The sequence below is a fragment of the Rhamphochromis sp. 'chilingali' genome, assembly GCF_963969265.1.
Source record: "Rhamphochromis sp. 'chilingali' genome assembly, chromosome: 21".
In the NCBI taxonomy this organism is placed as follows: Eukaryota; Metazoa; Chordata; class Actinopteri; order Cichliformes; family Cichlidae; genus Rhamphochromis; species Rhamphochromis sp. 'chilingali'.
This window is the reverse complement of record NC_137949.1, coordinates 29,764,838-29,836,293: the sequence shown is the minus strand read 5'-3', so window position 1 is coordinate 29,836,293 and position 71,456 is coordinate 29,764,838. Positions and strand designations below refer to the sequence as shown.

Genomic DNA, 71,456 nt, shown 5'->3' with positions numbered 1-71,456 from the left:
CAGCCAGAGGATGGACACGATGGGCCGCATCCCTGAAATAGAAACAAAAGACGAGTTGAGTAGTTCTAGACAGTACAAGTTCAAATCACCATCCCTTTATTAGCTGACTAAGCAAACAGTTAAAAGCTTTAAAGAGCAATTTTTTCCAGGACCTTGTAATACACATTCTCCTTTATAAAAGGCATTAACATGCTTGAGCTGTTACTTTTAGTTTTTATTATCTTACCCAATGAGTGCAACTCTGTGTCTGATGTACTCAGATGCATGGCCCATTCCGAGCGGGAACATGACCCGTGACTTTGGGCCGATCCCCGCCACACTCGGGGGAAGCTGTCGAGGTGAACCTGCGGACGGCATGATGGTTGACAGAGCGCCTCGAAACAGCGAGCCAGCCGTCTCAATTAGGTCCGACTGGTTCTCATTACTCCACTGCCAGCGAGCAGACAGACAGGAAAGAAGACAAGAGAATGAAAAGCAGCCAGAAAAGAGAGAAAACAGACACCGTCCCCTTAGTGGACAAAGAAATTAGCTGACACAGGAGCAAAGCTGAACTCCAGGCCAGCGAAAGGGCTTTCTTTTTTCCCCCCCCTCCCTAACTAACTGGTTTGGCAAGGCTTCGGGAGCTGGGCTAATTAAAAGAAGATGACGGTCAGGCTATGGAGTTGAATTAGCTCTGTTTGAAAAACATTCCATGCAGTAATGGTCGACACTGGGAGACCACAGGTTTAATTAGCAAACCAGGCCTAAAACCAAACGTGACTCAACCGTGGTGACCCCGTCCATAAGCAGGCCCAGTAAAAATAGCCAGCTTGGGAAAAAGGAGTTTCTCCAAACAGAAAAAATAGAAAGGTGCATCATTCCTGCAATGAAATATTAGCATTGTGTATACTTTGGGCTAAACAATGACCGTATTGTTTGCGTGAGCCACTTAAAACTGCTCATCGTGGAAGTGTATGGAGAACCTCGTGCCACATATGGCACACTGCATACAAATACAGACACTTTGCAAAATCTTACTGACAGACAGGCAACCTGAGTGTAAATACGACATTGGCAGTTTATGTATGAACCGAGACTTACAAAGGCAGAGTTGATGGCGTCAACAAAGCGCTCCTCATCCAGCTCGAGGAGCTCCTCTGCGAGTGAATGGCTGGTTGACCACACGAGAGAGCTGTGTGTGTCGGACAGCTGCATAGGAACAAAACGCAACAGCTGAAGTTTCATTAAATGCTCCTGTGACAGAATGAAAATACTGCAGCAGCAAAAAAAAATCCAGATATTACCGGTAACATTGCAATGGGTCCTGTTGGGAGGAACCTCTGCCATGCGACATTGTTCTCCGTGGGCTGTCCGACACATAAATTAAAACGTATTAAACAGCTGCATTGTTTTGTACAGCTATATTTGAATATCATAAACTGTGCATAAAAACAATATCATAAAGGTCGGGTGTATTGTTCTCCGACTGCTGACAGATGTGACATTAAAATTACTATTATAACAAAATCATTGAGCAAATCTACCAAGGAATTTACAATAAGGTTTGCTTAAATATTTAGGAGACTTATGCTCATTTCCAGCTCAATATTTTTTATTTTTGGACTATAGTAGAGTAGCTTTGCATGATTCACACTTCAGAGTACTTGGCCTTCACACAACCCCTCAGTTCACTCTCTGCCTGAGTGTTTAGAGCAGCTGCAAGGTTTAATATGAGCATCTGTTACTCTAACAGTATATATGTACATATACACCCACCAGCCACATTGTTAGGTACACCTGTTAGACTACTCATTAGCACAAATATCTAATCAGCCAATCACAGGGCAGCAGCTCAGTGTCTTTAGGCATGTGGACATGATTGAGATGACCTGGTGAAGTTCAAAGCGAGCATCAGAATAGGATAAAAGATGTTTTAAGTGACTTTGCTCTGAATGTGGTATGTTTGTTGGTGCCAGACTGGCTGGTCTGAGTATTTCAGAAACTGCTGATCTGCTGGGAATTTCCAACACAAGCATCTTTACAGAGATCAGGCTGAAAAAGAGAAAATATCCACTGAGTGCCAGTTCTCTGTGTCAAAATGCCTGGTTGAGGAGAATGGTCAGACAGCTTTAAACTAATAGGAATGCAACTGTGCCTCAAATTTTTATTATTTAATTATCCTTTATTTATCCGGGTAAAAGTCTCGTTGAGATTACAAACTCTTTTTCAAGAGAGACGTGGCTAAGAGAGCAGAAGAAGAAAAAAACGTTCATTTCAACCAAATTATGCAGAAGACCATCTCTGAAAAGGTAACACATCGAATATTGAAGCTATTGAGGACCTAATAAAACGTCCCTTGAATGTACATATGAGACATAAAATAAGAACAAAACAAAAGAGCCTTCAAATTACGAGGATTTACATTGTGTAAATAGTAACGCTCACCTCTGATAGGTGCAGTGCAGCAACCACAGCAGACTGGTCATAATTCCACTTGACTGTGGGTATTCCTAATTCCCGCCTCACCATTGAGTTCGGTCCATCTGCACCAATCTGCAAAACAGATGAGTGGGAGGAAATTAATGGATTAAAAATGACACAACAACAACCACAGATTGCGTGATAAAATTAAACTGACCAGCAGCTTAGTCTGAAGAGTCTCTCCGTTAGCCAGCGTGACGCACACCCATGGGATGTAGTCTGTTTCCTGGGAAGGCATGGGCCATGTGTATTTCACCACCTTGGACCTGTACTTCACTTGTACATTTTCTAATAAAGCACCAGATAAACACACACAAAAATGGTGACTACTGTTCAAAGAAAAGAAAAACTGTGTTTCTCAAAAGAAATGAGCAGCTGGTGTGACTTTCTCACAAGAAAGAGATCAATCTTGGTCCTGTGAATATATCATCATCAGACACTTTTTCCTTTAAGGAAAGAAAGGATGGTTTTTGCCTGCAGCAAAAGCAGTGGAAGATCTATAAACCACCTCATAAAACACCACTGGTTTTCCTCGGTGGCATATAGAAGCTGCCAAAGTTCACATTTGACAGTCCTCTTAATGGTCTTGGCACGCCGCATTGCACTGACTAATAGTGTTTCTCTACAAGCACACCAATCCACACTTCAGACACGCTGCCAGCTTGTTAGATTTTGCACTAAAACTGCTCCTCATCCTAAAATATCCACAGCTGGACATCGCAAAACATGTAAGGATCCAGATCGTATTCTGGCTCACGCTGACTTGGAGTGGTACCCATCCACAGACCAGTTTCTGCAACACTAAAGTCAAAAATTGGTTTTTTTTTCAGTGACTGGTGAGCAGGGCTTACATTGAAAACAGCTGGTGAGGAGTAGATTTTTTGAGTACATGTGCATCTTGAGCATAACAATCCCAAATGCTAAAAATGAGACAGCTGGTGGCACATGAGGCACAAACGTGATGTAACCGCACGCCCCTTTTGTTTGGCACACAACGCCGAAAAGTGTTTATAAATATGCCACTTTAACTGTGGAGCACATAGCAGAGCTCAGTTTTATTTGTGAACCTCACAAAAGTTGGGACGCTGTCAAAGGCAATGCGGCGCTATACCCCGTTAGCGATTTAGCGTCTTGAGAGGTGGCACAGCCCGGGAGCACATGGCGGCTTTAAATAGGTCACTGGACCATTTCACGTGTCCTCGCAGGGTGCTGGAGCACTGGCAGTGAGGTTTAGATTGAAATTGCATGAAAAACAAGGATGGCTCCAAGAGCTTGTCTTTAAAAACAGTCACAGGGACAGAGAGAGAGAGTACAAATAAACAAAACCTGGGGACGGGATGGAATAAAAGTGGTGGCTTTAGCTGCCCGAGTCTGGCAGCAGGGAGATGGAATAGAAATCAAACTACTGTGTGTTTGTGTGTGTTCTGGGTGGGGGATGCTTCATGTTTTAATCATAATCTTACCAGACAGACTGTCCAGCTGTCTAGTGAGCGCGGCCACGACCAGGTCGTTCTCCACGATGTACGCCATCTCGTCCTCCACGTTCTCCTTATCGAATGTGATCAGGGCATCTGAGCAGGCATCCCAAACCTAAATGAGAGACTCATTACGCCTGCGGTCTACAAGTCTATCCTTAAACGCATCTCCGTTTCCTATATATAGTAAGCAGAGAAATGGCGCTTCGCTTAGGCTGAACACATCAAAGTTGTTAACTGCCGCCGAAGGACGGCACAGCCTACATGCATCAAACGCAGAGCGGCAAGTGTCACGGGCAGCGCTCTGTGTGGACAGCTGACTTCAGCTTTAATGGAGCTCTGTGAGGCGCAGGACCAAATAATATTTTTGTGATGTGGATTTTTTTTCTCTCTCTCAAACACTTTCTGGGAAACACAAATAACAAATGTCATGTTTGAGAACATTACAGAGTGAGAGTCAATATTTATCTGCGACCAAAAGTGGCAGAGTGAGATATAGTTTTAGGCTACTGTAATTCTAACCCTGAAAGCACCGCTTTAGCTAAACGGGATTTTGGGGGGGGGGGTTGAAAAGTGTTTGTACAAGGTTGATCCTTTCCTGGATGACAGAACCCGTCATTCTGCAGTAATATGCTGCTGCGCTACTTTTTTCCAACTTGCCATAAAGTAGGAAGATATACCCATGAGAAAACCACTAATGGCAGTGAGTTTGCAGCTTGTGATAAGTGGTTGGGAAGAAAGATTTACTGAGACCAGCCCAAAAATTGTTTTGGTTTTGTTTAACGCAGGGTGAAATGATGCAGCTCCGGGGCAGAGTGAGTTCCTACTTCTTTTGCAAGACTTAAACAAGATGCGTGAATAAAAATTTATAGGGGAAATGCGCGGGGGGGGGGGGGGGGGTAACGCCTCGTTAGCAAAAAGAGACAGAAAGGAAGAAAAAGAAACAAACGGTTTGCTTGTGTTTCAAATCTAAACCCTCGTCGCCTACTTTAATGCAGGGAAAGCCTGCTTTCTACAGTTGACCTGCAGAACATACTTTCCAGTGCTATGACTGGGATGTATATGACTGAAATTCAGTGGGCAAACAAGCCAAAACAGTGGTAGCAGAGTGAAGGTATAATGGGTGAGGTACACTACCATAATCACTGTGAGGCACTGCATGATGACATCTTAGGCCCAGAGAGAAACCCTGCGGTCGAGTGTTTGGTACACACCGACCACATCTTACAAGAGGGACCGAGGCTGCACCCACAGCTGTAAAGCGGGCTCGACTTTGCAGCAAACAACCACTCTCCTAATCTTTCATCTTCTTCCCGTTATTCACATGAATCTTCATAATTAGAGGATTTTTTTGGGGGGGTATACCAATTTGAAAATGTCAAAATAATGTATTCCTCATAGGAAACATAGTTTTAATAAATAGAACTAGCATGGTCAGAGAGCCATCCTGTACTTTTAAATATGCCTTGTGTTCTTTGATGTTTTGGGGTGCTATAGATTGCACGGTGATACCGAAGGGGCATAAACTGCACAAAGGAATGAAGGAAATGCATGTCACGCGAAACCACCGCTTGGCATTTTAATGGGAACAATTACATTGAGTATTGTGTTGCTTGGTTATTAAGAATGACTGAGCGGAGGCTGAGCGTCACAGATTTTTCTCTCCACAAATTGCACAGTGTCGAGATTGATGGATGACAGAAATACATCCAGTATGCCAGTAAATTACAAAGTCTGGAGGACGTGAGAAGGAAAAGCCGAACGGTGCAACAGGACGACTCGGGGAGATGCGCCGTGTTAAAGAAGGCTCAAGGTATACTCACAGTTAACAATGTTAACTTTAAGATTGACCTACCTGCATCTTTTTATAGGGCTTGAACCTCATCTTTGTGATGTGCTCCCATGCTCCGATACCTGACAAAAGAAAGAGGTCAGATTGGACAAATGTGGTTTGTGAAGTCATTCAGAGATCCACAGATGACTCACACAGACTGATTCAGGGAAGTTTGGATTTTTCTGCGCCTCAGTGTTTTTCTCTGCACGTTTCAGAGCAATTAACAGTAATGGGGAAAAAAAATATGTGTGTGGATAAATAATCATAGTCATACTTTGGAAGCAAATATAACAAAAATGAATGCACATGTTTGCATAATGTGCAGAATGTTGTGACTAGGGTTAAGGACTGACACTTTTGGCAGCTCCAGGATCAACAATCAGGTGCAGATGTTGGATTATGGGTGCATTTTTCCTTTGTTCCGGAGTATTAATTAAAGTAGAGGCATCAAACATAACATTATAAAGTGCTTAAAGGATGGCACAGATCATTCATTGAGCTCTCATCAGTCACTGTTTGTTTTTAGTAACCTTTTAATTTTTTGTGCAGGTGTCAGTTGCGGCCAATGATGTCAAAGCCAAACTTGACGTCTCACATTTACCCTTTCAAATCGCACCGCCGCATTCAACATTTTTATTGACACTACAGTCAAAATAAAAGTCTGTGATTGGAGAGGAAAAGTTTATTAATGGATCACTGTGACTGAAAACACAAATAAGATATGTGAAGGGCTTAATTTGAGATGCTAAGACAAACTTTAGGGTTTGTCTCTGGCACCTGCAAAAATAATGTTTATCACACATGCTCATACACTGGACTGCATAGTCTACCAGGCAGACAGGTAGGAGGTTGGCATGTGTAGACCTCAACCTGGATAAATACGGTTTAACTTACAGACATGTCACATATTGAAAGAAAAACTAACAAACTACCTTAATAAGCTGTTGGACCACATTAAATCTAGAACATCTTAAATGCAGCTTTTGACTGATTCTAAAAAAGAAAGTCACTGGAAATTTACTGCAGTGGTGAAACGCCATACTTTCAAAACATATACCCTCATTCAGTGTTTTGATGACAGTGGCTGAGCATGCTGCCTAACACGCTAGTCTAAAATCTTCCATAGGTGTGTAATTAAGCTGAGATCTTGTGGCCGCAAAGCCCACATTATATTATTTATGTCAATGCCATCTTCACTAAGCAATTCAGTGACCCTTCCTGCCCTATGGGTGGCGGCATTGTCATTCTGGAAGAAACAACTCCACTGGGACTAAAAACGCTTAGTTATAATAAAAAGGTGATCACTCAGAACAACTTTGCATTGATTTGCAGGGCCTCTTCCCTGGATGTGTGATTTGTGACATCCTAACACATATTATCCCCCAACCACCAGTCGATCGCAGCAGATGGCTGTCCCACCTCGAGCCTGGTTCTGCCAGAGGTTTCTTCCTGTTAAAAGGGTGTTTATTGTTCCCGCCATTGCCAAGTTCTTGCTCATAGTGGGTCGCTTGATTGTTGGGGGATTGTTTCTCCAGAAGGTTTACAAGGTGGTAGTGAAACCTGCTATGATGTATGATTTGGAAATGGTGGCGAAAAAATAGGTAGCTGAACTAGAGGTGATAGCGCTGAAGATGTTAAGATTTCTATTGGTAGTGATCTGGATGGACAGGATCAGAATTGATTATATCAGAGAGACAGCTAAGGTTGAGCGGTCTGGAGACAAAGTTAGACAGGCAAGGATGTTTTGGATAGGTGAAAACCATTAATAGAGGAACTCCCAGGCAGAAGAAAAAAAAGAAAGATCACAAAAATGATTCATGGATGTAGTGTAGTAGGACATGCAGAGGGTTGCTGTGACAAAAACGGATGTTAGGAATAGGGTGGGATGCTGCCACGACCCCTAAAGGGACCAGTCGAAAGAAGAAGAAAAAGTTCTGATGACCACCTTCAGCTATTTTTAATGGATTCAAGACCTGAAGTGGTAATTTAGGACAAAGACTATGTTTAAAAAACAAGCCCATCAAGCCCAACTGCAATTACAGTGTCAAATCCCTGACTCTCCTTTTCCTTGGCTTTTGACTTCTTTAAGCTCAGGAGACATATTTAAACTGCAGTTTGGGCTGGACCAAACCTCACATTCTTAGCTGTACTACAGGGAAAAAAACACTGCTAGGAAAAACCTCAGGTGATCCATTACAAAAGGAACAACTGTGGTTAAATACGATCCCTGCTAAAAATGGGTGACCAGCCAGTGTCTGATCCCTGGCTTACCTTGTGGGAGCCATTTAGTAGTCAAGGACAACAAACTTGTCACAGAAAGGAAATTACTCAGGATTATATTTTGCTGCATTTTTCAAGCAGATTCTGTTCAGATTTGGTTGTATACTGTACCACTGAGAAGTGTGGCGGAGCCTGGACTGATGGAGCTAACTCTGGTGCTATAGGTGTCCGGGACTTTGTCCATTAGTTTCTTGTTGCCGGCTTCAAGCAGCAGAATCTTCTTACCCTCCAAGTTTGGATCCAAACCTGTGGATGGAAAGTAAATGCATACAATATATAATATAGTTTAAATATGAGAGCACATGTGTAAGATTAAACATGTGTAATGAACCTGCAATTGGATTCGTTGTCCTGTGAAACGGATGCAATCATTTGATTTAGAGCTCTGACTGCATGTTTTAATACTCCAGCACATTTTAGAGATATCTTTTCCAGTATAGTAGAAAGTGACATTCCCTCTCTGTGAGAGAAAGAGTGCACTGCTACTTTGCACACCAACTTTAATCTGGATTTGGACAAGTTAACAGCAAAGTCTTGCAACACTAGTCGAGCACTCACCCAAGGAACATGCCATTGCAGATCCAACCATCCCTCCCCCGGATATAATTATATCATAAACATCATTCCCGTGATCTGCACATACTAATCCTCGCCTGGTGATTTTTATAGCAGATAAATGCTTTTCTGTTACAAAACACCGGCTGAGTCCGTTTAAGGCCAGCGACGCCCTCGTGAGCTTCTGCATGTTTCAGTCTGTCTTCGCATGAGAGAGAAGCCTCTGGATAAACAAAGGAAACAGTCCTGGGTCGGGCTTTGAAGAGTGTCATACAACAATTAAAGAGACAGACGTTTCCCCTTGAATGTGTCCTTCTAAGACCAACTGCGACTCTTCTGTGACACAACAACCATGTTGTGTTGACAAACGCTGCAAGAGGAAGTACTTCCGGTTTTACGACCAATCACAGAAGGCAATTTCCGCGGGTGGCGTTTCTGCCTCTGACCACAAACAGCGCTAAAGCTACCAGCACTGACAACTGGCTAAAAACTCTAAAACCTCTCTTCTGGTGGGATACAAAGAACTGTACCAACTTCGGGAGTCATTAGCTAAACAAACAAACTGTACTGCAACTACTGAGCGCTTGGAGGAATCTTCGACGCCGTGAAATACTTGTTAAAACTCGTCTGCTCCCAGGTTGGCAGCTCATTAGTACTCTCAGGTTGATTTTTCTGTGATTATATTGGTATTTAACGGGAACTTAAGTAGCAGAAGATGAAAAGGAAGTTTGTTTGTATAGAAAAAAAGGATAAATCTTATTTAAACAAGCGCTATTAATCCTAAACACATACAACCATGTCGATGTTCCGCTGAGAGCGTGGTTGCCATAGTGACCAATTTACACAGCTCATACGCTGAGAGCAGAGCGCATGTGCAATGTAGTCCGTGGATGCAGGAATTTTTATTTGCGTTGATTAGAGTTATTTGATTGTATTTTCCCCTTCTCAGTTTATAGTACGAACAAATCCTAATTCCCTTATTGTTTATTTCATGAATTTTGTGGGATTACTAAAAAGAAAGACCTTAGAGAAACGTGTTCAGCAGAGTTTTTTAGCAGCAAGAGAAATAGTTTTTAATTGCAATGAAGAAATACACATTGCTCTCATACACATTATTCACATACATATTGTTTACTATTTATGTAGTAATTTGTCTATGTGTAATGTGTAGCTGTCTCAGTACTTTTGTCCTTATAGTGTATCACATTATTTCAGTAAAGTATTTCACTTTTTTCCAACTAACCATCTTCCAGTTTGGGTTCAGGAGACAGACACACTAGGTACTAAGTCCTGTAGTGTTTTTTTGGTCTTGTTTGTGGTCTCTCTAGGTTCTATTCCCTTCTCTTCCCCCTCATCCATTAACCAGTCTTTGCAAATGTTGGCCCCTTCCTGTGTTTGGTTCTGCTGGATATCTTTCCCTGTTAAAAGAGAGTTTCTCCTCCCACCAGTGACCAAGTGCTTGCTCACAGGGGCTGATCTTATTGTTGGGGTTTTCTCTCTAATATTGAAAGGTCTTCACCTTACAGTATAAAACACCTTGAAACAAATATTGTTTTAAAGCGTGGCTATACAAATAAAGTTGAATTGAATTTCCTGACAGTTGACATCTACTATGAGTCAATTATCAAAATGATTGTCATAGTTTTTATCAATAGACAAATAAAATATTAAATTAAGCATATCAGCTCCTAGTCAACATAGATATTCACAAGATTTTAAAAAATCTCTTTTTTCTCTTTTTTTTCTTTTCAATATCACAGGTATGAACGATAAGTTAAAGCTGGATACTTTGCTGGAGGATGGACTGCAATCAGAGTTAATGCTCCAGCTGCATCTTAAGGCTCTTAGAGAAGCCCTGAAACAGCAGCTGCAGGAGACAGAAAGGATACAGACGGAGGAGCTGGAAAAGAGGATTCAGCAGAACGCTCACCTGTCAGCTGATTCAAGTGAAAACCCAACAGAGTATGTTACCTCATATTATTATTTTATTTTTTTGCTTTCGTCCACTTAAAATTGACCTATTTCAAAGAGCTGTACTGTTTTACAGGATGACAAGATCTTCTTCAGAAATCCTAAACACTTCCCACAAACCCCTACAATCAGAGAGGCCCGACACCTCATCCTCTCCAGCCTGGTTATCTTTAACAGATGGGAAGCTTTGTTCTGTCAGGACTGAGCGGTTTCCTTTAGCTAAAACTTCACAGCTGATCAAAGAGGAGGAAGCCGAGGCTGAGTGTCAGAAGAAGTTCTCTGCTCTTCCTGTCCCCAGCCACATCATTCAGCCCATCTACCAAGACATGATGGAGCACAGAGAAAAGGAGAGGAAGGAGGCCCATGAACAGAGGAAGCAGTTCTTGCTTTCCATTCAAAAGCCTTTCAGCTTCCTGCAGAGAGAAAAGGAGAAAAGAGAGAAACTGCTTGCGAGGTTAAACCAAGTCGAGCAAGATATGAAAAACGGTGTTCGAGTTAGAAAACCATCTCCGAAAGAAATAAAAGACTCCCCAGACCCTGAGACAAAAGGTTGGTTTTCCTTTTCTGACTTGGTTTGGTTTTATGAACAGATGAATTAGAAAGGGTACTTAGTATTCATGTAACTGGGCTGTGGTCTTTGGAACCAGGTAAAGCATTCCTGTGACTTCTTGTCTTAGGCTGCATATAAGTAAGTTTTAAACAGCCAGAGTAATTACTATAAAAGCTTGAACTGGCAAAATTCTGAGATCAAATAATGAATTAAGACCAAAATCATGAAGAAATAGTAATGAAGCCCACAAATCTGAAAGAAGCCATGCTACACTTTAATAAACATTAGACATTGTGAATTTTTTAAGGAATCAAATTGAATTAAAACCCCCAAATTTAGTGTAAAAACCCTTTAACACAGTGGTGTCTAATGTTTTCTTTTTCTTTTGACATTCATGTAAAACCTTAAACAAAAAACCTAGTTGATTCAGATAAGTTTTGAGTAGTTTGTTAGCAGCATTTGATAGAACACCACAAAAGTAGCAGTGCTTATGTGCGAAGCTGTTCGAAAGTGAAGATTTTCTTTGTCCTCACTGGAAGCAAACTGGGTGATTGGCTGATTTTGATCTGTGTTTCTTCAAACTTTCATTAAGAGTTTTTAAATGGAAGATTTCAACTGTTATTGTATCATATTTGTGCATGCATACAGTACACTCCAGGCAGTGAATTGGCTACAGTGTATACCCTGTCTAACTTTATTTAGACCAGGAGGAAGTCTGCAGGAAAGTCCACTCTCAGGCGACTGCGAGGGAGGAGAATCCTACTCGGAATGGCCCGAAACTTCGCACAGCAGAGCGCACCAGGAAAGAAAAGCTGAGATTTTTGGATGAGAAGCCTAGTTTCCATCCAAAAATCATTCACGAGATCCCTGATTTCAGCATGTTGCACAAGGCCTTGCAGACAGAGACGCTGAAGAAAATGCAGAGTAAAGATGTGACAAAGTGTCAGCCATTTGTCCTGAGAACTTCATCTCGCCCACCAAGGCAAAGCAGGACGAGTCCGGTACACTTGCAGGTAAAACATGTTCATTGCTTCTTATTGGTATTTATTTCTTTAGCTGCTTTTGGACTTCAGTTGTGATATTACGTGCTCGTTTTAGTTTATGTTCTCTGAACATTTATGTAGTAGAGTTCATGTTTTAACTCAGATTTTTAGAAATATTTTTATTAGCCAGGAAAGAAATCATATTAAACTCAGTTTTAATGGACAATCTCTGTATTGAACCAGATGCACATTTCAGAAGTTTTTTTGAAGTGTCTCACCCCTGCTCTGCTTCATGGATAGTTTGAGACTTATCCACCCACTTTTTTTTTTCTATCAAATCAGTACCCTTCTCTTTTTCTTAAGGAGATTTGCTCTGAGCCACTTACCTTCTTTAAAGCCTCTACTGTTCAGGATGTTATTCTGTTTCATTTTAATCTGTTCTTCTTTGACTCTGCAGTTTTTGTCAGCTCTGCAATCCAACATATTCCCGTGGTCCCACAGCACAGTGTTTATTTCACAAAATGTAACAAGGGAATCTGACCAGGTCACATTTTTGTTTCTGTGACTTTGAAAACAGCTTGTTTCATGAAATGAGATTTATTGTATGGTTTGAGGCCTTGTGTGTTATTTTTTTCGTGGCTTTGCAAACAAGTCTCCTCAGTTGTGGAATCGTATTGCTATTTTAAAATACCTTCAGCAATCCATCTTCAAAGAGGAATTATTCTTCTCGTGTTTCAAAGTTTTTCCGACTCATGATTTGTAACCTTTAATTCAAGTCGTGCTTCTACAGAGCCGGATCTTTTTTTAATGAGACATACTTCACGAGAAGATGTATATATACACTACCAGTCAAAAGTTTGGACACACCTTCTCATTTAATGGTTTTCTTTATTTTAATGGCTGTTTACATTGTAGATTCTCACTGAAGGCATCAAAACTATGAATGAAAACATACGCAATTATGTAATAAACAAAAAGTGTGAAGTAACTCAGCTGTTTTATATTTTAGATTCTTCAAAGTAATTGATTTGATTACTGCTTTGCACACTCTTGAAATTCTCTTGATGAGCATCATGAGGTCGTCACCTGAAATGGTTTTCCAACAGGCTTAAAGGACTTCCCAGAGATGCTGAGCACTTGTTGGCCCTTTTGCCTTCACTTTGCCATCCCTCTCATTCGAAACCATCTCTATTGGGTTTAGGTCAGGTGACTAATCTATCAATCTATCCTTCTTGGTCAAATAGCCCTTACACAGCCTGGAGGTGTATTCGGGGTCATTGTCCTGTTGAAAAATAAATGATGGTCCAACTAAACTGGATGGCATGTCACTGCAGGATGCTGTGGTAGCCGTGTTAGTTCACTGCCTTCAATTTTGAATAAATCCCCAACTCTGTCACCAGCAAACCACCCTCACACCAACACACCTCCTCCTCCATGCTTCATGGTGGGAACCATGCATGCACCAAAGATCTCAAATTTGGACTCATCAGACCAAAACACAGATTTCCACTGCTCTAATGTCCATTCCTTTTGTTTCTTCCCCCAACCAAATATCTCCCGCTTCTGTTGCTTTTCCTTAGTAGTGGTTTCTTAGCTGCTATTTGACCATAAAGACCTGATTTGTGCAGTCTCCTCTTAACAGTTGATGTAGAGATGAGTCTGCTACTGGAACTCTGTGTGGCATTTATCTGGGCTCTAATCTGAGGCGCTGTTAACCTGCGATTCCTGAGGGTGGCGACTCGGATGAATTTATCCTCAGCAGCAGCGGTGACTCCTGGTCTTCCTTTCCTGAGGCCGTCCTCATGTGAGCCAGTTTGATGGTGCTTGATGGTTTTTACGACTGCGTTTGGGGACACATTCAGAATCTTTTGCAATTTTCTGGACTGACTGACCTTTAGTTCTTAAAGTAATGATGGACTGTCGTTTCTTTTTACTTAGCTGATTGGTTCTTGCCATAATATGAAGTCTAACAGTTGTCAAATAGGGCTGTCAGCTGTGTACCAACCTGACTTCTGCACAACACAACTGATGGTCCCAACCTCATTAGAAGGCAAGAAAGTCCACAAATGAACCCTGAGAAGGCACATCTGTGAAGTGAAAACCATTTCAGGTGACTCCATCATGATGCTCATTGGGAGAAGGCAGCACTGTCAACAAAGCAAAGGGTGGCATGCAAAGACATGTTTAGAGTTATTTATCAGTTTTTCATTTGCTACATAGTTCCATATATCTTGCTTCACATATTTGATGTCTTCAGTGAGACTCTGCAATGTAGAGAGTAGTAAAAATGAAGAAAAACATTGCATGAGAAGTTGTGTCCAAACTTTTGACTGGTAGTGTATGTTCACTGAAATTTGTCTGGGCGGATGATTCACATGAGAGCATTAAAGGCTAAAAATAATTATACCAGTAATTAGGTAAGAATAACAGTAATTTTCTCTAATCCAAACTTTGTGATCAGTGAAAGTTTCGTCACGTCTTCCTTTCATGTGTCTTGTGGCTTTTGTAATTATCCAATTACCACAGTTCTGTTTTATGACGCTTGTCAGAAAGGTTAAGGCAGATTTTTAAATATTTTACTGACGTTGCAAATATCTACTGTACATTTAGCTTAACTGTTACCATATGTCTAGAATAATCACATGTAATTGTACTAAATTACCTTTTACTGTGTGATATTTCCGGAAGATCCTTTAGGATTTTTGTAAGTGATATGAAATTATTCCTGAAGCTGTTATTGCCATTAATCTTTTTATTTTTATTTTTCTGTAACTGTTTAGTAAGAGGTTCTGGAAGCGGTTGTTCTCACAGTAATTGTAGTTACACATAAAAACTAAACTACCAGTTTACACTTGTTGATGGCAAATGATGGTCTTCCTTAGTTCATTTAATCTTGCATTAAAATGTCAGTCATTGTTTTAGTTAGGCTTGGACTCTAATATATGGAAATATACACTCATTGCCCACTTTGTTAGGCACACATATTAGACTGCTTGTCAGTATAAATATTAAAGCCACATTTGCCATCACATGGCAGTAATTCAGTGCATTTAAACATATATAAACATGGGCAAGATAGCCTGAAGTTCAAATCAAGCATCTGAATAGAGAAGAAAGGTGATTTAAGTGACTTTGAACGTGGCATGGTTGTTTTTGCCACACAGGCTGGTTTGAATATTTCAGAAACTGCTGATCTACTAGGATATTCCTACACAACTATCTAGAGGTTTTACAGAGAGTGGCCTGAACAAAAGAAGATATCCAGTGAGCCACAGTTCTCTGTGTGAAAATGACTTGTTGATGCCAGAGGTCAGAGGAGGATGGCCAGACTACTTTGAGCTGATAGGAAGGGTTGAAGAGCATCTCTGAATGCACAACACATTAAACCTTGAAGGCGATGATACTGAGGCCAAGAATATAGCCTAGAGAACATGAAAGCATGAATCCATCTTGCCTTGTGTCAACAGTTTAGCCTGCTGGTGGTGTAACAGTGTGGGGAATATTTTCTGGTCAAACTCTGGGCAACCTTAGTAACAAATGAGCATCATCGTTTAAACTTCACAGCCTGCCTGAGTATTGTTGCTGACCCTGTCCATCCTGTTATGACCAGAGTGGTTTCTTTACATGACAATGAGTTCACCTCCAATCACCAGAGCTCAGTCCAATAGAACACCTTTGTTTTGCAGTGCAACGGGAGGTTTGCATCATAGATGTGCAGCGGATAAATCTGAAGCAGCTGTGTGATGCTATCATGTCTCGTGTCAATATGGATCAACATTTTTTAGAAATGTTTCCAGCACCTTGTTGAATCTCTGCCATGATTAATTGAGTCCGTTCTGAGGATGAAAAACGAGTTCCAACCCAGTGCTGATAAAGTGTCCGTTGTGTCAACAGTGATACATTTTCAAAAAACATTTGAACTAATGAAGCTAGTCATGCTATGTTTGATGGAGAAAAGCTATTACATTTGCTCTCACACACATCTTTATGCTACTATTTTCTTCATGTTATTCAAATTCTTGAAAAAATGCCACATGATGGCCAACAGTTTGGTTTTGATTTCAGTTTTTTTTGTCTCTTCATCCACAGGCACCAAAAATGAGTAATCTCAGTAGAAGCAAGTCACTCGGGGCTTTAACATTAATATCCACTGACACACTGCCCACATACATCACAGACGCTGTGAGGAAGCGCTCATTGGCCATCAGGTGAGTTGGAATATTTATGGATGACAGCAGATCTTGTCTCAGTGTATCCTAAAAGGAAAAAAAAGACTTCATTATTGACGTATTCATGTGCAATAAATTTGTTTTTTCAGTAAGGATAAATGAGATTAATGAGGCTAATCTGTCCTTCAGTTAGTAATGCTGGTGTTCACTCCGGTGCTATTAAGCTTTTAACAATATAATGTCAGACACTTTGAAATAACCAAATAGAAAGTGGTTTGAGTTACATAATAACCGTGTAATCAGTATACACCACATTAATATACGAAGCTGATAGAAACACTATTTAAGTCTCAGGCCGTGTGTATGAAAAAATAGCCTATTTTGATATAATCTGTTGTCTACCAGATTAATGGAGGATTTTTGGAGCTGTTCAGTGAAAAGCCCTTTACTTACTTTCGCTAATGTCATGGTAAGCTGTGTGGCAGGCTAGGTTAGGACCCAAACGCAGGACTCAGAAACCAAAAGCTTAACTTCATAAATCTTTATTGCTGGAAAATACAAATGAAAACTAAGCACATGAACGCTGAAAGAAAGAAACAAAAGATGAACTAAACATGACAACAAACAACTAGAACCTGGAGCTTATGCAAGAACACACAGCAAGTGTGGAGAACGCGACAGCTAACAGAAGGTGACTGAGGACTTAAAAACACAGGCAGGATAACGGGAGGATTTGCAACAAGCGGGAGACACAGCTGGACCTAATCTGACATGATGAGACAAAGAAAAGGAAAACTCAATACACTGAACACGGAACAAAGATTATCAAAATAAAAGAGGAAGCGTGACAAATGTGTAGACGAAGATACGCGAGCGTCACAGTGTGACTGGGGGGAATGAAAACAGAGACAAGACTAAGAAAACACAGGATGAGACTAGACACTGAGGGAGACAGAATATAATCCCAAAGAACTGAAGGAAAACAGAAACACACCCCAAACATGTTGAAAGAATAACTAAGAACCTAAGAGCTACAACCTAACAGAAACAAAATGATCAAAAGAGAGCACTAAAGTACAAGAAAACCAAACATAGATCACTCAAAGAGAATAACTCAACTATTACAACCAAAACAGAACGCTCCAAAGCATAAACCCTGGATCACTGACAGCTAAGACCTGATTTAGACATCTCTATGTAAGTGCCCGACATCGTTGCTGGCACTTATGCTGGGACCTTTATGGGTCTCCACTCTTAGCTGTGGTCAGTTTGTTTGGGGAGGACAAACGTATATGTCCCTCTAGTTTTTCCACTTCTTTGTGCATTCCCTCACATCCATTCCGATTTCTGCAGTCTTCCTCCAGGAGTTTGTGACATTTGTGAGTCCTTGTGTTGATGCTTCAATTATTGTTCCTCATAGTGGGACAGTGATCGTTATTCTCTCAGGGATAAATTGAAAAACTTTGGCGGAAAAGTAGCTGGAAGTGCACCAGAGGACCCGAGGGTGCTGAACAGGACAGTCACAGTTGATCTGATGTGTACTGATGTTCACCTTCTGGGGAGGTGAACACCGGGTTGCTCTTAGAGTTTCAGAGTGGTTTATGATTACCACGTAGCTACGGTGACTCAGTAAGTCAGCATGGACCACTGGGGAAAAAATTAACTTGGCTCTATATAGTTTCAACACCTAAACCATGAAATGATCTGAAATGCAGACAATTTTTGCCTGAACAGAACATCAATGGAGATGAGGGATAGTCAGAATCAAGAGAGTTTGAACTGGTTGAGGAACTACCAAATGAGATCCCAAGCAATGAAGGAGAAAGTAACCCTCCATGCAAAGTTACTGGACCCACGCAGCAGCTTGAAAGAAGTGTATGACGAGAAACTACAGAACTATCGGTGAGTTCTGTATAAGTACGGCTATTTATTCTGCAGTTTTACATTTCATGTCACAAGAACCACACATGCCTGCTACAATAGTTAAAACTATCATCTCCTCTTACGTGAAGGGAGGCTGATCAACAAAGAATGAGGGATTACATGAGAGAATTACGGGAAATGAAGGCCCGAGTTAGTGAACGCCCTTATCTGTTTGAACAGGTGAAACAGGTAAGGAATGCCTGAACATTACTACATGCGTTAGGCGACATACGTTCAGGAATCTAAGTCTGAGTTTTCACTGGCAGAGAAATGCGAAAGCTCACGCAGAGCAGACATACAGAAGCAAACTGAAGAAAGCCGGGCTGAAGGAGCAGTTCATTGAAGAAAATGGAGACGGGCTCATATCCGAGGATGACCGCAGCACTGAAGACGACATTCGAAGCAGGTATGCAGCGTGAGAAATTGTAGCAAGTTTTGTTCATCCTGTGAGTAATACCACTGTGTCCGGTAAAAATATGAATAGCACTGCTGCTGGGAGAGCCAAGGACTTCATGTGGTTTGGTCATGTTGCATTACATAATTTTCTGAGCTTGCTCTACAGTCTTTAGAGAAAAAAAAAGACCATTTCCGTAGCCAAGTAAAAGTTCGATGTAATTACAATATAGTCATTTTCTAACCCAACATGTCTGATTTAGGGAAGAAAATGGAGGAGACGGGGAGAAAATTAAAGATGTGGGAGAGAAGAGCGTGAAGTCCAAAGGGGAAGAAATGCCATGATCAAAAAGGTTCAGGCGGCACAGAGTTTTATGGCCTCGCCACTAGAAAACAACACCGTCCTCAAAAATGATTCATGTCGCTGCTGACTGTCCGCACCAAATGTTTGATAGTTTAAGATGAGCGGCTATAAATCACGAAATCGCAAAACAGCTGGAATTTGCAATCACAAATGGAAAAACTTTATAAAAATGTACATAAGTGATTGCTGTTGGTTTTACAACACTTTCCCCAAGGAATATGTAAGCTGTAGTTTTGAAGATGATGAGCATGTTGTTGCCAGAATAAATGGTTCAAAAATAAACTGAGAAAACCAGTTGAGCCCAGTTTGTCTGTAGCATTAATCAGTCTCCGTGTTAAAGAGACAATACTTAAATTTGCTTTAATGTAAATGCTTATATTCTAATGCTTACAGTTGCATTTTACTTTATTATTATTATTTTTTAATTCATGTTTTTACATGTTTCTAATGGCCCGTAAGAACACAGGGCATCTGACATTGGCTTTTCTTAGATTGTCGAGTTAAAGTTCCCAGTTATTTCTACAGCCACAGTGCCACCTAAATAAACAGTCCTTACCATGCATCTGCATTCACACAAACCATCTCAGTGGTCTGCCTGCACATCCACATCAAATACTCTTACACACTGGCCTCGCTGTATCTTGTGCTTTGACAGCTGACTGCCAGGAATTCGAGACATCGAGACATTTTTACTTACCAACCACATGGGAGCGTTTGAATATTTTTACAAGCATAATCAATGGAGATCAGTGCACGCCCTTATGGTTTTGTTGGCTGTTGTGCCGTGCTTTGGAGTCAGTGTAGTAAATTCACATTAGAAAATATTAAAATTCATTAAGTGGTATCACTAAGCATGGTTTAAAACATAACACTTAGATAGGAGTTAACATAGTCTATGCATCTAGCGTGCATATTTATGCTGCACGAACTGCATGCAGCCAGCTGAATATTACTACAGTGAGCTGTAGTAATATTCAGCTGGCTGTCTTCAGATTTAAATATATTTGCATAATTGCAGTAAAGATTTACCATGGCGACGAGGCTCGTGACCTCTAAAATACTACATGGTGCTTTTTTCTTAGCAGCGTTGCCTCCACATTAGCCATGGAATCTTGATAAGTTTTCAAGATTTCCGTCTGATTAATTTGCTTTCTAACCTCTATCTAACTCAGACCCACGAACTGCCAAACAAGTCCAGGCCCTTTTGGACTCCTTATATGGTCAAGTTCCTGGGCCAGTGTGAAAGAAGGGGAGTCTTGTGTGATGTTTGATGGATGCATTGATTTAACGCAATTAATGAACAGGTACATTTTCTAAATACATCTTTATTTATTTTCCCACTACTAACTTATTAACATTTCTTTAAATGCTAGATTGAGCACTTGTATAAATTAATGTAACAGTTAATTAGTGTTTAATTGTTATTTCCTTAAGTGGGAGGAGCGACTACCTATATAGGCGCAAGAGCCCAGCGCAAAATTGTTTCTCAGCGGTTTGATTTAGTTTTGGATCATCATCTTTAAGGTGGGGCTATTTTTCATTTTGTTTTCTATTAAATGTTTTTATCTTCAGTTTGACTGATCAGTCTGCACTATAAATATGGCGCAAAAATCCACTGCTGTGAAGAAAAAATGGGGAATAATAAGAGACCAGCCTGTGGAGCTGTCGGCAAGCCTGTTGTTTGTGCCTCTGCCGCTCAGCCATCCCTCACAAATACAGAGAAGGAGAAAAATCCAAAATGTTGTCACATAATATGTAATAAATAATAATCAGACAGTCGCTTCTTTGAAAGCTCAAATATCACAGGATCAAGCTTCAAGGGCTACATCCTGTCAGGTTGTCATGGGAACCATGTATCCCTCCTCACTCTGCCACTGTAGTCCATTTAGGAGAAAGCTGCGCACCTCTGATTCCCCGATGCAAAGCTCAAAGCAAAACAAATTCCTTTCAACCTGTTAGATAATGTCTGAGCGGGAACCTGCATCGGTGAAACGCGATGGAGCAGGCGGATGTGAAATCTATTTAAACAAACTGCAGCCTCAGATATGTGTGGAGGCTGAGAAAGAAAGAAACACATCCCATTTAAATTAATGAGAGGCTGCACGCTTGGCCGCTGAATGTTATGATCGCGCTGTTTAAGGAGTGGCTCTGCTCAGCAGATGAACAATATAATTTCACCGAAGTGGTGTGTGCAGGTCTCTTATTACTCTAGCCGCTGTGCAGTATTAAAATTCCCACACATTTCATTTTTCAAATGCATGTGCTGCAAAATGTAGGCAGTTGGGGACACATCCGAAAATAGATAATGTGGGCCTTAAATGGATTTTACCTGCTTTACCCAGCAATTGCACTGCACAGCATTTTTGCTGTTGCTGTTTTCTTGCTTATTTTCACTTGATTACAACTTAAAAATCCAGTGGCTAATTTTTTTTGGGTTAAATGCAGTGCATGTTATGCGTGCAAGCAGCATCTCTGCATGTCTCAGTCCTCGGTTCACCTGCAGGAGGAGCTGTGTCTCGCTGCAGCTTATCTGGAGCAGCAGAGAGATATCCCTCTTTTTCTCCTTCAGCGGCATGAATAATATCCCCTGAGCTGGAGAGAGAGCATATCAAGAGGCAAACAGGAAGGGGAGAGAGAGAGATAGAAGCCTGTGTGACAGATAAGATTGTGGCACAACTTGTCTTCCTGACTGCACCGTGAGCTGGGGAAAGAGAGGAACAAGTGCACCAGAGTGTCAGGCAAGGCTTCTGCCTGCACACATAAACACTCACAGACACACACACACACAGAAAAAGACAGACCCCACAGCACAGAAGCACCAGAAGGAGTTCAGAGAGAAGACTGACCTCAAAAAGGTACAGTATGACTGTGTGTCTCGAGCTGTGCTGAGCTGAGCGTCTCTCCTGCACCAGTGTCCCCACCCTTACACTATGTTAGCAAATTGCTCACCTGATGCTCAACTTTGTTTTGCAGGTGGATTGGCAGAAGTTTTGTCTGTGCGTTCCCTCGGATGCTATGGCCGTCCTCCAACTGATCGTTTAGAGGAGTTGAAGAACTTGTCTTGTTATTGCAGCCTGAGGTAGCATGGAGGAGCTGTCGACGAAAGACAAGGAGCTGATACGAGACAGCTGGGAGAGCCTGGGCAAGAACAAAGTTCCTCATGGTGTCGTCATGTTCTCCAGGTAATTTTCTATCATGATCAGCACGACATAAAAGGAGGCTGTTGTTTAATTCTTTGCGCTGGAAGAAAAGATCAAATATAAAAGCACTCAAAGCATAAGTGATAGGATTGTGTATTGTTGTTACCTAATAGCAGCAGTGTAAATAAATGTAGCACAGGTGTATATCCTTTCCTGCACACTTTCCACATGAACCACGGACCGGAGGCTTGACTTGTTGCTTGGCGACAGACTGCAATAATCCTGCAATTTACTCTGAGACAGCTGCTGCTAAATCAGACAGGGGATATGTGTAGATGTTTGCTTTGTAGACTGATTTTTATCCCTCTGTGAATATTTGAGGCTACACCATGTGTGCACACCTATAGAACAGCGTTGTATTTGTCTGTGTTAGACTGTTTGAGCTGGACCCTGCGCTCCTCAATCTTTTCCACTACGGTACAAACTGCGATTCCACACAGGACCGCCTCGCCAGCCCCGAGTTTCTGGAACATGTCACCAAGGTGAGCTCTGTTCACCGCATTAACCACCACAAGTACACAGACACGTTAAAGTTTCGTTTGTGGACAGTTGCGATGGCTCTCTGTTTCTCTTGTGGCCGTGGCCTCAGGTGATGCTTGTGATCGACGCGGCCGTCAGCCACCTGGATGACCTTCACTCCTTGGAGGACTTTCTGCTCAACCTCGGGAAGAAGCATCAGGCAGTGGGAGTCAGAACGCAGTCATTTGCCGTAGGACCAACATCTTATCGCACAACTCTGCCAAAGCAATTTCACGAGCGAATGAGCCGTGAACACTTTCTTCTTCTCTTTTTTTTTTTCCTGTGTGTTTTGCAGGCGGTGGGTGAGTCCCTTCTCTACATGCTGCAGTGCAGTCTGGGCCCGGCCTACACGGCACCGCTGCGTCAAGCCTGGCTCAACATGTACAGCATTGTGGTAGCAATGATGAGCCGAGGGTATGCCGAAAATGGCGAAGACAAGGCCGACTGAGGCGCCAGTAGTTGTCAAATCATCAAGTTGGTTGCCATGGAATAAGGTTGTGTAACTTGCAGCATTGTGGCTTCAGCTGCTGTACATTTGCTCTGTGAGTGGGGTCGCATAGCGTAGCGAACGTGTGATATAGTTACACATTTTTCAGTCGGACCAGCGAGTCACAGAGCGTGTTTTCTTTGCTGTGGATGTTTAGCTACCAGGCAGTGCTGTTTGTACAGTTTCAGAGTGTAAGCGGACTGTAATCTGAATGCCTCACACTGAGAAGAAACACTCGGGAAACTGTGGAAGGGTTTTATTTTGTATATAATGGCTTTGATATATTTACTCAAATGATAACAGTGACTGTAGTGGTGTTTGTGGTGTATCTTAAAAGAGTTGCACACTTGTGAAACACTAGCTGTTATTATGATTAGACATCACACACTGCTCAAACTGTGATGGTTACTGTGGCCAGCAAGGGCAGCTCTTTATCTAACTGGAACACAGTGATACTTAACAGAACGTGTGGGACAATGCAATGTGATTTTTCAGAAGAATATCAAAACTGTGTGTTTTTTTAAAATCGATATTACATTTCATGTCTTTTGAGTGACTTTGTCGTTTAACTTTTAAGCTGCTAGGATGAAGAAAAAACAGTTTTTTAACATTTTATTCAATAGATTCTTGACAAGAACTGTTTTACTCTCTCTGATAGCTTTCTTTAGTTATCCACGACTGTTAAGGCGTCCAAGTGCACCTTCCCCGACGTGGCGTGCGATGCGCTCCTCAGTCGAGGGTGTGAGTATTTCAGTAAGCTTCTGATGACTGTTAAACTAAACTTTAACTAAAAGACTGTTATATGACTTTAAGAGACTGAAAGTAAAATGGCATCTTGGAGGACTTGTAACATCTTTGTTCCTTGGCTATCAGTTTCCAGTTAATCTTAGTGTAAAGTAGTAATGGTGTATCGTAGTTGCTTAACTTATCAATGCTTATTAACTGCGATGATGTGGGTACTATTACCTCAGCTTTACAGGTGACAGGGATCAGTGGCCTGTTTTTCTCCAACTTAAGAGGTTCTGTGAGGAAGTGAAGCTGGAAATAAATATTTGTTTTGACTTCAGAAACCAAACCAACTTAAGTGATGACAATTTTACATTTAAATTATTGACACAAAACAGATGATACAGAGAAACTGTGCTTGACTGTATGTATGTGTGTAGTATTTATGCTGCCATAACGCTGTATGTATCATCAGTTATTTACATCTATAGCCAAGTAACTTAGCAACAGTGTGCCAAGTATAAGATAATAACACCACACAACTGTAAATCCAAGCTGCTGATATGTGTTTTTCCTCGCTTCAGTTTATATTTACAAAGTTTATTTTTATATTCTGAATTGTATGTGCAGTGAAAGAGCATTGATTTTTTTCTTGTCATATACAATATGACCTTCAGATACATTGTACTGTGTAGATTTCGGATAATGAACCCAATACAAGAAAACAATGTGGCAAATCTGTTACTTTTAATCAGGTTTCAGTTCAAAGAATAGCAGATATATAACCGCTATATTAAAAAAGATGTGTAGTTATTATAGAAGAGTATAAGAACAGGGCTTTTTTATTAATATTATGTGTTTCCAGGCTGCAGGTATAATGTTTGTACCCTGGTTGTGTAGGTGCTGTGTCTATTGTCTTTCTTTTCTTAGTCTCAGTACGCAGCCCTATGCAGGTTGTTGTTCTCCGTGTTTTTAATTACCCGACAGTAAGTATTTTCAGCTGGCACAGCTGGCGTCTTTTTAACATCCAGATGTGTATATATTGGCTGTCTCGCTGTCTACCTCATCATTATCAGCTGCTACGCAACAGCGATGACTTCACCTAGTTATCCTTCAACCAAAAATTATTATTACAGTTAATACAAGCGCACACTCTTTGTAAACTGGATTCCATCTTAAACTTTAAATATGTCATGTGCTTACTTGAGGCTAAATAAAGTGATCTGTGGGTATTTTACTGCTTATTGAAGTCAGTGTGTTTTCCTCCTTGTCTTAAATGTGTTGTCACGGACTGATTACGATCGCAACACAGCGGTCAGGTTTTGAAATCAGTCACACAATGCCTGATTTGCTTCCCACTGACAGCCCATCTCTCAGTGTTACATAAGATCCAAGCGTCGAATGGCTCATCGCCCCCCTGGCTTCTGAGACGAGGGCGACTTCAGCCCACTTACTCATGCAACTGCACAATGTCACCTCAAGTATGTTTTCAGAAATTCACAGTATCCATTGTGTTCTTCACAATTTGGATCACTTTATCTTTATTTTCCTTTATGCTTTCCTTCAAAAACGAGCAGAACTGTGCAGATTTTGGATGCGTTTCTACTTGAATATCATCTAAAGCCAGAGTGATCAGATGAGTGGGGGCAGGCAGGAAGGTTATGATGAGTTACACACATATCAGCTCATTTCTCTTTTTTCTGTTGTGTCACTGTGAAAGTCGCTGTCTGCTCGGCTGATGGTGGAGCATCTGACTTGGAACTTACCCGTCTGTCTGCACTGCCAACAATATCCTTACCCTCTCTGCAAGAGTCTGCTGGATTTGTGTTGGCCTCTTGCTCTTGCAATATAAAAACCAAAACTGAACTTCATGCTCTCTCTCATCCCCTGGTAATGGATTGCAACAAATTTCAATAAACTCACATTGACTATATGTTTATTTCCTTCATGTTTTTTTTTGTTCCTCTACTGCTACAGACTGACCTTGTAGCTTTTTGCTCTGAAGGCTGTCATCTGGGGAAAAAAAAGTCTGCGAGAAAAGACAACATACATATTTTTAGAAAGTCTGCAATGTGTTTTGGAACAAAAAAAGAGGGGGGGGGGGTATTCATTGTTGTCATGGCAACTGTAAGGTGATGGTTGTATATATGTGCGTTTTTGATGAAGGAGAAAAACGTTGCATTGCTCAATCACTCACTCATCGTAAATCCTACAGTGGAGAGGTGTAGACAGTGACTGTGCATGTGAGCTCGGGCTAATAAGATTTGCTCCGATGGCTCTCTGGGAGACTGCAGCACAAGTCTGCCAAGCAGCCATCACAAGCATGAGAATGAGCTATCTGTCAGCAGCTGCTGAACAGCTACTCCTACTAAGAAGTAGTCTTTGAATTCCCTTTTCTGCCTGTCTATGGATCAGGCTCATTCCTGTGAAAGATGTAGCGAGAGATAATCTAAACAGTCAAACCTATAGTGTGACTAGAAAACAGATGGGTACTGTAGTTTCTCAAACAGGATAGTGGATTTATTTGGGATCGTGTGTAGCTGGTGAACAGTACAACTTGGGTGTACTACATCCTATTTACACACGATTGATCAACATCAGCAATTGAATTTCTGATGTCTTCTACAATTGGTAGTCCAGAAATATGACAAAGGGTATATTCTGAAATGGCAACCTCCATGGGTGATCAAACCAACTGTCACTAATGGTCTTTTGAGTTGCCTCCAAATTCAGTCCCCGCAGACCCATATATTTAATGTTATAGACTGTATATAAAAGATGGACTTGGCCATCAACCATTTAGCACTTTGGCTGGTGCCATGTTGGCTCTTTCTATCCAGAAATGGCCACATTGGGAAAAAGGGTGGAGTGCTGAGTCAGCAACTGTTGCTGGGAAGTTTGGTTAGCACAATCATCTCTACGGTTTACAGAAAATGGTCTGACAAAGGAAAAAATATCCAGTGAGCGGCCATTCCCTGAGCCTTGTTGATGTCAGAGGTCAGAGGAGAATGGTCTTACTCCTTTTAGATGATAAGAACCGCTGAACCACTTGTCACAACCAAGATGAATGCACATTTGCAAACCTTGAAGCAGATGGGAAACAGCAGCAGAAGATCACAGTGGGTGCTACTCCTGTTAGCTAGGAACAGCGAACTAAGGCTACAATTCACACCAGCTCACCAAAATTGGATAACCAAAGACTGGAAAAGCATTTTCTGGTCTGATGAGTCTTTCTGCTGTAACACTTGGTTGCTTGCCTTGTATCTTCTATATATATCTGTATGTTTTCTTGGCATATTTTGGGCCATGTATGTCAACTGAGCATGATTTCCCTGTTAACGCCTAGTGTATCATATTTAAGACAGACTGTTTTTTGTGAGTTTTTGAGACTTCTGCATTATCAGTGTGATTCCCCCCTTGAAAAAGATAAATAAAGAAATAGACAGGCATAGTAAATATGGCACAAATTAAAAGTCATATGGAAATTCAAATTGAATTAACCATCTGACAAATTTGTCAGATGGTTCAATAAACTCTTCATTTTCAAAACAATTGAATTTTCAGGCCATCATTTAATATTTTGGGCTTTAAAGAGTTAAACCTATCTTTTTCTGACCATGTCCATCCCTTTGTGACCACAGTGTGCCCATCTTCTAATCGCTGCTTTCAGCAGGTGAATGTGCCATGTCACAAAGCTCAGATCATCTCAAACTGGTTTCATGAAGATGAGAACAAGTTCACTGTATTCTAAAGGCCTTGGTAAATACCTGGATCTCAATCCACCTTTGGGGTGTAGTGGAACGGGAGCTTCACATCATCGCTGTGCAGATTTTGTGTGATGTTATTATGTGAAAGGTATATTACCCATTTAGACTATATGAAAGTGTAACCCCATTAGTTTACAAGTGTTTTTGTGAGTTTCTTCTTCTTCTACATCATTAATGTAGAACACACCTTAAGTCCTAAAAATAAATTGATCAATACATTTTTAAATGGAGCAAATAGGATACAAATTTAAACGTATATATGCAAATGAATATTTAATTATTTCTTTAATTTGTCACAAAATCTTTTGAAAATTTGAATTCTCTGGCAAAGAATTTATTATATAGGGCGTGACCTCTTTTTGTGACATCAAGTCACTTGACATTACTGCTGCAAGATACTTCAAATTTGATACCAAGTAAATACAGGGCCAGTATTGCAGATACCAATATTGATATTGTTAACCAAAAGAGGCAGGGGAGGGCAGTGTGTCATGATTTATGAAATAAATCATCATCAATTTGCAAATTCTGAACACATTCTGAACAAATCACTGTGATTTTTACCATACTTAATTTACCATACTTTCAGCTATTCATGTTTTTTAGAAACTGTTTTTTCTTTTGGAGATCTGGAATTTAAATGCACCTGTTTCCAAAGCACTTTGGTTCAGTTTCTGTTGTTTAAATGCGCTATAAATAAAACACAGTTTGCTGTCAACACAAAAACATTCAGACATTTTTCTTAGTGCGTATTTAACACAGTTCAGTGGGATGCATACTGAACTTAAAGGATAGAAAAATGTAATGTAATTATTACATATTATATCAATATTTGGATCGATCCGCCCACCTCTGCTTCACATTTGTTTGGCTTCCTCAGCTTAGATGTCTCGATCTGTGAACTGGGCTCCCTTACTGTGTTGGTGTTGTTGCATTATAATGCCAAATTCAAAATGCGTGCTCCAGTTGTGGTAAAGATTGAATTAAAAAAAATGCTAATTAGCAGTCTTTGAGCACATCTATAAAACCAGGTTTGGCAGCAGCTATTCCCAGGCTCCGACACAATCTGTGTATGCCCTGAAACCCTGAGTGATTAGCATCTTTGATGCCAACAAATGTTATGTAAAAGAAATGTATTGTAGACCTCTTCAGCCATGTAAGGCTTTCCCTGTTTCCCTGAAACATTGCCTCAGATAGAAAAACAGTCAGCAGAGGGTTTAATCTGAAAGTCGAGAAAGACGCTGTGATGTAACTGAATATTGAGCTGCTGCTAACAGGTCCTTGGTGGTGGTGGTGGTGGTGGGGGGGGGGATTGTTCTCTGAAAAAGGTTCACCCTTAAACCAACATGGAAAACAAAAGGTCTCTACGGTGCTATTAAATTTGAAACTTAATACTGGACAAAAACCATGTTTAGAAGAAGATTGTGAGAAGAGCTGGAAAGTACAGCCACTAAATCGACATTGTGGTAATTGTGTTTTGCCAAGGGGAACAATGAACGTTCTTATATAAGTCAGTTGGATACTATAATATACTCTAGGGGACTTAAAATACTAACTTTTTGAGCTGCGTTTGTATGTTGACTCAAAGCCATATGGGAGTGACAATATGGTTGCAGCAGGAGGCAGAGACATTTTCTATTCTAAGCATCTGGACAGGGGAAAGCAGATGGCAGACCACAGACCCAGAGGAATTCACCTTTCTCTGAGAATCATGCCATCAGCAGTTGCCACAGGTGACGACGGAAATGTCATCCGTGGCATTTCCTCTCTCTGTCTTCTTTTGTGACTGTGCAATGAAGGAGTATCGTGCACGGTGGAAGTCTGGTATTTTTCCACTCTGCAAACTGTTTCATACAGAGAAATTCAACCAATCCAGTCAGTGCAAGATGGTTCATACATTTTCATTATTTTGATAGAAAAACATCTTTAAACAGCACAAGAATTTCCACTGTGGTTCGATTATGAAATTTACTCCTATATCCACACTCTGATGTGGTTTCAGGGCAAGTGAGCTCTCTAGTATGTACAGGTAACTGTCCAAAAAGTCATTTGTGTGAAGACCTTCAGTATGGGTAATAAGCCTGGAAATGAGAAGAAACACTGTTATCAGCTGGTAGATTTTAAATGAGTAGCTTAACTTTTTACACAGTTTCCTCCCAAGAATTAGATGGGATACTGGATGTGTCCATTAAAGCTGCCCTTACCTTAGCTTAAGAGAATAAGAGCAGATGATATCCACATTATTTTCTAACATAAATAAAAATATTTCCTAAATATCAAATGAACATTTGAAAGTACTGTGCAAAACATGTTTTTGCACATTTCCTAAAGGAATCGTATTCTTATACCAGCGCACTCACAGCGGCTCTTCTATTTTCCACATGAAGTCTGACTCACTGTGTCTGAAAAAGCTTCCATCACAGACCACAGCAGAGAGTAACAAGAAGTTCATGGCACAAGATGAGTGGATTGAGCTGAATTAATTTTAATCTCAGATCACAGCACTTCACTTATAACAGATGAAAACTCATTAGCCTGACAGAGATCAATCTTGAACACAGCCTGTCCCTAAACCTCAGACTTCTTGGAGATAATAACAGCCCACTTTTACAGCAGAATAAAATCTGAAATAATGTACTTATGATACACATATTTTATAAATGAAGAGCAAAAAGCATCGGGCACGTCTGGAAACCCAATAGACCTCGGTTGGCCAAGCTGACTGCACATGAACAGACATGTCCGGATGCAATAAAACTAGTAAAGCATGGGAACGGACAATCCCTCTTCGCATGGCCATTAGAGCTAAGAATACCCTATTAGTTTTTATTTTGTATTTTTCAAAGGAAAGCACATTTAATGATCTGTGAAACGGGCTTCTGGAAGAGAAAGCCATGGGACATGTTTGCAGTTTGGAGACTGAAATTTTGAGATGCTCTTTGATGTTCTGTTTTTTTAAACTTCATGATCCTCTGCAGTGGCCACTTCATCTGCGCTCTGCTGCTAGCTTTCATCTACTTTATACAGCATAAGCTACTACAATTAGAGTCCCTGTAAAACGAGCAAAATACATGTCACTTTATAACAAAAGGTGCCATTAATGTTATATAAAGCATGACTATAAGTATATCATGATACACTCTCTCAGACAGAACAGAAAACCGATTATAACTTACTCTACTTAACAACAAGGAGCTACCTAACCCATAGCAGTCACTGTTAATCAAAGACAAACATTTAGAGAACCCCGTCATACATACGTATGATCCAAAAATAAGGTAACCGAGGAATAAAAAGGGCTTGATTGAAATCAGTGACAAGGCACAAACAAGTACACAATACAAAATATTGATACAACTACAAGCCACGCGCTCATTCTTAACCTCGCAATTAACCATTTTTATGACATTCACTTGCTTTCCTATTCTACAGCTTTTGATCCCATCACTTGGTCTTCAAGAACAGATGAGGTTTGCACACTGGTCAGTGATCTGTTCGTCTTTAGGACTTCCTGTCCCACGAGTACGCAGGATGGTGTAAGCTTTGAATGAATGGATGACAGCTGAGCCAGTTAATATGCTGATGAAGATCGTGTGATATATTCAAAAGCTCTAGATAAAGGTAGAGGACCTCGTGTGCAGATTGACTGTTAATATCTTAGTAGAATAAGCTCACATTGTATGTTTGTTTTATTCTGAATGAAGGACGCACTGGCTGTTAAAAAATTGAGTTTTGGGTTTGTTACAATTTTTATCTCTTGGTTGTTTCGTCCATGCAGCATATTTCAGGCCATGCTGGATTGTCACACAATAAGGGCGTTTTTTTTTCCCAAGGCACAGCAAAAGACATGAGTAAGAAATTAACATTCAGTCACATGAGAAAATCTTTGACCCGCTGTAAAGAGGATTTAAAAGAAAAACAAAAAGAACAAAAAAACCAACAGATTGACACAAAAAACATGAAGTTTAGCACATATGAAATGCATACCTCATTTAGACGATATATAATTAACATGCAGTGACGTGTTACATAGCATATGTCAACTGAAAACAGCATGATAGTGCTTTATTTTACTGTTTGTCTTTGCAACATAACAAAACCTAATTTCAGCAATGACCTATTTGACCAACATCAAAAAAACTGGAAAATTTTATAAAAGCTTTTGAGTTTAGCAAACTTAGCAAAACCGAAAAACTTCTTCTGGAGATTTCCATGTTGTTCTCCTGCAGTGGCACAAAACAGACTCCATGGCATATTTGGAAAATGATGTAATTTTAGGATGCGCTTCTATTATACTCCATTTCTTCACAACTTAAAGGAACAGCTTCACATTTTACAAAACACTTTCTTGCCTGCACTTTGATGTATATATTAGTACCATAGCAAGTTAGCTTAGCTTAGCAGCAACACACCATAAAGCAAAGTCTCTGCTACTTTTAAACCAGTCTCTGGTTTAAAACCAGAAACTAGCTGTTTCCCCTCCTTTCAGGTCTGTATGCTAAGCCAAAGATATTGTAATTTTGTTATGGGCTAAACGAACAGACTGCTAGCTATGCACAATGCTATACGGTCATGGTGAAAACCTTAAATGATCTACAACACATGGCATATTACACTCAGTCGTTACTGATTAACATAAGCAATGCCAAAATGCAGAAGCAGTGTAAGAAAGTACACCCTTACTGCTTCCTTAGGAATTAAAAGAGAAAGTAGCAGTCAGGTCTTGCTAATCAATGCACTTGATTAACTGATCGTCAGTAAGTCTGACCAACTCGGTAAAAGCAGAGATTTTGACAGTTTGCTGGTCTGGAGCATTCAGATGTGTGCTAATGCAATGCCAAGGAGGAAAGGCATCAGCAATGACTTTCGAGAAAGAACTATTGCTGCCCGTCAATCTGGGAAACGTTAGAAGTTTTTCCAAGCAATTTAAAGTCCATTATTCTACAGTGAGAAGTGAAAAACATTTAAGACAGTTGCCAATCTTCCCAGAAATGGACATCACAGCAAATTCAACCAAAGGTCAGACCATTCAATCAGAGAAACTGAAAAAAAAAAGACGCAAGAGCTACATCTCAGAGTGACCAAGTAGTGTTTGGGAAGTGTTGCCAGGAGAAAGTCTCTTGTTTCTAACAAGAACATGGCAGCACAGCTTAGATTTGCCACATTGCTTCTGAACAAACTGTGAGACCCCTGGATCGATGTCCTTTGAACAGATGAGACTAAAGTGGAGATGTCTGGCCTCAATCCACAGTGAAAACCAACCACCTCAACTAATTGTAATGGAGGGATGAGGATTTGGGTTTGCTTTGCAGCTAAAGGGATCTGGGTATGTTAGAGTCACATATGAGGCCATCTGGTCGACAGCTAAAGCTCGACCAAAAATGATTTGCATAATAGGCCAATGATCCAATACAAAGCAACAAATCTACAACAGAATGGCTGAAAACGAAAGCAATCAGTGTTGGCCCAGTCAAAGACCAGACCTCAACCTGAATGAAATGGTGTGCATAAATGAATACCTCAATAAACTGAAACAACTCTGTAAAGAAGAGTGAGCTATTATTTCTCCAGAATAATATGAGAGACTGATGCCATCGCACAGAAAAGAATGACTGGGCTCCTACAAGCTACTGAATCATGACATGGATTTAGTTTTCCAGAGGACTGCTTCTGCATTTTTGGCTTAGATTTTTTTTAAATAAATAATGACTTGTTGTAATATGTCATGTGTTGTTCATCCTCGGTTGTATTTATCCAATTTTGTTACCTTATAAAGACACAACTTTTTTATTATGTCCTGATAAATAAAACCTCAGAACTGAAAGACATTTAGTTTGTTTTTGCCATGACTCTGTACTTAACCAGTGTATACAAATGTCTTCCTGGGGCCAAGAGATCTAAATTTCAGAAGGTAAACTACAGGTTTTGTAAAGAAAACCAAGTGCCTGCCTATTTTCTGTGTAGACTAATCCAGACGCTACTCTACAGTGCAGCTACTGCACATGCATTCTTTAGGTGGACTTGAAAAAAAGTATTATAGAAATAACTACTTACCAGGGTGCCCGTGTGTCTACAAGTGAAGACAAGATTCTTGGCATCAACACCCCACAAAGTTACTGGTTCTGCCTGTAGGCTAGCCCTTTCTCCATGTTTCGAGTCCCCAAGTTTCAGTAACGTTACACAAAGACGTAACAATGCTAACAGTAAAGTGAGTTTGACGTTTAAAAGTACTTTCCAAACTATACCCTATATAATGCCCTCAGAGTATCTCGCTACGCCTACCAGAAAATTAGTGCACAATCAGTGGTCATTAGTTCCAACCTGTGCTAAGCTAAGCTAACAGGCTACATGCTTTATTTTCTTACCAAACTGTGAGCAAGAAAATAGATAGCAGATTTCCAAAAAGCTCAAGCTATTCCACTTTGACCATATGTACAGTCGAAACATAATTAGGTAAGGTTTTGATTAAGATGAGACATCTCTGCAAATCATTGTACATCCTCGATTCCTCCCGCCCCCAACCCAAAGCACAATATCAATGACACCAAAAATACTGTAGCAAAAATATCAACCTTATATTGATAATAGTTACAAGCTTCAGGTTGAGTCAAGCTGTTTGCGCCTCCGTTTAGAGCGTACATATATTACGGTATATCTCTGAGTTACATTTGGCCCTCCGTCCGTCTGTCTGCTGTCTCACTGCAGATGGCTTCACAACTAGCTGCCCTCACCCTCAGCCTTGCCGAGCTCTGCTACAGAGGAACCAGATATCACCTATGCCCAAACCCCTCTGTCAGTCTGTCGGGGCAAGCCTGTTCACACCACCCACTCTGATGGGAACTTTCGCCTCCACTCATTTCCAAGCGACACAGCATGGATAGAGTATCTCTGACTGAAACCATAATGCATTTCTATTACAGTCTGCATCACTTGTAACCTTTTTAATTTGCAAATTAAGCCATAGAAGAAGACAGAGTCCGTATCAGCATCTGATCATTTAGCTAAAAGAATCTGTACATTTAGCTTGGTGTTATGTTCTGTTGAGCTGTGTCTGATGGGTTCGGCAGATTGTTTAGGCAAATGGCTTTCTTCTGCAACTGTGATGTTTAAGAGCATTTAGCTCCTGTATTCTCAGGCTCCGTTACTCTTCAGGCTCTTCAGCCTTACTAGCAAGCACAGTCTAGTCTCAGAGTCCGAGGCAGCAGCGTAGTTGGAGTCTGAGGTCAGTGGTGAAAACGCAGCATTGCGGCATTTAGTAATCTGTGTTCTTCAGCTGAAGGACACGTAGAAGTCAGTTTTGGGTGGAGATTTGGTGTTACTGGTAGCCCATGGAGCTGTCCATGAGCGTGGTGGAGCAATAGAGGTCTGGTGGGTCTTGGAGCTCAGTCTCATGGGTCTGGGTGTGTTCCCCCTCTCCTTCTTCTTCCTCCGCTGGCCCACGGTTTGAACTCTGAGAGCTGGCCATGGCGCCATAGCTGTGGTGGGCTGGGGAGGGCATCGGAGTCAAAGCCAGCTCTGGCTCCAGCAACACAGATGCCACAAAAAGCTGAGGGAAGCAGATCAATGCACATTTTGGAATTGTGTCATCCAGTAAATCACTTTATTCACAGGCAGTGTGTGCCTGGTTTAAAATGGAGATAAACAAGAGACCTTTCACATGCTATAACTTGCTTTGACCACTTATCTATCCCACATGGAGATGGTTCATCAAAAAGCTCTTTCAACTTCTTTCTCCTGTGAATTAACAGTTCAAACATCCTGAGCTTGTTACTATTCCCATGTCATGGATATTATATTGGTTGAGTTTTTGTTATGTCCCAATTAAGAGAAAAAGAGAAACTATGTTGTTATAAAGTCAAGATGGAACTTTTTAGTGATATATTTGATTTTATATGGAATAACCCCAGTGCTTGTCTTCTGAGGTTGATTCTTTCACAACCTTAAGAGCATAAGAGCATATACTTCCTGCCATAAAAGACATCTACAGGAAGCGGTGTCTGAAAAGGGCTGGGAAAATCATCAAAGACCCCAGTCACCCATCACATGGACTCTTCACCCTCCTGCCCTCTGGGAGGCGCCACAGGAGCCTCCGGACTAAGACCACCAGGTACCGGAACAGCTTCTTCCCCACAGCTGTCAGACTCCTGAACTCTGCCTCCTGACATCTGACCCACGTTAACTCATGGACTGAACATACACACACCCACAATGGACAACTGTACCCTCAAACACAATAATAACATGGACTGAACCACCACTCACAACCACTAGCACTTTATATAGCCTCTGTAGAAACTATCTACACCCTCACTTATCTTAACTGCACTACTGTATAGCTCTGTGTAAATAATCATTCTGTACATTCAATAATTTTTAATCCTACAACTGTTTACAACTTGCATAGTTCCCATTTCTGTATAGCTGTATATCTCAGATTCTGTAAAGTTATTTATTTCATATTCTGTATAGTTTTTCATATTTATATCCTGTTCATAGCTTGTACTCACTACAGCCTTTACATACTTAGTTATAGAATATTCACAACATACTTCATACCGTGTACATTATAACATACCATAATAGACCCATTTCTGTAGTATACTTACATATCTATACTATTGCTAATATATATTGTAATATATCTATATCACTAAAGCACTTCTGGATGGATGCAAACTGCATTTTGTTGCCCTGTACCTGTGCATGTGCAATGACAATAAAGTTGAATTCTATTCTATTCTATTCTATTCTATTCTATATGGCTCTCAGATCTCATGGAAAACTAAACAATTAAATCTCATTCAGTGGAAATCTCATCCAGCACACAATCCACTGATATATTAACTTAAATAACGTAAGCCTTCTCTGTCACATTTAGGTCTCTCTCCAATAATATGCTTTGGTTGTGTATTGGCCAACAGAGAGAGAAATGGTACTGTACACTGGAGGCGGTGGTGGATGTTACGGTACTCCTGTCTGCATCAGTGAGCGTCCCGTCTGGCTGATCAGACATCTGAAACAAAAGAGACAATGCATGGGAAAAATATTAGTTCAAATTCAGTATAAGTCATCTTCAGCTGATTTTGTCTCTGTGACACTTGGTGGCGCTGACCTGGTAGCTTGTTGACTTGTCTGGTTGCTTCCTAAGGCACAAGCGGAGGAGGTAACAGACAATGCATAAGATGTGGGACACTAAAGTGAAGAGGGTGATCGGATGCATTGGACCTGTGACAGTGAAGGGGAAAAACATGAAAAATTACAATATTACAGCATCCTGACAATCCACCGATCTTTATGAATTTTTATGGCAGGGATATTTACCTAATCGGAGCACGGAGAAGAAGAGCAACCAGAACATGCAGAGAATGGGAGCTACAATGACCTGGCTAATGGCTGCTCTGTGGATTCGCTGGTTGAGTTTGGTGGGAACATAAGCATAGTAGATGTTGTATCGATCGACCATGTGCTTCAGGATCGCGTAGAGCAGACCTGGAAGAAAAAAGTTAAACAAAAATGCACTGATGATGATGTCTGCAACATGAAAGAGAGACAAAGTTATCTGATCGATGTCAACATCACACACAGGGTTTGATCAATCTAATGAGGATTGTGATGTACAAAAAGCAGAGTGTTTGTTTCCTGAGTCCAAAATGGGACTTGATGGGATTAAATAGCTGAAGGCTCGGGCTCCCATTCTACTTTTGGAAACTCTAAGAAAAACAAATAAACCTGCAGTAAGTGATTTGTTGTATTTTATGATACTAAAAGGTCTGACAGATGTAATGGGATGTGAGCACTCAAGACTTTGTATGTCAGGACTAGGATTTTAAATTAAATTATGGATTTAAGAGAGGAAATTAAAAGATACTAATACGGGATAAATATGACCTCAAACTCATTTACATCATAAAACTTTGAACTCAGACCAGACCAGTGACAGATATTTAACTAAACATCTAATCCCTGGGATATCCTTTAATAGAAGAAAAGAAATGCAACTTCAACAGTGTGTCTTGTTTTTTTTCTACGTGTTAAATGTACAAATTTACAGGAAAAGAAAATTTTTGTTAATTCACAGAAAATTATTCTTATTTATTTTATAGTTTTAAAGTTAGAAGATAGAAATTTATGCATTCATTCAAATTTTTCCAAAGCCTTTTGGTGAGTCAGATTTTTGTTTTTGCCAAACAGGTTCTTGCCCCCGGGCCTTATTTTTTACACCCTGTTCTAGTCCCTGTTTTTGATCAATTGGAAGCTAATTTTAAATTTTTTGCCTTTAAATTAAAAAAAAAAAAAATCTGTTGTCTTGGTCTTCTTTATCAAATGAAAACTGAAATCTAGAAGAAAGAAAAAAAGCAGGTGAAATGCAAGCAGACACAGAGTTTGGTGTATTAAAGGCGGCCTGTTTTTGACTGACGATTAGATTGCAGAAGTAAATAGAAGCTCGGTGAGCGCCGGGCAGAGACAGGAGCAGAGTGGGCGTCTGCCTCACAGCTCGCTGTGTCTGAGTGTCTGGGACTACAGCAGCAAATTCACACAGTCTGCATCGGACTGGCAGGCAGCAGAGGAGAGTGAGGTTACAGTACGAGGAGACACAGCCTTACACAAACACGACTGAGACGGGACGTGTTGGGATGCAGATGGCTGAGCAGAGAGGGTGAGAAGAAGAGGTAGATGGCTTTACAAGAGTGTAGTTGTGTGCTGCTCACCAAAGGGTGTAATGATGGGACACGTGATGCTGTAGGTCATACTGACAGCAAAGATACACATGGTCCAGGCGTACTCAAGGCCAAACTGGAACTCATAAGCTTGACTCTGCAGAGACAAAATAAACACAGCTGGCTTCTTAAAGTTTAAACCAAACAGCGTGTTAAGATGCCAAGATAAGCACCAAGGCTCTGCTTACCCGTTTGACATGAATCCGCTCAGCTTGGGATTTTGCAAAGCAGAGGCGCAGTGCGTACACCGTCAGTGCAGGGATACGTAGCAATTCCATAGCCGTGCCAATCAAACTGGATGTAATTACGTAGTTTACAAAAAATGCACCGTTGTCAGGAAGAAACACACACCTGCATTAAGACACAGACAAGAAGTGGGCTGCTGGAGATTCTTTCTGAGACTCAGTTTTAACCAAATAATTTCCAAATAACAAATAAAATAATAATAAAAAAATATACATCAGATTTCACTTTGGCTCAAAGTCATCTTCTTGTGCATCTGTGCGGTGCTTTCCTGTTTTTAGCTCGCTCTCAAGTGAAGGGATTCTGATGAAGCTGAAAGCCCCATTATCAACACTAATGTCCTACAGTTGGACAAAGGACCGCAAACTATTACTGCAGCAAAAATCAACTTTTTTACCTGCAACCCCAGTAAAAACCAGAATGCAATGATTTAAAAATCTCCTAAAGCCATAATTTATTCACAATAGAAAAAAAACATATTGAAATGTTTAAACTGGGAAAACGTCCCAATTTGAAAAAAATATTAGCTCATTTTGAATTTGATGAAAGCAACACATCTCAAAACTACTAAAAAGAAACAGCTAGAAAAATGCTTTGCAACTAATTAAGTCAATGGCAACAAGTCAGTAAAAGAAGAAGGTGTAAGAAGATTTTTTGACATACGTTGCCGCCATCAAATTCAAATGAATTCATATTTTCTGAGGTTAAACATTTTTTTATGTTCTATTGTGAGTAAAATATGAGTTTGTGAAAATTGTAAATCATTTCATTCTGTTATTATTTATTTATTTACTTCCACAGAGTGATCTAAAAAATAGCACCTGAGCAGATAGCAGTGTGTAGCTGCACAAGAAGATAATCGTGGAGTGGAAATAATGTGTTTGATTGCACTTCTCATTACATTTTTTGATCTTACTGAAATTTTAAATCCTTCTCTTCCAGGAAGTTGACATCAAAGAGCCAGGTGAACAAGAGGTCAAGGCTAGAGCAGAAATAAAATAGAAAAAGTGCATAAACATTACAAAAAAGCCACAAAAACCCAGGAATAATTCAAAAGAAGTAGATCAAAAAGGGAAATCACTGTAGATGTACCTGGACAGACCAAGTGAAGGCAGGATGATGACCATGAAGACCAGCAAGAAAAAACACTTGTGCATCGTCACTTGATTCTCACCAGATCTGAGACATGAAATGATCCAATAAGATGAGAACATGCGATACATATTTTGCAACATATATCTAAAAAAACCACACACACAAAAAAAAAAAAAAAAAAAAACACAAAAAGAAAAAAACAACATAATAAATTCATGAATTAAAAGCCCAAAATGGAAAAAACAGTTGACTCTTTGTACCCATTAGCACAAACTACATTTTTCACTACAGTAAACAGTTGATTTGCATTCGGTCCTTCACACATCACGCCTGCACAACACGTTTGTGGGGGTGGTTATGTAAAGAAAGGGTGCTTATAGGTTGTTCTTATGCACACTTGTTCTTCCTCCTGCTAGTCACCGCACATAGAGGAAACGGTGCACGGTGACTACTGTTCATATCATTATCCTCGCACGGAGATCTCTATGACAACCTGCCCAGAATAACAGTGCAGGGAGAGTGGCAGAGAGAAGGAGGGAGAGAGAGGGGAGAGAGTAAAAAGAGCAAGAGGGTGAAAAAGAAATAAATTAGATGGAAAAAAAAAGAGGAACGCTGATAGTTGAGAGGAAGAAAAACCGCTGCAAGTAAACGAAGCAAAATATCCACATTTCTATTTCAGATGGCTGAGGAGAGCAGTAGTTGATGACTACCCAGTACCTGGTCCAGTGGGACTCAAAGAAGGCGGAGTAGTAGACAACAAAGGGCAGGAGCACTGAAAACGCCCACAGCAGAAGGGTCGGGAAGAACTCTGTAACGACTGGGCTCTGCATTGGACAGCAAAATGGCGATTGATGAAAGTGAGGAGGTTCACAATGGAGCACAGACGTCAGTAAGTTTAAACTGCTCTGAAACTCTAACCCTCAGACTCTCCACGGGCCTTGTGACGTTGAACTTGTCCATGGTGTTGACGATGATGGCAGGAGTGGTGAAGAAGAAGAGCAGCAAGAAGAGGAGGATGTTGAGGAGGACGCAGCGGAGCCACCACCGAGATCCACACACTGACAGGTTTTCCCTATCGATGGGAAAAATGACGAGCCTCAGTTACCAATCATCCAGCAAGATGAACACAGTTAACATATTACCCTTCTCTGATGTACATGTACTTTATGTTTTGACATATGCCTGAAATAGCCGGATGAGTGGTCTCTTCTAAGAGCGGTCCAGCGTACTGGGTAGAAGAGCAAGTTTAAACCAGCTCACTTCAGCTCCCAGTCCCTGCTCGACCTCTCAGCCTGCGACTGCCACAGTTCATGCGTAGACACAAACACACTGCAGTCAGTCAGATGTGAAGCTCAAACTGTGAGCCTCCTTTGATTAATCCCCATACATATGCAGCACTCACTTGTTACATAATCTCTGCATTTGCTTTCTGAGATAAGAAACATGCACCGCAGCTAATCCAATCGTGGATGCTGATTATGCTTTAGACGGTGTTTGAGATCTGCTACTTACAGCAAACAACATACCGATAATCTTAAATGTCTTTGAAGTTGAAACTTATGAAAAAGAAGCAGGAATAGCAATGCTAATGCAGGCACCGATCGCTGAAACATCCACATTTTGTGTTATTTACATAGTGCCTTTCAAGAGATGGTGGATAACTAAAAAGCAAACACAACAGGAGAATTTAAACACTGACAGTCAGATAAAACCAGGAGGATTTAAAAATAGAAGAACTAAAACAAATGAACAAAAGCAAATTTAAACTAATGATTCTTTCAGAGTCCAGTTGATTCCAGTGGGGTCCACAGCCAAAGAAGCATCGAGTCCTTTTGCCTTGAGCCTTGTGTGGAAACAGCTATCAAGGCCTGATCCAAGGCCCTCACATTCCCACTGGTATTATGTGTCTGCAACAGGTCTTTAATATGAGTGAGTGCCTGTCCATGCAAGGCTCAAAACATCATCACAAGAACCAAATTTTGAGTCTGATCAGAAGCCAGTGTAAAGAAATCAGCATCAGCTGTCCAGTGGCCCACACACATAAGCTCAACATGTAACACACAATGAGAGAGCGAGCGAGAAACCTTATTTACTGGAAGAAAAAAAAGGTCTGGTGAGTCTGCTGGAGTACACGTTATGTTGCTGTCTGATTGCAGTTATAACACCAACAAGGAAAATGTTGTACAGACTTAATTTTAGCCATGTTTCATAGCTGGTAGTAAAGGGAGTGACTCAAAGCTTCACTAAGTACTACACAGGGTACAGATTCAGAACCAAAGTTTAACATAATACCATAAAGAGCCAAGCCTTTCATCACCTGTGGGATGGATATAACCTCTGTTTGTCACTATTCAGCTGTAGAAAAGTATTCAGCAGAACAGAAACTTTTGGAACATTCAGAAACTTAAACAAACACATCATACATATGACACTGACGGTAGACTTTAAAAGTGACTTTATATTTGGTTGATAGACACAAAGTACAATTAGCATGGGGCCCGCAACAGAAACTTGGGGAACACCACAAGACAGAAATACAGCTATACAGAGTTATTACAACCACTAAGCAACAAAGGTCTGCCTGAGAGTTATGAGAAGAACCACATCAAAGCTGTTCCACCAACTGCCCGAGCTTCTAAAACCAAAATTACGGTGATCAAAAGTATCAAAAGCAACACTGGGATCAAATAGTCTCAATAAGCAACATTTGCATGATGCATACCTCAGCTCTAAATTGGACCCTTTAGGTCCAACTTCACAAGCTAAAGCTGCGCAAACAAGCATGACTAAAACCCACAGAATGTTGATCTGAAGTCTAGTCTTGATCCACAGGTTACCAGAGATACCAAATATGTCAGGCATAATTACAGGGAAATGTGTCTAAATGATGCACAAGTCATGTAAAATTGGACATTGTGCTCAAAATGTGTTTCTGTGTGATTTCCTTTGGCTGCTCCAGCTTCCTACCACAGTCAGTAGACAAGCAGGTTAGATTAATACATTTCTCGTGGTGTAGATGTGAATGGGTGTCTGCCCAGGGTGTACCCAGCGTGTGTGCTGGAATAGGTCACCATGGCGATATGAAGAGATCAGAATGACTCACACAGCTGTCAATTTGGAAAACTGAGACTTCAAAGACAATCAGGAGAAAATCCAAGAGTAGCTTGAGCTTTTAAAAGACATTAGGGCACAAACAAACGTGACAGTTCTCACCATATAATATCACTTGGAGCAGGTGCGTAGCTGACGTCCCATTTGTGCGACTGCACCACGGTGCTGATGCTGGACTGCTGGGGCCTGTGACGACAGTTCACGCGACCGTAGTCCTTCACAATGCTGGAAACCAAAACAAGATGTTCAAAAGGCATTGCATCACTACTCAGCAACGTTACCATGAATTATGTGGTCACTCTCTGCCGTGACTGCATCTGTATGATGAGAGAACCTATCAAACACAGACCTCAGTGTCACGCTCTTGTTTACTCACACAGCAGTCATCCGCTCATCGCGAAAGGTCACAAAGGCGATGCCCAACCTCTTCATGGTGATGCGGTTCTTCTCAGCATTAAACTCATCTGTCCGCTTCTCTTCTAATTCACTGTAGTATTGCTCTGCATCCACCTGCAGAAAAAAAAAGAGTTAAAGGATATGTTGCTCACTTCATCTTTCACTCTCAGATTTACACTGGCAAAAATATCACATTGCTGCTTGTGTTTACCTATTTTTGCATCGCAGTGCCATCCAGTGGTGATTCTCTTCCCATGCAGTGCAATTAAGTTGCAACTGTACACAGAAGGATATGAACAAATCTTACCTTTTCAAAGCCGCAGACGTCACAGCAGAAGATCTGAGCACACGGATGAGTCTTGATCATGATTTTTCCCTCCTTCTGGGCCTTTGTGGCAAAATACAGCCTGCCTTTCATTGCCTTGCGCCTGAAAAACGACAGTGTCCTCAGACAAGAGCCATATGATCAAAAACTGTGATGCTCCAGTCCGTAAAAGCCGCCGTACCTCTCCAAGTCCAGCCTCATTAGCTTGTGGACGTCAAAGCAGAACCGGATGTCGGTGACAGTGCAGCTTGGGTAGGCCTCACTGGTGAAAACAAGAAAAAATGTTCATTATAAGGAATTTTCTAAGTGTGGATGTGCATGAATAAAATGATAGACAGCTCTCCAATCAAACACAGGAAGATTATTTAATCTAATGAAGAAAACATGTGTACTGGAAATGTTTGGTGATGAGTCCTGGGTCAGAGATCTCCTTGGGTATGGAGGTAATCATCAGTGTCCGAGCCACCTGTAATAAATAACACAATATAAATAAATCCGTTATACTTTCTTTTAACGGCTCTAGGGAAGCCAATGCCAGGTTGTTGCCTATATAGTAGTAAACTTCTCTGATCCACAGAGATCAATCGCAGTTTCATTGTTAAGGTTTACATGTTAAGGAAGGAAAAGTTTCATTAACTTTCAGATGGACTGCCATAGGACTTTGACTTAAAACTTCTCAGGATGATCCATAAATTGATTTCTTTTAATACAAGAGTACTTATTCCTTTTTCCATTTCTTTAGTTTCTGATGAAATGTTAATAGTAATGACAAACCCATCAGTCCTAACTGCACTAATCAGAGAACGCAGGCATGCTAACATGCCAAACTAAGTGGGTGAATAGTTGGTGGTTTGCAGAATCCTTTTATAGATCTTTATAGTCTTATTCTCTGAAGACAAATGAATAATAAAAAACAATGATATCATTATTGATCACCAATGGAACGCCCTATTCTCTGCATTTAACAGAGGAATGCAGCACCTAGGGAGAAGCCAGAAATCCAGAGCACGTCGGTCTTTACATTTAATTTTGTTTTAAAATATTTTTGCTGTGTTATTTTTTCTTGTATTTGATTTTTGAAACAATAAAAAAGACCTTTTGGTTAGAATCTCAATAATTTGACTTTATCTTTTGCTGGATGGACCTTGATGGTATAAAGTGTGACTGGATGATGACAGACCTTCTCATCTTCTCTGTATTCCAGCTGCAGCGAATGGTGAGCCATACACAGCAACGTGATAATGAAGTAAACCAGAGCCAAGACGCTGTGCAGCCACAGAAAGCTGTCCCTTCAAGGAACATAAACAGAGCAATTACAGATTTGCCCAGGTTTGCTCGCGGCTCTGGGATGCTTCATGAGATCTGATGTCATGCCTGCATTGCTGGACTTACTTTGCACTAACATTCGCCAGGGTTGTTCTTCCAAAGTTTTCAGGACTGTCTCCTGTAGAGATAATAAAACGTGACACAAAGCGAGACGTTTTAATTTCTGTAATGACTTAAAAGGAAGCCCCTCCCCTCTTTTGTCTGGGAGAGGCCAAGAAATGAAGCAATACTAAAATGTTTTCCATCCAGTCAAATGAAATATCAGCCATCTCAATGAAGTTCAAGTTCAAACATGCCTAACTGCGCTGTTTTAACTTGGGAACCCTTTGTTTGCCGTCACCATGGCAGCCTGCCTATGGGTGTTGGCCATTTTATTTAATGATGGTGACAACCACCAGTAATAAAAACATTACTGTGGACAGCCCCACTCCTCATAGACTTCATCCTGTAGTGGAAAGGCTTCCTCAACACTTCCTACAAAATAAGCACACAACTGCCAAAAAGGCATTTCTGTTGCTATTTAGCAGCCTGTTTAGTGTGTCGCCCCACCCCTGGCACCTACATGTGTATGTTAAGAGGAAATTAAGCACTTTCTATTTCTATAATCAGACTTGGGCAAGTGCTTGATGACTTGCCACTGGTGTGCCAGTGACTCCCTTTAGATGAAGTGCAGCCTTTGTGCATGTAATCAGTGTTTATTTTGGTTTCACTGACCTTTTGACTTGTTCCAAGTTTTGAAAGAGATCGGGTTGTTTTAAACTCAGCTGTACCATGAATTGTTAAAAGATAAAGTTTATGTGCATTTAACCGAACTTCTCTTTTTATGAAGAGTCCGGTGTGTTGTTATCGGAGGTTAAGGATATCCCTTGACTTTTCAGTGAGCTAGCTAGACCATCACTTCAAGACCAAAATACCCAGGAGGTTCCCGGAAATGTTGACCGGCAGGATTACAGCCAAAGACAGCAGGGTAACCACTGTCATGAGCAGGATGATGTGGCGCTGGAAGGACAAATATGTCACGGCATCAATGCCACATTTACTTCGGATCTCCTCATCCCTGCAACAGAACAAAGAAGATGCATTCTCAGAATCTCAGAGGTTTTCCACGCAGCGTGATAAACATGCACATTTTTCTTCATGTGGCAGTGGCTCCATACAGGCCGAACCTGGATAAAAATGACCCTCACAGCTTCTACCTCATCCTGAGTAAAAAACTGTGGCACCACTACTTTGGTGTCAGAATCTGTGGTTACCAGATCAGGGAGGTTCAGGAAACCCAGTGTCATAAAATAGAAAAAAAGGCATGAAAGAAAAGAAGTGCACGTTGGTCTCATGGTAGCCCACACATCGAGAACTCACAGGGTGGGTTTGCACTTTGCCTGGGATCCCAGGGTGAGCCACTGGCAAAGGAGAGCTAAAAACAGAAGCACCCAAACTCCACCATAATACTATGGAAACCATGGATACCACCGAAATTGCTTTTTTATAGCTCTAAATCTGTTGTGTGGAGTCGAGACCCGAGCAAGTGCAAATATTCAACAGGAAACCGTGGCACCAGCGGTCGCATGAGCCTAGACTCTTTTGTTTTTTTTTAAACATTTTCTTTGCTAAGTGAGCTATAAGACCAGACTTTCACGTTCAATGGTGACATCAGCTTTGAAGACAACAGGCTGGCGAAGGGTTGGAAGCCAAGATGAGAGGAGGATGAAACAATTATAGGAGCAGCTGCTTTAGGTTTACTTACTTCATATGGTAAAGCGATGACAGCCATGAGCAGAAGCCCTGAAAAAAAGAATCATAAAACAGCCAGTGAACTGGTTATTGAAGACATATTACACGTTTCGGCAGTTATATATCTGGTGACTTGTACTCAACCTCCATTTGAATAGTAACACGGTCTGCAAAGTGACACAGAGATGGAGATTTAATAGGTCTGGAGCTGTAATCAGTTTACTGCAGTCTCAGCTGTGTGCAGGCACAGCACGATGACTCCAGTCTGACTCTTTGACTTACACTGCTATAAACATGCAGGGAATGACCTCAGTCTATCACTCAGGTGCCATGGAGTCAGAGACAGACCCGCTGAGTAATGATCCAAACTTTCCTCTTACAACTGTTGACTTGGTGCCATCTTGGTGGTGACGACTTGAGGACTTATTATGGAAGCTCAGGATGGAGCTTTTTTAGACATCAGTATATCACTGGGAAATTAACTGTGACACCTTGGTATAATTAGTGTAAATACACAAGAACATAATCAGGAAGACTGGCAGACTGTCTAACATCAATGTTATTGGTAATGATAGTGTTTCTTTAAAATGAGGCCCTCTCCTTCATAATTTGCAGTGTAACGATGACTGGAATCTGCCCTTTTCCTCCTCAAACACGGTGCCTCTTTGCCCTAATTACACTATTATAGTGCATAAAAATATGCTGTGGTATTTTTAACCACTAGTGGCACTGTAGAGCCATTCGGTGAGCAGACTGATGTTTTTGTTTGGATGTGTTTTGCCGCCAAATGCATGAGAATACACATGCACGCCTAGGGTTGCCAACCGTCCCTTAAAATACGGAATCGTCCCGTATTTAGAAACAAAAGTACACGTCCCGTATTGAGCTAATAAGGGACGCACTTTGTCCCGTAATACAGTGAGAATCAAAAGTAGTCTATAACTTTTAATGGAATTAACGCTTTGTTTGAAAACATAATTCCCAGCCCCTCTCCTGCTTTGTGACCAATGAGCTGACAGCACACCTATGACAATTCGAGTATGACAATTCAGATTACCGCTCATCTCATTGGTCGAGGAAAGGTCGCTTGCGGAGAAAATACCGGAAGACAACAGATGACCACAACAAGAAGCATGGCCAACAGGGAAACAAACGCCGACACTGCGGTGCAAGTCTCGGACAACAGTACACCTAAAGCTGGGCAAACACTGTGCGATTTTTTCAGTCACGTTATTCAGCTCCTGCTCAAACTGCACAATTGACTCGCAGGGGTTAGAAGTTGGTAGGTCACGATGCAGGTCTCACACTATACCGCCCGATGCTCTGATGCGACCTGAGTGCTCACACTGTGCCTCCATAAAATGAAGGTTATAACAGAAAATTTGTCGCTCGCTCTCTGTCTTTCACTCACACAGACACACCACCACCATCAACTTTGCTAAATTGCTAATGAAAAACATGATCAGGCAGCTGTGATTGAGCAGCAATGTAAATCCAACTATTTTCACGGTTGTTGTGGTCGTGATAATTTTGTGAGGCCACATCGAAAAGACTCGGATGAGCTTTCCAAAGTTCTACAAGTTGTGCCTCCATCGCTTGTGTCCAGATCACACGCTGCACAGCCGCGCTGCTCCGTCTTTTTCACCGACGTTTACGTGTTTGCGCGTGAGCAGTGTGAGCGGCTGTGGTGACACCCTCACAAGCGATTGATGATCGGGAGCTGGTCGTGAGGTGTTAATCGCGTCTCGTTACCCCACGTATACTACACGATGCACGACGCACGATGAAGGCCAAAATCGGGCCGATCGCCAAATGGTCGCACGACTCAAAAATCGGTTCAAAATGGGCCAAAAAAATCGCACAGTGTGAGCCCAGCATTACACTCACACAGACACACCACCACCATCAACTTTGCTAAATTGCTAATGAAAAACATTGATCAGGCAGCTGTGATTGAGCAGCAATGTAAATCCCACTATTTTCACTGTTGTTGTGGTCGTGATAATTTTGTGATGCCACATCGAAAAGGCTCGGATGAGCTTTCCAAAGTTACCCCACGTATACTACACGATGCACGATGAAGATCACTCAAAAATCGGCTCAAAATGGGCCTAAAACCGCACAGTGTAAGCCCAGCATTAGAGCAGCAATGTTTGTTCCCCTCAGAGAAGGGGAAGAATGGGAAAAGGAAAACACCTGGCTGGAAAAAGTTAATATGGGCATGTGCAGTGAATATCAGCGCTATGTGGCCAGAAGTGTGATAATATAATTTATTTTGTGTAATAAACAACTGCAAGGATAGATGATTACAAATAGATGACTAATACATAAAAGTAATACATAGATGAATAATGATGATGAGTTAAGATGCGTAATCATGGGAACAAGCGGGTTTACAAACAGGAGCAGCTGATTAGCATTAGAAAAGCTGAAATAATACCTCAGCTGAAGCCAATTGTACTAAATGCACTAAATGTGCACTGTTACAAGAATGTTTTTCTTTCTATTGTTTTCTATTATTTTAAGTTAAGCAGGACAGAGTTCTTTTAAAGAAAGATTTACTTATATTCTCAAAAGTTAAGCACGACAGGCTTCTGTTTAAGAAGGAGACCTGTTTTACTGTGTTAATGTTGTCATTTTGAGCTAAAAATAAATGGCTAAATGATCATTTGTTTCACATGTGTTCATATCACAAAGAATAAACATCTACTTAAATCAAATTCAAGTCAAATGGTTAAAAAAATAATTTCACACACAAAAAAAGAGCTACCACACTGGGAAGGGTGAAGACAACTGGGTCGCCCGGCCCTGGCCACGAGGTGTCCCTTATTTATTTTTCAGGGAGTTGGCAACCCTATGCACGCCACAAACATAAAGCTGAACATGGGTCACTGATCAAGAGAGAGACACGTGGAAAGGGTCAGCTGCAGCTTTTCAGTGCAGTTGTGAACTGGAACTAAGTGCATTTAGTCAAGCAGCTTTCTGTGCTTAAGTACAAATTTTAGCTTCTTTTGATTCTTCTCTGCTATATGTCACTTCAATGACTTTTTTCCTGCTACACTTATCTGACTCTTTTAGTTACGAGATACTTTTTAAATCATGATTTTTGCACGCAAACACATAAAAAGCTTAAAATGTTAATGTTTTGTTATGAATTCAGCTGCTCAACAATTTATACAAGCACATATGAACTCATTCATCTGTTAGCCAGTAAGTCAAGTGAATCAATTACCAAAACATTTGCAATAATTGTTTAGCGTGCCTAATGACATCTCGCAAAAATAAAATAATTGGCAGATTAATCCACAGTGAAAACATTCATTCGGTGCAGCTGGATACGAAACATTCGAAATGAGCACCAGTTGATTTGCTGCTAATAATAAACGCCTACTTATACATTAATGCATGAGTGACAATATTCAGATGATATAGTATCTAATTCTACGACAGTCACACAGCACATTCATTCATGTTAAGCATCCAGATCTTTGTTGATAATACTTAAATGCTTTTTGCATTAGTGGGGTTTCTGATGCAGAGTACTCCGATACTATTGTATTGATTGTATTGATTATCCCATTATGAGCCCCCTTCCTGGTTTCCAGTGCTTTGCAGAAAAAAATTCACAGTGAAAAATTAAGTACACCATCTGATTGAGTAGCTTTAGTTCAACAACATGACTTCATCAGTATTTCACATCATCCTGTATGGACTTTTGCCCTCTTTTTTTCTTACAATGTTGCTTCAGTTGATTGACGTTTGTGGGCATTCTTTTATTTGCAGCTCTCTGAAGATCCCACCACAGGATTTCAGTTGGGTTGAGGTCTCGAGTTCGAGTGGACGACTTTCACTCTTTTCTTTTTCACTCATTCTTTTGCAGATTTGCTGCTGTGCTTGGGATCACTGTCTTGTCACGTGTTTTGTCACAATTTGGGCCAAGCTATAGCTGTCAAACAGACGTCCTGACATTTGACTCTAGTACTCTGGTATACAGAGAAATTCATGGTTGAGTCAATAACAGCGAGGTGCCCAGGTCCTGAGGTTGCAAAACAAACCCAAATCATCACCCCTCCACCACCATGTTTGACAGCTGGTAAGAGGCATTTGTATTTTTCTCTAAATGTGGCACCGTGCATTATTTCCAAACATCTCCATTTTGGCCTCATTTGTTCAAAGGACATTGTTCCAAAAGTCTTGCGGTTTCATCGGATGCAATTTTGCAAACCTAACCCAGGCTGTTTACGTTCTTTTTACAGAAGAGGGGCTTTCTCCTGGCAAACCGTCTGAACGAGACAGACTTGCTCAGCTTTGTGTCTAATTGTACTGTCATGTACTCTGCTGTACTCTGACCTTGGGTTTAATTTGTTGGGATGTCCACTCCTGAGAAGTTAGCTCACATCTTCCTTTTTCCCCACCACATGACTGCATGTATTTTGACCTAGATTGTCCAGAGAAAAAATTCCATGGCAAAGCTTCTTCGTGGTCAGAACAGAAGATTAAGGGGAGCTTCTTTCAACAAAGATGAGGCACTGCTCTTTTCTGGGCCGGTAATCCAGTTTACTAGCTCAGAGTCAGTAAAAACTGCTTATTTAAAAGCATGAAATAACCAAAGAACTGACCAACGTTTGGCAAGTGTGTTTTACACATTCACCAGCTTTAATTTATCACATGTGACTGCTGACTGCTAACTCTCCAAACCCCTAATAAGCACATAAAATATTTTACTGCTAGTTTTTCCACTATGTTCAACAGCTCATCTCTTATTTGGTACATGAGTATGCGGTGTGTTCGTCATAACTTCTGCCAGAAACTGAAAACAACTGTCTGCTGTGGCTTTAAACTAGTCTGATGATGTGAAATAAAAACACACCTGAAATGCAGAAGCAGAAGAAGAAGAAGCAGGAGCAGAAGAACAACAAGAATGTTGCAACACGGGAAATAAATTATGAGGTATCCTTTGAAAAATGTAAGATAAGGTTTGAGCATACCATGTCCTTGGTCTCAGAGTCAGAGGGACTGGATTCTGAAGGCGACTTCTCTTTCTCACTTGGTTCTCCATAAAACAGGGATGTGAGACTGCATAAGGAAGAATACACACAAAGAAACAGAATCCTGGTGATCATAGCCGGACATGGCTTTATTAATACACCAAGATGTACCGTAATTGCTGCAGTCCCTGTACCCATCTGGGATCAATCTGTGCATACACAGAAGACATTAAAATAATATAACATGTGGTCCAGTTCACATGGTGAAACAAGTGCAGCAGTTGAATTTGTGAATTGTCTCTGTGGGCTATAACACTGACAGTTCAACAGGATGTCAAATTAAGCAGGGTAATTGAATTACAATGAGAGACGACCGCTTGGCAAAGAGAACAGATGCTGCTTGCCCTCAAGTGCTACGAGGGCATCGTCGGTCAGGCAGGACTAATCGAGCCCACATTCCCCTGAAGAGGAGATTCGGAGCGAGCACAAAGAAAACTGCTGCAGAGTGTTGCATGAACCTGGATGGAAAACATTAACAGTGTTAAGTGAGCTGGTTATTCTAAATTGACCATAGGTGTGGATATAAGATAGATAACATGCTTAAATGTCCAAATCAGTGTTTCCATTCAATAGAGAATTAAGCGAAGAATAAATTCTGACCATCCCATGAAATTTTACTTTCACTGTTAATATAAAACAAATACAGTAAAGTATTATCAGTGTTTCAAGTATAGCAAGGCAGTTTGCCACCACTTACATGCAGCAGAGGGAGCTAGAGCATCAATTCTCTCTCTCCACTGAGGCTTCTTACTACATGTTAAAAGTTGCCATAGCTGTCAGAGTTTAACTGATATTGTTGAGTGAGAGATTTACCTGTCATTCTCCATCAGCAGAGCCAGGCGGCCGTAGTCCCAAGCAGCTTTCCTCAGACATGAGAAGATCAGCAGTAAAAACTACAAACACAGAAAAACAATTTTACACAGTCTCTGTCCTCATTATACTCTAGATAAAATATCTCCTTGATTCTGTCTAAAATCACTCGAAAAAGCAGTCTACAACAACAGATTCAAAATGCCACAGCATTAATGAAGCATTTTTTGTCTGTATGCTATGTGGTCCAGAAATAGATCAGCGAGCACACGCGGACATATGCTGTTCAGTGAGGAAAAAAATGAGCGCGGTCAAGCTGAATACCTCCCATTTTCCACAAATGGAGAGCAAACTGAGCACAACAATGAGGTCCAAAATAAAACCCTATTCAATCCTGTACAATAGTGGATTTGTGCTGAGCTTCCCTGATGAAATATCATTGAGCATAACTGGACCGTGATGGATGAAGGTTAACAAACGCAGTAAAAGTGGTGATTAGAGCAGGGCGATATGGCCAAAAATATTTATCACGATATATATTTGAAAATTTGCGATAACGATATAACTGACGATATAATTGATGCGAGACAAAATACAACTCCACAACATTACTAGCGCAAAAAGACAACCTATCATTTATTTTCACTTAAAAATTAAACAAGAAGCTGGTTTTTATGTACATTAAAGCTTTATAAAAATGTAACAGTGCGAATACAAATTCCTTGCTGAAAGTTTAACCAAAAGGCATTTCCAGTAGAAATGGGCTGACATATCCTGAGCATAACCATGTATAATATCCACTGAAGTTAAAAAGAGGTGCTTTGCAACATTAAACTGCAGTGTGCAGTACGTATTTTTCGGACCATAAGGTGCACGGGATTATAAGGCACATTAAGCGAAACAAAGCAGTCAGATAAATCAAACTTTATTAAACTCATTCTTCTTGCTTCCTCCACTTCTGTACCATTAATTCATTAATGTTGAATTCTCTGGCAGCTGCTCTATTCCCATGTTGTTGCAGTATATTAATGACTAACCTGGTATTGTGGATGGATTATCTCAGTTGTTCTCCTGACTGAAGTTTGGTCCTTTTACAGCATCCTGCCATGCGATTGCATTTGTCTCTAACCATGAGGAACCTTAACGTTAACTTTTATAAGTGGAAAAGTGTTAGTGTTCGTCCTCCAGCTTCACTGTTTATGTTATGCTAACATAGCTGTGTTGCTAGCGATCACGTAGCACATAATTATATACCAGCTAGCCCAACTTCAGTAACCCTACAAACGTCACTGCTGTTTAGTTTCCTGTCTTCATTTATGTTGGAAGTGATAGCAGAGCTGTACGTTTGATTTTTTTCAGAAATCTCTCAGTCAGAACATGCAATATCATGTTTAGGTAACTAGCGAGCTAACTTCCGCTAGCTTCCTGCTAGCTTCTAACTCCGTTAAATGTAATAAATTTTGTTTTAATGGATGCCTGGAAGTTAAACTTCATAGTTACACCTGGTAAAGCAGCAATGCTGATCGTTTTATTAAAGATGAAAGAATTTAGACAGTTTTTAACTCTTAGTGATGCTGCAGTGTTCGTTTGACCTGAAGTATACAGAGTTTAGGACCCAGATTACTCCCAGATTTAAGAGCATCTTAGTCCGACAAATATGACAATAACAACGGCCGCTTGCATGTTCTGCAAAAAAATGTGCTTTGTCGTGTATCTGACGGACAAACACCAAACCAGTTCCACATCACTGAAGTTGCACCATTTTTACAAACCAATTCTGGTTCATCTGTTTCACTCAACAATCGGCCATGTGCGTATGAAAACAAAGGCACTGCGCATGCGCGTTTTACTCATATTCTATCGCGATATTTCATTTTCCTATCGTTGCCTAACATTATACCGGTATTACCGTGAACGGTATAATATGGCCCAGCCCTAGTGGTGATGACTGTTTGATTTTAATTGCAGCAATTAAATTATTACCTCATTTGAACTGAAAAGACATTAGGTTTAGTGGATAAGGGGTGACAGCTGTGCTAATAGGAAGAAAGCGCCCATGAATGTCGAATGATTCACTCTAAAGCCATGCAATGACAATCAAGAGGACTTGACTGGGGCTTGTAGATGAATAAACAGCCTGTGTTTACATTAGCAGTCAGGGCACAATAAGAATCTCTCCATTATCTCGTTTTGGCCCAGCTCTTCCCAGTTGTTTCGGTTTATTCTGTCTTTATGCGTGGGCACGCTCTCCTCAAGTCCCACTGATGATTTATTCTGTATGATGATGGAATTGATGCAGAGGCGTGCTCCCGTCACCTGGGGGGAAGCACGCTTTGACTCATGCTCGTCATTAAGAGACAGCGCTCAACCTTCGCTGTTGGCTTGACAACCAGGCATTGATAAAAATGAGCCAATTAAAACATGGAGGTGGCAGATGGAGAAGTCCTATCAGCGCAGAGATCAAGCCTGACGAGGCCTGACAGTGGAACTGAGTTAGCTGACAGCTGAAAATGGAAGCCTATTATTATCTGGAACACGGGAGGAAAAGAAATGCATCTGTGTTTGTAAACAGTGCGCACGCTGTATTATTCTTTGCAAAAAAGGACGTTAAAATGTGCAGATTTAACTTGACGTCTATGACATGTACATAATGTGTTTGTATTTCTCTCTGTTCTTGTACATAATTATGCAAAACCCAGACAATGAGGAGACAAACAGAAAGCATTGAGCTTTTGTTTTGTTTTTTGCAAGGCGCTGGTTTAGTTTGGGTTTATTTTTCCAGCCTTTTCCTGAAGAGAACTACAAATTAAAAATGCTTTAAGCCATTATCACTGACATTCACGCCTACACCACATTTTGACTGTCCTAATAAATAACTTGAATGGTGATTCTGCATGCATGCATATATATATAAATAAATAAGTGGTCCCCGTGGTAATCGGAGCACTAGGTGCGGTGACTCCCAAGCTAGGCGAGTGGCTCCAGCAGATCCCGGGAACAACATCAGAGATCTCTGTTCAAAAGTCTCTGTCCTTGGGCGTCAATTACTGCTGTTCTGTAAGATGCTGCTGGTGCCACAGATACGCGCACAGGATGACCTTTTGGTTCAGGCCCCTCACGCACGCACTGTAGCAATATTAGACACACAGAAAAGGTTTTCCTTTGTTTTTTTTTAAAGTTCTATTTTTGGCATTTAGCCTTTAGTTGATAGGACAGCGCAGTTTGCCCCAGCCTTTGGTTTATTTCAGACAAGTGGGCTGTAGTGCAAATTCAATTTTTAAAGAGTAACAAAGTCTACAGAAGGAGGTTGGAGTGGTGGTAACAAAACAAGTCACGACTCTTTGACGTTACATGCAATTGTAAGAGTTTTGGTTTGAAATTTGCATAATCAATGGGATGTCATGCAATTAGTAAAAAACATGAAGCTTTCTGTGTGTTTCTAGCTTTTCCAGGACACATGAATCAGTGTTTGATATCCTCCTGATGCTCCTTGTTTGTTGAATGATCATGCGGAACAAGTGGGAGTCAAGCTTTGGATCACAAGTTTGTCACCAGGGAGACTGGTTTATATCCTGTTTAAGAGCTTTTTAAAAAGAAAAAACAAAACTAATGGAGTTGGGTCCCTGATGTGTGACCCAGGATTTTGAGTTTTGGTAGTTTCCTTGTGATTTTTATTATTTGTATTCTGTTATTTTCTTATTGTTAATGGTTCCCTATTTGTGTCTCTAGGCTAGTTATAGATGACTTTTGGTTCACTGGTTCCCTGTCTGTTCCCTTTCTGTTCCCTTAGTTTCTTCTCTGGGTTTTGTCCTGTTGTGTCTCCTTTGTGAAGTCAGTCGTGTCTCTGTGTTTGTTTACCTTTTTGTCTGTGTCAATTTTGTGTTGAGAGACTGTCTCGGTGTTAGTTAGATTTCCTGTTTTATTGTGAAAGTTTCTCCTCTCATGCGTGTTATATGTTGAGTGTTACTTCCCTTGTTTTGTTATTACTTATTTGCTTTTGAAATTCCCACCTGTTTTTTCTGCCCTCATTAGTTATTGTCTCCCTTTGTCCTTTGTCAAGTTTTCCTTGTGGCCGTGTCTTTCCTAGTATCATGTTCTCCTTGAAGATTATCTGTTTTTGGATTTTTTACTCCTGTCCTGCATTTCTTTTGTATCTTTGTAGGAGTTCAACATTGAAGCTGCCTTTTGAGTTAACCTTTTATCTTTGGAGTCCTGCGTTTGGGTCAACCTCCGTACACGGTGGATAGGTTTGAAAAGCTATGGTAGGTTGAGTAAAGGTAGTGGTGTTATCCTGGTCCTGCAGCAATTGAAGGTTTTTATTTTTTCAGTGCTTTTACTTCCATTTGGATTATAGATTGTGCATGCACAGATCACAATAATTATGCAAAAGACTCCATATGCAAAGTGTTATACAGGATATAGTAATTCCCACAACTTGCTACTGACCTTGTCAGAGTTGTAAGATTAGGTAGTTTAGTGCAGATGTTACGGATTTTGGCTCTAAATATACAAAAGGGGAAGGTGACACAAATATTATAAACTGGAAGATGTTTATGTGCTTTTACCAAAGCTGAAGGATTTATAATTTGGGAAAGAATAACTTTCAAGAATCTCATTTTTATTTTCATACAAAACTCCACTGTTTCAGTTTCTCGAATATAAAGATATTCTGTTTTTTTCACGCTCAGAGAAAAAGTCTCTGAACAATATTAGCTGTGAGACAAATCACTGTTTACTTTCTGCTGGACAAAAAGGGAATAGTGAGTAGATTAATCAATATAGGAATAGATAATATCAACATAGGACTTGAAATAAGTTTATCTCTCAATTTGCCATGACGCTACAGAGTTACAGTATTGTGCAAAAACCTTGGGATTTCCTAATGTCTTTATACTTTGCATGAAAATTGGAAATAGGTGTATTTACAGAAACTTGCGCAAACATATGTGGAAATAAAGTATATTTTTGTTTCATTCTCTGTCAAAATGATCTCACACTGTTCAGTAATGTTGATGCCCAGGCTGTGGGGAGGCTAATCCATGACTGACAGTTTTCCATTGTGTGTTCTTGTATCCAAGTATGGCCCCTGGCAGTGTGTTTGGGATCAGTGTCATGCTGAAAAAAGAAGGTGTTGCCGTATTGTCTGACAATACTTTTCTATGTTCATAAATCCGTCCCTATCACCACCGGCTAAAATAGACCCTCAATCCATGACCGAGCCTCCTCTACATTTTATAGGTGGCTGTAGACATTAACTCTCTTCTGAACACCACCTTAACCTCCTAGGACCTGGTGTCCACATATGTGGACATCACATTTTGGGTTGTCTAGAAGAAAATACTACATTTTGCTCTACAAGGGCCTGATATCCACTTACGAGGACATATACTGCAACTGTTCTATCGAAATTTAAAGTGAATGTCCTCATGTGTGGATCTAACTTTAATCAGAAACAAAAATTAGGTAAAAGAAAATAGCAAAGACAAATTTAAAATGCATGCCATGAAAGAGTTAGGAGGTCAACTATTCACAGTGATTTGAACTAAATTGGGATTCATCAATCCAGGCCTGTTATCACTGATTTTTTTAGTCTAGTTCTTGTATAATTTGGCATATTTCAGCCTTTTCTCCCTGATTCCCTTCCGTAAGAATGGCTTCTTCACAGCCACCCTTTCACTGAGACCATTTAGCAAACAGTAGATGGATCAACTCAAGGGCCAGATGCATCTCAGTGAACGCTATTCATCTGCTACCTGTTCTTTTTTCCTCCACTTGCCCAGTTTTATCAGATTTTATAAGGACACACTGGACACCACGCTGATTCATGTCAGGTTTTCCAGCTAATAACTCTTTGGGAATAACCTTGTTGATGCAAAAATAAGATTTAATGCCTGTCAAACTGTATTATCTTTGGCATTTTTCATAAATTCAGATAAAGAAATGGGAACAAATTCTGTTGTTGCCTAAAGATACCATTTAAAATTGCTTCCTTGCTAAGCTATCTGTAATATCTAGACACAACACTGGCTCATCTATTGAGTTAGGTGCCTTTTCTATGCTTTGAATGACTCATAGGTTACTGTTAAGTGGTTTAGCAAACAAAAAAAAAAAACATGAGTTGGAAAATGATTGGGTACAAAATGGGACTAATAATGAGTGAAAAATCAGCCAAAAAAGCCCAGAGACCTTCACAAAGCTCAGGTAACTATTACTCAGGACCAACGTAATAAAAATGACGAAAAGTCTGGCTCCTTGGAAAGAAAATGCAATGACATGAAGGGTGGCTCAAGACTTTTGCATGCTACTGTGACTTTGTTGTATGATTGCAGCGGTTCCCAAACTTTTTTTGCTGGGCCCTCTTTGTTTTACAAGAAAAATGTTCGCGGCCCCCCGGGTGCGCGCGCACGCACAAACACATCCTCCAACCACACGCCCATATTTTGCTCCATTGCAGTTTATTTCACACCTCAAACATTTAGTAAACAATTAAGCAAATACAAGTAATCTGCAGGTAGTAATAAAATAAACTACTAACTCTTTTACGCTACGTCCACACCTACACGGGTATTTTTGAAAACGCAGCTGTTTCGTCCACACGTAAACGGTGTTTTGAATCACCGATAACTGAGATTTTTTTAAATCCTTTTTTTGCGTTAACGTGTGGACGAGGAATACAGAGTTCGTCACGCAACGTCAAAGGTATGTGCCTTTTTTCACGTCAGCTGTGCGCCACGTTATTGTTTACATGAGAGGAATTGCAGAATGGCAGATAGAGACAAAATACTGTTAATCTGACTATCTTCAGGTTTTACAGGCTTACATACACACACACGCAGTTACTGTCCCTCCATTTAGAAAGGCAGAGGCGTCACGGTGTCATTATTTTACATGTAGTTGTTTTTTCCTGTGTAATAATATTCAACATTGCTATCAATACATTTTTCCAAAAAAAAAAAAAATGCCTCTCTGTGCAAAATGGGTTCAAAAACATAAACAGCTGTGGGATACTGTTTGTCCGTGATTTGAACCGGGGGATTAAATCGTGGCAGGATGAGCCTGATATTATTTGTATCCCACTGTAACTTTACTGTATAAAGAGCTAACATCTCCAAAATGTAGGAGTAGTTAGTAGTAGTTTTGGAAACATATTCAGCATATTCGGGCGCCCTGTGCTAGCAGTGTCCAAGCATTTTTTTTTTTCCCCTTTTCATACCGCGCCCCCGATGCAATGGCTCTGCGCCCCCCCTAGGGGGCGGGCCCCACACTTTGGGAAGCTCTGTATTATTGTGTAGTAATATTGAGTGTTAGTTAGTTTGGTTGAGTCTTTACCATCCAGATTACAACATTGATGACGAGGACCGTGGGAACCCCACCAAATGGCAGACCCTGGAGGACGCTGCTGTGGGAGTGCGAGCGGTAGCATCTCTCAGCTGTGCTGTTTTCATCCCCAAAACGTTGCAGGAACCCCAGAACATCTAGCTCCACGGGCCTCGCCTCCACAGGGGAAGCTCTCGTCACGAACAGCTCAGACTGAGCCATCAGCAATGGACCATATCTAATGGGAAATACAGATGAGCATCACTTACAATGTGTCAGCCATAGTATTTAAACTAATGCTAATTTAGCATTATCTTAACATGTTAATATTTAGCATTTAGCTAAAAACTCCATTGTAAAAGCACATTTTATTACATGTAAACTTCATCTGCTTAACAAATAAGTTTCCTCATTTTTGAAGATGAAAGGCTTTAAAAGAGTCACAGGTGGTATATAAACTACACTTACACAGCAGTGTTATATACCTAAAGTGTGCTAATATTAGCTAACAAGAACCACCTTCATACTTCAAGTTAGGCGGTAGCACCCAATCCAGCTAAATGAGGAGTTTTACTTCACGGTTTATGAGCCAACCTTTTCATTTTGTGTGATAAATAATGTGGCAATTCATCTCTCAAAGAATACACGGGTCACTCTAAACAGCTTTAGAGTGATAAGTGTGATAAGTTAGCAGCGATGCAGGTGGATGCTTCTCTGGTGTCCTGGATTGTTGATTACCTGACAGGAAGACCACAATATGTACGTCTCCCACAGTGTGTGTCTGACAAGGTGATCAGCAACACAGGGGCACCACAGGGGACTGTCCTCTCCCCCTTCCTCTTCACCCTCTACACCACAGACTTCAGCCACTGCACAGAGACCTGCCATCTTCAGAAGTTTTCTGATGACTCTGCGGTGGTTGGATGCATCAGCAGGGATGATGAGACAGAGTACCGGGCTGTGGTCGACTCCTTTGTCACGTGGTGTGAGCAGAATCATCTGCAGCTCAACGTGGCAAAGACCAAGGAACTGATCGTGGACTTCAGGAAGACCAGGAAACACTTGACCCCTGTTTCAATCCAGGGGGTCAGTGTTGACATTGTGGAGGACTATAAATACCTTGGAGTACACATTGACAATAAACTGGACTGGGCTAAAAACACCACAGCACTTTACAGGAAGGGCCAGAGTCGTCTCTATTTTTTGAGGCGACTGAGGTCCTTCAACATCTGCCAGAAAATGCTGAGGATTTTCTATGAGTCTGTGGTGGCCAGTGCGATCCTCTATGCTGTTGCATGCTGGGGGAGCAGGCTGAGGGTCGCAGATGCCAACAGACTTAATAAACTAATCCGTAAGGCCAGCAATGTTGTGGGGATGGAGCTGGACTCCCTCAAGGTGGTGTCGGAGAGGCGGATGCTGTCCAAGATAAAGACAATGTTGGATAACACCTCCCACCCACTCCATGACATGCTGGTCAGTCACAGGAGCTCGTTCAGTGAGAGACTGAGATTACCGAAAAGCACCACTGAACGACACAGGAAATCATTCCTGCCTGTGGCCATCTCCCTGTACAACGCATCCACTTAACACACTGTTTGCTGCTACAGCTACACATGTTTCTTTTCCAACTATTTATTTATAAGTGACTTATGTATGTATGTATTTAGTATTTAGTATTTAGTATTTATTTATTTATTGTCATTGTCAAGAACAATGAAATTGCGTTTGGGGCTTCCATACAACCCAAAAAAAAGAAGAAAATAATAAATACCCCTTAAAACCCAAGTGTACATATTTAACCCAGTGTGACTCCAATGCAATAAGACAATCCTTAGCAATAATGTTCGTAGAAATTCAGACAAAGACCTGAGAAACATGACAAAATACAACAATGCACCCATTCAATATTATTGTACTGTGAGATATGATATCAGATATGATAGTTATCTATTTAAGAAAGAGGGGGGGGGGGGGGCAGGAGGGGGAAGAGAATAAAGATATGATGCACCAATGCAGACCAGTTCATTGCTATTAAGAAGTTGGATATGGTTATTGTCCGTGAGAGGGGGGCAGAGAGTTCAGGAGGATGTATGTATATATATGTATATATTGTACTATTCTTAGTTAGCGTATTGTCTGTCTTGTCTTAATGTTGGTTTAAAATGGAGCACTGTAACAAAAAATAATTTCCCCCAGGGATCAATAAAGTATTCTGATTCTGATTTAGTCTTTGTTGTTATTGCACCCATCTTTTGAATACCCAGCCTCTGCCTGTAAAGAATCAGAATGACACTGTTAGTTAGCAATAATCTGTGAAACTGGAAGTTCATTCACTGCTGTGACTCACTTTCATCAGACAAGTGCCACACACACTCTAAGTGCAGTTATGATTGCATTTGCAAGGATCAGTTTAATGAGCATCACGGTCCATTAGCTACAATTGATCCGTTTGCTCCTTTTCTTTATCAGACAAATGGAAGTAGAGATGCTACATGAAAGTGACAAACTGGATAACAGATTTACCGGATGCTCTTTAGAAAAAATACAAACAAGCCCAACAAGAGTTAACAACAAACCCAACTGCAAGCTCGAACAGATTGTGAAGCGTGCACAGGATATGATCACTCACACTGCCATGACCACAGAATGAAGGCCTGAACCATCTGTCCTCCAGCACACACCATCCTCATTTTCAATCAATACAGTCCCCACTCCCAGCTGCTCGACTTGTGTACACTCCTTACTAAATAAACATTCGGAGGAAATGGAGCCGAAACGCAGTGCTGACAAAGTTCCGCGTCAGTGCTGCAGATTCACATAAACGACCAGATTTCATGGTGAAAATAATATTCCACGAGATGTTGTTGCTGTCACAGAACGGCATGCTCTGTAGTAAATACGCTGCGTGAGTCGCAGTTGGAAACGGCAGCCAAGAAATGAAAAGGTACCAGAGTGAGAAAAAAGGAAAGGAGGCTAAAAGCCATCAAATTGGCAACGATTACTGAACCTAATCTAGGGATGATTTATCGCTGCACCAATGATGTCACTTCTTGAGAAGCTCCATCACAGCTTTCTGAAGCATTTACCAAACACCTCATGTTGTGCACAGCAAGATTTCTCGTGTAAGAGGCGAGCAGATCAATGGTAGTGCTGCCCGAGTGTTGTACGTCACACTCGGAAAAGGTCTGAGGAGCAGAAAGTTAAAAATATAACCCAGGAAGGGCTTGTGAAACTGTATAGCTTACAGTCAATATTCAGATGCTGTCAGATACAGCAGCATCCTCCCTGTGGAGATGACTTGGAAGGAGATTCCCTGAGGACTGGTCACAAATTGAATCCATAACATACACACTCTGTTTCATAGATCACCTTTTCTCCCTTTGCCAGTGATGAATTTGAGCCATTAGTATAAACAAAGGGATTGTTTTAGCGCTAAAAATGGACGAGTAAACAAATACATTTATGGCACAAAGAGCGAACGCTGTGCTCTGACTAAACAAACACAGAAACTCCTACTGCCATTAAGTAGTTTGTCACATAAATGATAAGAAATGAGTGTAGTTTATACCTGCAGCTACTGGATGATGAATTTTTGGAGATTATTTTTGTCCAAGTTGTCTGATTAACAGACTAAATCTAAGTGGTTTATTTCTACAACAGCTCTATCCCTTTTGCAATCTTCCTAACAGAAATGATGACCGCAAGGTAAGTATAAACTGAAAACATGCTACGTTTTACTTTGACTTGCAGAAGCTTATACACACCTCTACTGACCCACTGAGCTCTCCCCCCTTCCTTTACCAGACAAGTCACTTACTTCTGTTGCTGCCGGCTGCTGATGCAAACAGTGAAACTCTTCTTCTGCGCCTCAAGGACCGGGCAGGATGCTGAAGGATACAGGCTGACTGTGGAGTGGTTTTGCACAACATTTGGACAAACGTCACAGCATGACTCAGCAGTTTAATGCTGCGACTCCATGGTTATTCTTTTCTGTCCTAACCCTCGTGCTTAAACGCTCAGACATGCTAATGCTGATCCCAAGGTATCCATTTCTCCTCCAGCTTATTTGACTCTGCAAATCCGGAGTCTTTTTAAGCCTCTCCCTCTGCTCCCACATCTCTCCTCCTCCGAATCAAGCTTCCAAGCCAACGCAGCAGATTACAAACTGATGTTTGGCTTGTGAAGCAGTGTTGTGCTTCCCGCTGGCAGAATGAGTGGTATCTTTCCTCTGTGCTCAGTGAGACTATTATCATCACAGATGCTGAAGTCAATACAGGAGCCGTGAGCTTCTGATGAGCTACACCTAAGTTTGAGTCGGGCAAGCAGAAAAAATGGCAAGCTGTAAAGAAGAAAAACCTAGCTCAAGTCATCTAATCTGCTCAGTGCACCAGAAAAACAGCTGATGGATGTTTGTGTTTGTCTGTGCCAACCCTAACCACACTTTGGGAGAGCAGCAATATCAAACTAAGGCAAACACCTGAACCCAAATATCTACTGAGATGATCTAAAACATAACACTAAATGTGATTCGGAACATTTTTGCTTTTGTAACGGTTATTTTTACATAGTTTAAGAGCAACACTGTCACATTATTAAATATCTGAAATGCTTCTGTAGTGTTGTTTACAGTAAGATGTGTCCACAACATGGGAAACATAGGCATGGTTATTTTGCTGGCTTCAGTCTGTTTTTGTGAGGTAGGACTGCATTAAACTGCCAATAAAATTCACATAACTGCACTGTTAAGATTAAAAAGTCTGCACTTTCCACACAAGTTGAGACAGAGACTCAGCGAGGCTGCGTCTTATTGCTACGCCATCTTAAACTGGTCATGTGATTTGGACACACCAGCGGGTTCGTTGACTCCAGAGGATTAGAGAGGAAAGAAAAAAAGACTGACCAGTTCAGCAACACCAAAAGGCCTGAAATTCACAGAAGACAACTAAAGTGGATGATGGTAGAATTGTTTCCATAGTTAAGAAAAACAACTTCTCAACATCAACCCAAGTCATTAACACTTGAGAGACAAAGTGTGTCAGTCTACAATCAATTAATGCCTTCATAAATATAAATATAGAGGTGCAAACCACCGGTTACACTCAAGAACGCTGGATTAGACTTCGCCAAAAAAAACCTTCTAAAAAAGTCTGAAAATTCATATCAGAATTCAGAAGTATAGAGAAGGAGAGAAACAGCTAATGATCTGAAGATTATCACATCATCTGTCAAACATGGTAGAGATAATGTTATGGCATGAGCATGCATGATGGAACTGTGTCACTGGTGTTTATTGTGGATGTGACTGCTGTTAGAAGCAGTCGGATGAATTGTAAAGTGTCCGTGGCTGTATTCTCTGATCAGATTGAGCCAAATACAAAACTGATCAAATAGGGCTTCACAGTACAAATGGACAATGGTAAATGGTAAATGGCCTGTATTTATATAGCGCTTTACTAGTCCCTAAGGACCCCAAAGCGCTTTACACATCCAGTCATCCACCCATTCACGCACACATTCACACACTGGTGATGGCAAGCAATGACCCAAAGCATAGTGCAAAAGCAACCCAAGACAAGGAAGCAAAGAAATTGGATATTCTTCTGATCTCAGCCCAACAGAGCATGCTGTTCAGTTACTAAGTACAAAACTGAAGGCAGAAATATAAAAAAAAAACAAGCACCAACTGAAGGTCGGGTAGAGCATCTCGAGGGCGAAAACACTGCAATTAGTTTTGTCTGTTGATTCTACACTTGATGTACTTGACTGCAAAGGATTTTAATCCAAGTATCTTTAAAAAAAAATCCTTATATCTAAAATTATGCTAGTTTGTCCAATTGCTTTTGAACATTGAAAAATGAGGCACTGTCTGTAAAATGTGATTCATAAACAGTGCAATTTATTTTTTTAAATCTCCTTGAATTAAAGGTAAAAACTCTGCATTTCAAACACACGTTGGCTATCTGATTTAACATCTGCTGTGGTGACGTTCGTGATAAAAACTACATAATCTCAGTCCAACACATTATGGACCTAACAGTATTTTTCACTGTGATATTTTTTGTGTTTTAGAAGTAGTGAAGGTTAAAGGAGGCTCCTAAGAATGAATATAACTCAGTGTGATGTTTTCTCAAGTCATGAATGTACAAGTGTGTGTGTGTGTGTGTGTCAGACAAAACAATTTCACTGTTCATCAACAAATCAATCACTTGCGGTAAACTGCGATTCAATCCAGACATATTTCATGCCCTTACTAATATTATTTTGATGAAACCAGCTTCTGGATTTTTTTCAAAAGACTATTTTTGTTGTGTCATTACCTACAAATTATTTGTTAAAACACAAAGAAAAAGAACCTCATATTGAAACACTGATGGTAGTATTATAAGCAAAAAGCTAATATTTACATGTCAACAAGCTCAATGATGGTGACAATGCAAAAATGTGCTAATTAGCACTAACCCTTTCACTGGCACTTTATTAGGTACACCTGTTCGACTGCTTGCTAATGCAAATATCTAATCAGCCCAACAATACGACCTCTTGAAGTTCACACCGAGTATCAGAATATTGAAGAATAATGATTTGAATAACCTTGAATGCAACGTGTTTTGTGCACCAGACATGCACCAATAACAATGAGTATGTCAGACTGCTGATCTTCTCAGGATTTTCACACACAACCATTTCTAGGGTTTACAGATCACGGTCAGAAAAAGAAAAAGCCAGTGAGCTGCAGTTTTCTGGTTGAAAATACCTTGTTAAAGTGAGTGATCAGAGGATAATAGCCACTTTGAGCTACTAGGAAGCAGTGTTGGGCAAGTTACTTTGAAAAAGTAATTAATTATAGTTACGAGCGCGCGCAGCTGCTTAAAGCTGTAGCGTCCAGATTACTTACAGCTACTTCTGTGCAACTGATATAAGATGCGGTAAGCTGAAGACAGCTTCAACCGTCTGTTTGTTGAAAAATAGTAACGGACCGCATTTTCTTGTTAGTAACTGTAACGGCGTTGTAACGATAGGAATAGTAATTAGTTAGATTACTCGTTACTGAAAAAAGTAACGCCGTTATTCCCATCACTGCTAGGAAGGTAACAGTAACTCAAACATCCACAACAAATGTACGCAGAAGAGCATCTCTGAACGCACAACACAAACTTTAAAGGACTTGGGCTACAGGAACAGAAGAGCACACTGTAGTCCACTCCTGTCAGATAATAACAGGAAACTGAGGCTACAATTCGCACAACATCAGAAAAATAGGCCAATGGAAGACTTAGCCTACCTGAGTATTGCTGCTGACCCTGTCCATCCCTTATGACCACAGTGTACCATCTTCTGATGACTGTTTCCTGCACTATAACACACTATGTTGCAAAACTCAAATCATCCCAAGCTGGTTTCCTGAAGATATGTCAACGAGTTCACTGTACTCAAAAGGCCTCCCCAGTCACCAGATCTCAATTCAGTTTGGCACCTTTCTGATGTGGTGCAACGGCAGATCTGCATCTGACAAATCTGCAGCAATTGTGTGATTCTATCAAATCAATATGGACCAAAATCCAGCACCTTGTTGAATCTTTGCTATTAAGAATTAGTCCTGAAGGCAAAACCTGTCCAACCAATTGAGGGTTGATGGGAATTCCACTAGCTCGAAGACACTTGATTATACTCTTGTTGATCTCTCGATGGCACTAGAGGAGAAGTCAGTGGGTTCACCTAAGTGAGTGGAATCCATGTTGACAGGGACATGAATGTGTGAAGCAAATTTGGCATCAATAACTATTAAACAATCACACCAAAAACAAAAATAACAGGTGGTGCTAAGAAAAACAACAGGGAGGCTTCCAAAGTCATTAGGATCCATTTTCTGTGCCATGAATCTGGGCCAAACAAACTTGCATTGTCTTCCACCATATAGCGCCATATCAAAGACACTGGATATGCTGGGCTGTGAAAGCAAGATAAAGAAATAAATATTCAAACCAAGTGTTGGCATCCACTATTAGCTTTTACTATCCTTTAAATAACTGTGCCATATCTCTTCACAGATGATTTGTCATGCTGAAATAAGAAGCTGCTATGATATAAAATCCATGTCAGGGAAAACCGTAATCTCTACATATAAATTTGCTTCAGAGAGGCTGGATTCTAATTCCCAGCTGCACCACAGGCTAATAAATACCATAAAGTATTTGGTGGACAGTCTCTGTATAACTTCCCATTCCTTCGTAAAACATTCAGCTGGATCAAGATATATCCCCTGCCTGAGAGAACGAGATAGCGATGGGCCCGTTTTTCCTGAGAAATGAACTATATATAAAATGTAAACTTCTGGTGACTTCCAAACCTCTGCACCCAATCAACTTACTGTCACCATAACTATGATATAACCCCGAGTACAATTTGCAATCGCCATAAATAAAACATTCACGACTTCAGAGGCGCGCTTCTCCTCTTGACTGCACTGACTGCAGCCTTGTTAAACATTTTCCCCCTGCCGCTGTTCTGTTTGTGTTTGCAAAATATGCCCTCTCTGCGCGAGACGGCCGCACCTGCACAGACAGGAAAGATTTGACATTTCCCTTATCGTTTGCTTTTGTGACAGCTCGGAGCTGGTAGAATATGCATGAACTTTTCTTTTTGTCAGCCGTGCCCTGCAGGGTTTTCTGAAGGTGAGACCCTAATTAGCAAAATCCTAGTTTTTAAAAAGTGTTTTGCATAAAGAATCTCTCTTTATTTGACTTTTAAAAAGCCAATGAAACTGCATGAGAGAACACATAGTGGGAGATCTCCTCCGACCTTTCGTGCTGAGATGTATGGGATAAAGTGAGTGGAGGTAGACAAAAAAAATTTAACAGATAACTGCCACTTGACTCTGATGAAAACCTTAAAGCTACAATGGAGAAAATTCGTAGCTTAATAATGGTATCACCTAAAAGACTGTAAAAAGAGAGGGTTATGTAGAGAGAGCTAGGTTACCATGATAACCAGACTCTTTCCTTTTGTAATGCTTTGTACTTCAAGATGAGATGGGGAGTCAGTGCAACCTCCAGTCTGGCCTCATCAAACTTCAAAGGAGGATCATATTTTTCTTTTATATAATCTATGCGTTTGCTCTCCTGTCAATCATGTTGAAGGGCAGACAGTGAAACAAACCTCAGTGGCTGAAGCACTTATCGAGAATCCATTCAAGCTGAGAAGCTTTGGCTTCTGTTTCTCTGTACACTGCTTACAGTGACCCTTGGCCACTGGCATCAGATACAGATGACTCGAAGCCTGCTTCCTGCAGCAGTCCAAGTCCATGCAGCTTCTCTAGTATCTTATTATTATTATTAGCAGCTTCTCTAGACGATTTATATGCTGTTGCGATATCCAGCAAGGCTAGAGCCAAACACTATTCTCTGATGTAAATAAGCCTTAAAAATTTAACAAATTAGGAAAGGCTGATGATAAAAAATTCAGCTTTAGAGCAATCTGCTCTGTAAGGAATACCAAAGTTTTATCGCAGGGTCTGTAGTGAGTAGAGATGGCACGATACCACTTTTTTATGTCCGATACCGATACCGATATCATAAATTTGGTTATCTGCCGATACCGATATGAATCCGATATAGTGTTTTTTAATCAACAAAACTGTTTTTTAAATATCTTGCCGCATTTTGTATAAGTTCATACTCAAGTTTAAAACAACAACTACACTAAAGCTATTCTGTTATACCTGTATGCAAAAAAAATTATTTCATAGTTCAGCAATACTGATCAATCTAATAAACTTAAACCTACACCATCCTCCCTATTCTGGTATTTGAAAGAGTACTTAGCATAAATATTAAGCAACCTAACTAATAGGGTTCCAACTCCCAGCAACAACAAAAATAAATAAATAAAAAATGGGGAACCACCCCTCACGCTCCACCTCATGATGCTTAATCGACGTAATCAACCTTAATTTGATGCAGTGTGAAAAAAATGCACAGAAATCAATTATTTTTCAAGAAATATTAAATAGATTCAACATCTTTCTTCAACAGAATTGCAGACTGCACAGATGGTACCTTCCCAAAGGAAAAAGTACTATAGCTTACTAGGGTATATATATTAGACTTAATAGTTACTATATACAGTAATGGACTTCTATTTGTTAGATTTGTATTGTTGATTGTCATTTATGCTTAGAAATATTTACTTATATATGCTTAGAGTTTTGTAATTAGTTGTAGATTGGTAGAGGTTTTGATCCTTGATAGTCTGCAAACTTTGTGTGTATTAGACAGCACTTTGGGAGCATGAGAGGTCATACCGTGTCTTATTGTTTTATGGTAGGATTAACGTAGTTGCGTCTGTTCTAGTCTAAGTGCTCTTTGTTTAGATGAACTGCAGGACTTCCTCACCGTGTTATCTAGGATGAACCATCTAGGGTGAGGGGGAGGCTACCCTCTTCCTGACCAAGGATGTTTGACCCTTTGATCAGCAGTCCACACACACACACACACACACACACACAGACACACACACGGTACTCTTTGTGTGTATGTAGACGTCATATGTTAATGAACTTATGCATATTCATGTAACCTCAATAAAAGAACAGTGGTACGGGAGAACGGACGAGAGCAACTGGGGTCAAGCGAAGGAACGGTGCCTGTCCGGTTCTCTCCCGTGCACGAGAAACATGAAGAAGCTTGCCTACTTGTGTCTTGCTTTGCAGTGTAATTATATTGTCTTCAACGTTCCAGCGGATGGGTTCAAGCTACAAACCTATCACTATTCATTTTGCATCAAATTAAAACTTTGGGTGTCAGATAATTATTTATTAAAAGCTCGACATTTTAAATGAGAATAAGAAAGAAAAGTATGTCTTTGTGCCCCCTTTTCCCTGTTAATGCCCTATCGGCCCCCCTGGCTAAACTTTGCTAGATCCGCCCCTGCACAGTTACCAGCCGTCAGCTATGTAGAAAAAGATCCTCGAGTAGAAAGTAATATTAAATACATTCTAACAACAGCTGATCAAGCTTAAACGTGCTTCTGTTGTTCAGCCGCTGGTTTCCTCTTTCTGGTGCAAAGTGGGCCAAAAACAAACCAGAGAGACGGACTCGCGACAGAAAAGCCGATCAGCTGATCGTTAAGCAGTTTCATGATTGAAGTAGCAGCAAGAAGAGGCAGTCGCTTGTTAAGCTTAACGCAGGAATGCTTTACAAACATTCAGAGATGGACTTACACACTTGCTTTACTTCTCTCGGGATAACTTTGTCGGAGATGAAATGCCGGGTTGCTAGCAAAGCTCCAAATGCTATCCAGACCACCACAGGTCCCGCATGCCACAGCTGCTCTATCACGTGATGCATACTGCTCCGACGTGCTAACGTTCTGAGGTGAGTTACGGCGTGTTGCAAGTTTTGTGAGGTGCTTTCGTGATATTTAATGGATCGGATTACATTTTTTATTTTTCTCCGATATCCGATCCAGTAATTTAGGTCAGTATCGGACCGATACCGATACGTAATATCGGATCGGTCCATCTCTAGTAGTGAGTGATGTAGTGAAGACTGCATTTTGCTAATTTTACTAATTAACATACAGTCAAAGACCAGAAGCTTTGGAATAATGTTCACTGGACAGATGCAGCATTCATATTTGGTGCCGAGCAAGGACAGCTGTTCAATAGAAGAACACGATGCCA

The 71,456-nt window shown here is 40.7% G+C and overlaps 4 protein-coding genes across 4 annotated transcripts in view; 2 read left to right on the top strand and 2 right to left on the bottom strand.

The window, feature by feature from the left end:
• The window catches only part of coq6 (coenzyme Q6 monooxygenase), a 10,253-nt gene extending 1,266 nt beyond the window's left edge, over positions 1-8,987 (bottom strand). The window contains exons 1-10 of the mRNA XM_080870439.1: positions 8,608-8,987; positions 8,161-8,295; positions 5,791-5,849; positions 3,924-4,050; positions 2,618-2,748; positions 2,425-2,532; positions 1,284-1,346; positions 1,081-1,188; positions 227-429; positions 1-32 (exon numbers count right to left, since the gene is read on the bottom strand). The exon at positions 1-32 is cut by the window's left edge and continues 84 nt beyond it. Coding sequence (XP_080726565.1) covers positions 1-32; positions 227-429; positions 1,081-1,188; positions 1,284-1,346; positions 2,425-2,532; positions 2,618-2,748; positions 3,924-4,050; positions 5,791-5,849; positions 8,161-8,295; positions 8,608-8,794 — 1,153 coding nt within the window. The 5' untranslated portion in view covers positions 8,795-8,987. The remainder of the gene's footprint in view (positions 33-226; positions 430-1,080; positions 1,189-1,283; positions 1,347-2,424; positions 2,533-2,617; positions 2,749-3,923; positions 4,051-5,790; positions 5,850-8,160; positions 8,296-8,607) is intronic.
• Positions 8,988-9,056: 69 nt separating this feature from the next.
• fam161b (FAM161 centrosomal protein B) lies at positions 9,057-19,257 on the top strand. Its single transcript, XM_080870016.1, has 9 exons — positions 9,057-9,241; positions 10,365-10,566; positions 10,652-11,124; positions 11,828-12,138; positions 16,198-16,316; positions 18,012-18,179; positions 18,290-18,389; positions 18,467-18,606; positions 18,857-19,257. Exons 2-9 carry the CDS (start codon positions 10,367-10,369, stop codon positions 18,936-18,938), a joined length of 1,593 nt encoding a protein of 530 aa, XP_080726142.1. The 5' UTR covers positions 9,057-9,241; positions 10,365-10,366; the 3' UTR covers positions 18,939-19,257.
• Positions 19,258-19,439: 182 nt separating this feature from the next.
• Positions 19,440-25,798, top strand: ngb (neuroglobin). The gene is made up of 5 exons (XM_080870017.1): positions 19,440-21,812; positions 21,931-22,139; positions 22,531-22,639; positions 22,747-22,866; positions 22,972-25,798. The coding sequence occupies exons 2-5, from the start codon at positions 22,042-22,044 to the stop codon at positions 23,122-23,124; spliced, it is 480 nt and encodes a 159-aa protein (XP_080726143.1). The 5' UTR covers positions 19,440-21,812; positions 21,931-22,041; the 3' UTR covers positions 23,125-25,798.
• A 4,343-nt stretch (positions 25,799-30,141) lies between these two features.
• Positions 30,142-63,655, bottom strand: tmem63c (transmembrane protein 63C). The gene is made up of 23 exons (XM_080871894.1): positions 63,594-63,655; positions 59,789-60,014; positions 52,463-52,542; positions 51,590-51,677; positions 46,615-46,652; positions 45,785-45,927; positions 44,937-44,988; positions 44,725-44,833; positions 43,937-44,010; positions 43,726-43,806; positions 43,527-43,647; positions 43,200-43,333; positions 42,926-43,048; positions 40,631-40,784; positions 40,430-40,536; positions 39,710-39,796; positions 39,534-39,599; positions 38,563-38,725; positions 38,366-38,471; positions 36,978-37,145; positions 36,769-36,881; positions 36,598-36,669; positions 30,142-35,202 (listed from the first exon to the last, which is right to left on the bottom strand). The coding sequence occupies exons 2-23, from the start codon at positions 59,996-59,998 to the stop codon at positions 34,972-34,974; spliced, it is 2,520 nt and encodes an 839-aa protein (XP_080728020.1). The 5' UTR covers positions 59,999-60,014; positions 63,594-63,655; the 3' UTR covers positions 30,142-34,971.
• Between the last annotated feature and the right edge of the window lie 7,801 nt (positions 63,656-71,456).

Coding starts and splice junctions, on each gene's coding strand:
- fam161b (XM_080870016.1), top strand. CDS start 10,367: ATGAACGATAAGTTAAAGCTGGATACTTTGCTGGAGGATGGACTGCAA. Junction 16,317..18,011: donor AAGCGCTCATTGGCCATCAG/GTGAGTTGGAAT, acceptor TTGCCTGAACAG/AACATCAATGGAGATGAGGG. Junction 18,607..18,856: donor GAAGACGACATTCGAAGCAG/GTATGCAGCGTG, acceptor TGTCTGATTTAG/GGAAGAAAATGGAGGAGACG.
- ngb (XM_080870017.1), top strand. CDS start 22,042: ATGGAGGAGCTGTCGACGAAAGACAAGGAGCTGATACGAGACAGCTGG. Junction 22,140..22,530: donor GGTGTCGTCATGTTCTCCAG/GTAATTTTCTAT, acceptor TGTCTGTGTTAG/ACTGTTTGAGCTGGACCCTG. Junction 22,640..22,746: donor TTCTGGAACATGTCACCAAG/GTGAGCTCTGTT, acceptor CCGTGGCCTCAG/GTGATGCTTGTGATCGACGC.
- tmem63c (XM_080871894.1), bottom strand. CDS start 59,998: ATGGCTCAGTCTGAGCTGTTCGTGACGAGAGCTTCCCCTGTGGAGGCG. Junction 43,648..43,725: donor ATGAGGCTGGACTTGGAGAG/GTACGGCGGCTT, acceptor GTCGTTTTTCAG/GCGCAAGGCAATGAAAGGCA. Junction 36,882..36,977: donor CTTCTCCGTGCTCCGATTAG/GTAAATATCCCT, acceptor TCACTGTCACAG/GTCCAATGCATCCGATCACC.